Below are 72,089 nucleotides of genomic sequence, written 5' to 3' on the forward strand. Positions count from 1 at the left end.
GTGAGTACCAGTCCGGTGTCCATTGGGTTTCTATGGTAGGCTTGGGAGGCACCGGAAACTCGATCTTGTCTTACAAAAGATCCAATCCTGGCTAGTCAAAGTGAAATTGGCTTAATTAGTTAGAAGAGGGCAAGTCGATGTAGTTACTGTTGTAGTTGAACTTCCACTTTATTCAGAACAAGCTGAATCAAGTAAGGAAATTTACAACTAAATTTTCTTTCAAAATTTCAAGAATTGGCAAAGAATATAGTTTGATTCTCAGGTTTCTTTGGCTTGATCCAATGACTTTAAAAGGTTCCTCCTTCCGGTAGTAATCCAGTTTGGTTTGATCAACATCTGCCCTGTGTGTCCAAAACTCCAATTATACGTATCAATTGGGTTCTTCGGGTTGATCCGTATGCTAATTTCCAAAGAATTGTTCAAAGGGAGATCCTAGCGTGCAAACACAAGGGAGAGCTCTAAGCCCATGAACCATTCTAGTTGGAATGTGAGATGAATTCAATGCCTCATGTGACTACGTCCAACTCTCTCTCGCCCTCCAAATTTCTTACCAAATTCCCTTCTAACATTTAATTGTGAAATATTTCAAATCAATTATGTAACTTTGAACTCAATTTGTTTAAATTATCTACGCAAATATCAAAAGTTTCTAATAAAAGATCATAACTTTCAACTTCGTTCAATAATATTCTACCTAGCAAAATGAAAATTTCCAGAGTTCAACGCTGAAAATTTTAGCTCGAAGAAGTAAAATCATTCTATTTTATTTCAAAAAAAAAATTAGGAACTAGAAAAATTTACTCAATTTGAAGGAACTTTTAATCTTAATCTTCTCTTATCTTAACTAATTAAAAGATTCATATTTTTCCTTTCGTCACATCCCAGTGATCGCGCGTTTTCGTCCGTCATTAATCGCGCTAATTTTACCTCATCTGATCCGATTCATCTGATTGAAATCCGATCGAGCGATGCGATGGCCCCCGTTCCCACACGAGCGAGTTCACGTAAGAGAAACCAAATCCAATCGGACAGAGAAACCCAGTGAAAGAGAAAACCAACGGGAAGGATAATAAAAACCGCACAAATCCAAAAATCCAAAAATCCAAAAAAAAATTTTAAAAAATTTGCACAAAAAAGATTCATATTTTTCCTTTCGTCACATCTCAGTGATCGCGTGTTTTCATCTGTCATTAATCGTGCTAATTTTACCTCGTCCGATCCGATTCATCCGATTGAAATACAATCGATCCGATGGCCCCCGTTCCCACATGAGCGAGTTCATGTAAGAGAAACCCAATCCAATCTGACAGAAACCAGTGAAAGAGAAAACCAACTCGTAGGATAATAAAAACCGCAGAAATCCACAAATCCAAAAATCCAAAAAAAAATTGCACAAAAAAAGCCCTCTACCAGCTCGACATTGAGCCCAATTCTTCAATGAGTCCTTCAATACCCTAAATCTCCCAAAAAACAATAAATAATAAATTGAAGATGAACATTTGAACAATAAACAATAATTCCTAGATCCTTATTTCAACCCATGAACATATCCAGATCCTCAAACTGAAAAAAAGCATGAGTAAACATCAACAAATCACTTCATTGTCATCATCACTGCTCCTGCTTCACTTCTGTGTGGGAGGGAGAACGAGAGGGGGCGGCATCGCCATCGCACCTCCCAGATCCACCCCTCTCCGACCTCACCAATGGATCCACCGGCCAAGCCATCGGGGGAAAGTGGAGGAGAGAGGAGAGGAAGGACGGTCGCCACACCTGCACCCCGCTGTCGTCGTCAGCCCGTCACCATGGAGGTCGGAGGCGGCTAGATCTGGTGGATCCGCCGGCCAGGTCGCTGCGTTGCCTGTTGAGGCAGTAGCCGGCGGCGGGAAGAGTCTGGAAGACCGAATAGCTGCCATTGCCTCGAGTCGGTTGGAGATGAAGGAGCCGAGACGGAAGAGGAGGAGACTGCGTGCAGCGTGCGTGGAGTGCGTTGAGGGGAAAGAAAATGGATCAGCGGCAGCTGGAACGACGGCTTGGATTCAGTGGTAGATTTGGCCGGCGACAAGAAAGACACGGAGAAAGACGAGGAGAGAGAGAGAGCGAAAGAGCGAGGGGGATATCGCTCGTGACGCTCTATGTGAGACCGATATTTGCTCTCCTCAGAAGGGTTCCCCCACGGTAGGACGATTACTGCGATAATCGCGAAAAATCACACAAAAATCGTATCCAAACATTTGAATTCAAATCCTCGGTGGTTTTACGGCTTTGACGCGATTATCTCGCGGTTTATGGCGATAATCGTGATATTTGTGCGATTATCACGGACAGTGAAGAGGGAAAGTTGGAAATGAAATACAAATTGAAAAAAACATAGAAAATACAATTAAATGTGTGTCTATCTTGGAGATAATTATAAGAATATGTAGGATACATAGAAAATCTAACTTTTGAGTGTAAAATTCAAAAATTCGGCATGACCTATTCTATATTATGGACATCGAAGCAATTCAACATTTAATAGCATAATAAATCAACAACAACAATTGAACAACCTCACATTTCAAAGCCTAATGAAGTCCACACAAAGTTGAAAGAATAGAGTCCACAATTACAAATATGGAGTTCATATGACAAGCAACACAAACATATAAAGTTGTAGTTTGGAACGAAGGATATAAAGAAGGACATAGCTAGGTTTTCCACTTATTGTAAGCCATGTTGTACTCTTCTGTTGACATGAGCATCAAGCCATGAGAGTGTAGCAATCCCGCCTTGTATTCCTGCCAAGTTTGTCCTGTCCATGATGCTGTTGATTGCCATTGAACGTACAATTGAGCATACCACTGGGGCTCTTGCCATTCATACACCCATGTCTGAGCAGGATAATCAGATGCTTGGGGACATTTGTACACATAGGTTGGATAGCCACTTTCAATGATAGAGGCACTGAAAGAATTGTAGCTATCCTGGGGCGTGTCAAACTGTTGTTGTTGTTGGCGGCCTATCAGATTAATAGTAGTTCTTTGCGAGGTTGGAGCACCATGATCCTGGTCCTGAGTAGTGTGAGTAAAGTCGGCCTCACCTGCAAGTGAAATGTTAGCAAGAACATTAATGAGTCATGAATTGCAAGGTGATAGTTGTAGTAGCAAGTAAACTATATCGTACCAGTGAATTGAACTAGGCTATGGTGTTCTGACTGAGGTGTGTGACCCCCTAGAAGGCACATCAGTGGTGCCTTGGCCTCGTTGACCACCGTCATCTCCATCATCTGTAAACATTTGCCTTGGCAGCTGCTAGATTGTAATCTCTCAAAATAGGTGACTCCCTCTGAGATATAGCCCTTCGTAGTAAATTGGCAATTGGGTTACTTTTACCTCTCCCTGCCTCAGGCTGAGCGGATCCACTGCCACCGCCATGCTCATATGTGCCACCTCGCTCCTCCACATCCCTTCTAAAGTCTTGCTCACGCCGTGATGCTTTCATGGCCCGTTCCATTTGTTCCTCCTCGTCGGCATCACCTGTGAGGTCATGATAGTTGACCCTTGCTGCTTCAACCCTAGTTGACTTTTCACTCTTACGCCTAGCACCGACAACTTTTATCCTTTCCAACTCGCGCTTGAACAAGTCACGGACATCTGGAGGCACTAAATTGCAATATGTTGTCCCCTTCCCCTTTCCAGCCAAATGAATTTTAAGTCTAGTTGCCCCACCACCGCTCTTTTTCTGATGGCAATATTTACAACGAAATCCATTTCCTATGCTCTCCCCGTGCTCCCACACAGGGTCCCTATTATCGGCTATCTCCACCCTGAATCATATGGAAAAAGTATATCACTAAAAGAATTAACCAAACTACACATTAACAACAAATAACCCATTATTGTTAAAAGTAAATTTACATCAATAAACATGAAAATATCTATTCACCCAACAAATAACGTACTGTACATAACCATTGTCCACATCCCTATCATAATTCACAAATCTTCATATCTCAAATAACATCAAACATTTTACAATGTATATTTGACATAAACCAACATACAACTAAGGCTACTACTTGCACAATAGTGAAAAAAATCATGCACAATGTCCTTTACCCAAACCGAAAATATATTGCCATTACTTAACAAATCCTAAATATATTTGGGGGGGGGGGGGGGAGAGGCGGGGAAGCCACGGTTTACAGGAGGTTACCGCGGCAGTACTAACGATTACCACGCGGTTAGCCGCGGTAACCGCCCCGCTCGACGGCGCCATCAAGTACCCACAAGCCACGATTACCTCTAAAAATCAGGCGATAACCATCCAAAATCGTGTGATTACCGCACCATATCGCGCGGTCCCCACCTCTTCCCGCGTGGTTTCCGCCCTCCCCGGTGCGTCAGCGACGGATCTGGCGCCGGACCGCCTTCTCCACTCGCGAGTCACGGTAAAACTCCAGGAGGAGCCGACTGGTAGCGTGTACAGAGAGAAGGAAAGAGTTGGGAGATATTTTCTCTCACAAATGGGCCTTAATGGGCCACATGAACAGTTCTACATAAAGTCTATTCCTTTCTTCCTTTTTCTAATTTAGTATGGACTATCAGTTTAGCCGTCAAATATGAATTTATCTTGCTCTTTTTCAAAAAAAATTCTTCACCATCCTCCACTACAATTCAAGACCTATATCCATGATTTTTTTTGATTTTTTTTCGGATTTTATTTGAAAATTTTGAATTTGGTCAAAATTTCCCAAACCCTAATCGCCGGGAACCGATCCCCTCTCCCCATGGTAAGCCCGATTATCACGATTATCACGTGATAACCGTGCGATAAAGCAAACCCTGCTCCTCAGTCCTCACTTCCTCAGTAATCAGTAACGTACGAGTTTCAATTTTTTTTAAGAAAAAAAATACTACTACCTTGCGGTCAAGTTCCAGATTGTGAATTTATTTCCGCTTAAATTTCTTTTAAGATACACGCACATACTCCCTCCGTCCCAAAAAAACCCAACCTAGTACTGGGATGAGATATAATCTAGTACAATGAATCTAGACAGGAGGTTTGTCCAGATTCGTTGGACTAGATTATGTCACATCCCAGTACTAGGTTGAGTTTTTTTTGGGACTGAGGGAGTACTTCACAAACGAATGATATTTTCGTTAATTATTATTTTTTTATTGTTGACATCAAAATCATTGTTACTTCCGCTTTAATATTTGTTTGAGATAAAAATTATCGATTGTAAAAAAATTAAAATTTTCCATGAGACACAATATGTTAGATTCTACGCGCTATCTATCATCGACACGTCACACGACCGATCTCCATGTGAGTTCATGTACGATATTCGAAGCGAGATCGCACGCTTGTCACATGAGACACTAATGTAGAAATGATTTTTTTTTTGGATGAGAACCCCAATAGATTGTAGTCAGACCATAAGTATTCGTGTTTGCAAAAATCGTTTCCTCATTTTCGCATACAACTCCTTTAGAGACCTGTATGCAAAAATAAATTTTTTCAAGCGGACCTCTTAAAAAGGGGAGAATAAATATGGGTATTTTCGCATGCGAGCCTCTTAACTCAGTCGCATTCAAAACCCCCCTCCCCTCCTATTTTATTCTCCCCTCCTCTCTCTCCCACTGCCCACGCACTCTCCTCTCCCATCTCTCTCCCACCGCCCATGCACCTTGCTCTCCCCCACTCCTCTCTGTGCCTCTGCCTCTCCCCACCTCCTCTCCCCTCTCCTCCCTCCCAGTGACGTGCTTCGGCGAGGGCGACAACGACGGCATGTGTCCTGGCCTTCCACTCTCCCTTCTTCCTCCTGATGGCAGTGGAGGGCTCGGACGGTGGGGGAGGGCGGATGAGGCGCATGACGGCCCTCCCCTGCATGGATTCCACGGTGACCGCCCTCCCCACATGCCGATCTAGGGACAGGCACCCTCTCCCATGACGACGACGACCTCGGCGACCTTGACGGCAACAATGATGGCTCAGGTGGCACCGGATCTACGGTTTCGGAGGATTTTTGGAATTTTTATTTTTTTATTATTTATTTTCGCAGGTTGCCAGCTTAAGTCCCGGTACGTGAAAATCAGATTTTTGCATCCAGGTGTGCAACCTGCACGGAAAAATTGTATCTTCGCAGACCTTTAGTTGCGGACGGACCAGATATCCACACGCGAAAATAATATTTGGTCATCTGGAAAAGTTGTTTTTGTAGTAGTGAGAGTTGGTAGAGTGAGAAAGCACATTGTCTTAATTATCATGGGTTTTAGGGGAAATTGCATATACCACCCCAGAAGTCACTTAAAGTTTGACATTCCACCCCATAAGTTATTTTGTTGCAAATGCCCACCCCCTACTCGATTTTATTGCAAAAACACCCCATTGCACACGTGCTTAACCGAATTAGCCCGTTATCGCTAATACAGAGCCACCTCAAGCTAAGCTAGCTGAGTCAATCTTGTCCAAGTACTTGCATTAGACTTATTCTTTATGTTTAATTGATTTTTTTTTCTGCATATAGTGAAATTGAGTGTAACGGCATTTAAGCTCTCATCAACAATCCTATTTGTGGAATCTGCATAAAAGTGTCAAGACTAAACTCCTAGAAGTATTTAAGTTTGGTAAATACCATGTTGATGCCTCACAATTTACGAAAACGTATCGATTCGGTTAAACACGCGCGCACTGGGGGTGGCTTTGCAACAAAATTGAGTAAGAGGTGGTCATTTGCAACAAAATAACTTATAAGATGGAATGTCAAACTTTAAGTGACTTCAGGGGTGTTTTTTTGCATTTTCCCCTGGGTTTTATGATAAACTTACCTCCCATGATATAATTCTGTGATTATTACTTGAGTGCTTAAAAAATTGTTGAGTTAAATGTTATCTACCCCACCATTACCCGGTGCAACGCACGGGCATTTTGCTAGTATAAGAAAAAAATGATACATGTTGAGGTGTTAGAAAACTTTCAATGACACAAAAGAACAATGATAACTTCTCTACATGTTTGCCATTCAAATATCAAAATCTATGAACATTGTTTTGTTATTAAAACAGAAAAAGTGAGAAAAAATGATCATTAGCTGAATAAAACGTTAAAATTGTAGTGCAGCATTTGTTGGTCCCACTATCCATGCAATCGATGCGAAGCGTGCAATCATGGGCCCCACCAGCAAAGTGAAATCATGCCTGATGGACCAAGCATACGACTTGTTAGAGAATTGTTCCAATCCAGCATATTGTATCTTGATGTACCGGTACCTCTAGCTACTAATGTAAATCCGGCCGTCCATTTTTGGAGGGTAAGATTGGAAACCAAGCAAGAGCAAGCCTTGCACGCTAAGTCCAGCTTGTGATTCTCCTTCTCTCTGATTGTGTCTCTATCGCCGTGCTCTCCAAAACCAAGCGCAACTCCAAGCCAAAAAGAAGCAACAATCCCGGCATGAGGCTGGAGATCGAGGAGCCTGAGGTGGCGTCGCCCACCACCATGGAGGTTCTGCACGCTGCGTCATGTTTGTCACCCACCTCGCTGAAGCTGTTGTTCCATCGTGTTCCCTTAATCCCCTCTCCAATCCCCCTTCTGTTTCGGGAAAATACCATGGCGGCACATGTGGTAACGCGGCAGGGCACGCGGATGTGCGGCCATCACAATATCATGGTAGCTGAAGGGGAATGGGAGAAGGCCTTGGAGTGGACAGGGAGTAGCACACGTGCACTGACGCGCAGCCAAGAAATCAGGAGCGGCGGCAGTCGTCCAGCAGCTTCGAGCCTTTGACCAATAGAAGCACTCGATGCCTCATCCATCTCCATACAACACGAAAAGATGTTCTTACCCTTCCACTAATTCTTAGTACACAATACAACCCCAAGAACAATAATGGTATCTCACGGTGCCAACATCCTAGCCGTTCGATCTGGCCCAATGAATGACCACAATTTGGTACCAGTAGGGGTGTTGGACGATAAAAAACCTCAACTTGTAATCACCACATGAGCAGATTTTGATGTTATGTTTTGTTAAAATGGTTTTGAAGTTTCTCTCTCTGCAAATTAAGACTTGGGACAATAGGGATGACTATTCTGGAAGTAAGTGAAAGCAGAGATCTTGCAATTTTGCATTATAAATTCTGAAGAATGGTTTGTTTAATAATATATGAAGGAACATTAAATTGACATTTTATGTAGACAATGCCATTTAATGAACCATCAACATTTCCATGTCCAAAACTTTTAACTGAGCTGAGAGTCCGAGTATATGAGCATTAAGATATTACTATATGTCTCCAATCCCCCATCGGATGATGGGCCCATATATACAGGTAGTAGGTTCTCCATTGATCAGAAACAATAGAGCTGATTAATACTTGCATATATAGAATGAAATTTTGTACAAATAAAAGATCAGATGAGATTCTACAAGCTGAGAGTGAGATGAACAACAACACTTCATGGATAGAGGCAGACCAGACCGCTGATCCATGCATGCAATGGGTTGCTTTGCATGCAAGGTTGTTTGGCTTAGGCGACATCAGGAGTTGTCATTTCACGGGCTTTTCATCTTCAACACCATTGTGGTGGAATCTGATGTATGGTGCAGAGTACCCTCGCCGCTGTTGTGAGTCGCTTTGCTAGGATCTCCTTCACATTGGTGCACCTAACCAGCATCCTCACAGTGTCGTCTTGCTTCATAGACAGTCCACGCAATTGGACCGGCCAGAATTGGGTGAACCAGGCTGTTTTTTTATGAAAACCGGCAACCCAAGATATGCTTTGTTGAGACTCAACACATTTATTTATGTAAGAGGGGATGAAGTTTCTCTCAGATCCCCATGTCTTGGAGATCCTTTCGTGCATTCAATGAATCCTTTGATTTGCTAGGTATGTTTAGCAAACATCCGATCAGGCTACCGCACACCTTCTTTTCTGCGTGCATCACGCCGATTGCATGACGGACTTCCAAGTCTTGCCAATATGGTAGGTCCAGAAGATAGATCTCTTTTTCCAGATAGCTGTCTCACCATTCAATTTAAATGCACGTGCACTCTTACCTTTGCTACGTACAACTTTGTTCTTTTTCACTTCTTTATAAAGAACTTTGTCGGTTCTATAATGTGGCTTCCTTTCCGTCTCCACCATCCCGTCGAAATCTTTTTCTACGATATGGGTGATTCATGCAATGGAACCTTCGGTAACGCATCTAGACCATCTTTTTCCAATTGCACAGCCTCTTGCTCGCTGTTTTGTCCATAAACTTTAAACATGTTTTTGCACCATTGACTGTTTGGCTAGACATGTTGCCTGTGTCAAGGTAATCCTGGATTGTTACAAACAACACTGTCCATAAGGTGAAGTACTCTCGTTTATATGCATCCCACATCCTTGCACCATTGTTCCATAGCAATTGAAGATCCTCTACAGATAGCTTAAAGTACACATCAATATCATTTTCAGGCTGCTTGGGCCCTTGGATAAGAATTAGTATCATGATGTGCTTGTGCTTCATACACAACTAGGGAGGAAAGTTGTACATAACGAGTGTCGCTGGCCATGTGCTATGACGACTACTCATGTTACTGAAGGGATTCATCCTATCAGTATTGAGTCTCCCATCGATGACATACGATTGTCCCATATATATGTACAGGTGGTAGGTGTTGCATACGCTAAACTACAATGACAGAGTATTACTCATGTTTTCGAATGAAATGCCGTGAGCAAGAAATTCTGTAGCCTAACCGAGATGAACAACCACTTATTGCATGGAGATGAGGCCACTGATCCAGACATGCAGCTCGAGTTGCTCCGTATATGCATGGTTTTGTTTGGCATAGGAGGCATCAAGAGTTGTCGTTTCACCGATGGCGTATCACCATGTCTGTCTCCGTGGAAACAGGCTTATCCAGTGGAGTGCTCGCTGCTTGTGTGCAATGACTCTCGTCCTTGACTGGACACCTCATTTCTCCATGCATCCATCTTTTGACGGTAGCAGCCAGTCAATGCCCGGAGGTTATAATTAGTTAGAAGATGCCTGTCAGTGTTCTTATACCGCCGTAGGTGAGCTTCCACTCTATTCAGGAGGAGCTGATCTGATGGTCTTGTTAGGAGTTGAAATTTGGCACCAAACTGTGTTTCGATATTTTCAGAACTGACAGACAACACACATTTTTTATTTAGCATTCTTCGGGTCAACCTAATGTCTCTAGAAATGTTGATCTAGCCATGCTCATCGATCTCCTGTCTGAAATATTTATCTGAAGAGAGCAGTGTTAGTCCTGCTGGTTTAGTGTCTAAGTGTTTAACTGAACTTCATTTACGATTTTATGTTGTGCATCGCCAGTGGCGGCGACACCTCCTTGGCCTGAAAATTTGCCGGCATCACCGAGACCCCCTCCACAGGGACAGTCACGTTTTTACCTAAAGGAGACTTACAGTTCAGTAAAGTATATATAACTGCCGTAATCAAGTTTGATCTCAATATAATATATCCTGTCTGCTCAAAACTTTTACTGCGTGCATCGGTTGGTTTGCATTTTTACATATACCGGTGGCTGTCTGTAGTTGACCACATGCTATTTGGTTTCAAATAGACACGAAAAAATGGGGATTCATCTCCAATTTTCAAAATAACTGTTCAGATCACTACCTAGAAATAATCATGAAAGGCATGGGCAAACTTTGATGTCGTGTCTCAGAGAATGCATGGTTACTCTGAAAGTATGTGAAAGCAATCCTTGCGTTCTAAATTCACAATAAATCTGAAAGAACATTGGTAAGTCTTAAACTTTATTGTGGAGACAATGGGAGTTAATGAGCCATCAACTCTTCCATCTTTGAATCTTTTAACTGACTTGGAACATCAGGGTAATTAAGAACTTAGGTCTTTCTGTGACATTTTTGTTTTTCAGAGCTTGCCATACGAATTGATCTTAGGTTTCTATGGCTCTATGCTGCGCTTTTTTATGAATGCCAAATTGCATCACCATATGTAGGATTGAATGAAAAGAACTAAGCCAACCATGGGTGAATGGTAGGTACACCAAAAACCAAAACTTTTAGCGGAATTAAAAGATACACTTGAAATCCAATGGAGGTTGGTTTGACCGGTGTAGAGCACGGTCTAACTGTCCACCGAGGCGCCATTACCGGTCCAACCGCCTTGGTGTCGCCAGTCTGACCACCGGGTAGTCACCGGTTGGACCACCGTGCACTACTCGGTGTGATTGTCGAACCCGAGGAAGAACACAAATCGGAGAACTCTTGAAAGTAGATCAAACCATATTGCTTCTAATTGTGTTTAATAAGTGCAACAACATCACTCCTCTCTCAACTTTCGACTAAACTCAAATCTATAGTCTAAACCCTAAATTTTCTCTCAACTCAACTTTCACAAAATTGATACCAAGAGAGCTCAACCCCTCTTCTATTTACATCCGAAAGTAGCAGCCTAAAAGCCATGAATCCAACATAAATAAGCAGTCCTAATCCATTAGAAAACCTACCCATGCACACAATAGTACTACACATATATAGAAATCATTTTGAAGTCATAAACATGAAGTAATCATGAGAATCCAAAATTAACTACTCCAAACTGACTCCTAACAAAAGCTAGCTGGTCTGACTGGCTTCACAAAGAGAACAAAACACCACTATGGCTCTGTTCGGGAATGAGGCACGCAAAATGAAGTAATGTTTTAGCACATGATTAATTAAGTTTTAGCTAATTTTTGTTTTAGAAATGGATTAATATGATTTTTTTAAGCAACTTTCGTATAGAAACTTTTTCAAAAAACGTACCGTTTAGCAGTTTGAAAAGCGTGCGCGTGAAAAACAAGGAGGAGGAGTTGGGAACTTGTACTACCGAACGGAGCCTTTGTCAATTATCCACCAAATATCAAAACCAATATAAATCACATGCCAAAGATGGTAGCCTGGTACATCATGTTAAATCGAGCTACAAGCTTTGGATGAATGCAGGAAATAAGATTGTGCATTCACATATGTGTCTTGTGCTGTCCTTTTTGCTCCATGAAGGATTAGATGGGATGCGAAAGTCGAATGCCGGCCGTTACAACTTACAACTGAATAATGAGAGAGATGAAGGATTAAGAGGAACACGCTAGTGGGTTGTTATACATATATTAGTTGTAAGAGGCATTGGCGCCTATGCAGAGCCTGGGGAAAAGTGTTGAACTTTAATGACAGATCAGTTTCAAGGAGGAACTAGATTGGACAAGGAACAATATATTCCACAGGTTGAGAAAGAGATGAAGGTCCACAAAGGCGAATCAGGTGGAACATCATAACCGTGGGTGAAGCACAATGGCCAGGATTATGGCCTTGTGATTGGCCTTTGTGATTTTCCCACGATTCCTCCTATCTTAATGCAACCAGACAGGGCAATGGTAGGACTGGGAAGCACCAGGAGCTCCCCAGCTGCAAACTGCTGCTGAATTGGACAGTATTGTGTAGTCATGCTAGTAGTTTGGTCGGATCACCATGACCAAGATGAATTGCCTTGTGAGTAGAGCTGGGAAAGATGGAACCTGAAATCGTTGGTAGGGGGTCCCTAGAATCCACAGACATGTTAGAAGGATCTTGGCATCATGTGCCATCCTCTCCCGAGAGAAGTAGAAACATCGCGCCAGCAGCAAGAGAATCCAGTGAAACGTCACTTTGCTGACCCTTTGTCTAATAAAGTAATTGTGTTCATCGCTCATCAGGGTTTGTCAGATAGTCAATTCTGTCTCAGGCTGTATTTAGATCTAGGGGTGTAAAGTTTTAGCGTATCACATCAGATATACGGATACACATTTGAAGTATTAAATGTAGTCTAATAACAAAACAAATTATATAATCCGGCTGTAAACCACGAGACTAATTTATTAAAACTAATTAATCTGTCATTAGCAATTGTTTACTGTAGCACTACATTGTCAAATTATGGCGTAATTAGGCTTAAAAGATTCATCTCACAATTTACACGCAATCTGTGTAGTTAGTTATTTTTTTCCTTTATATTTAATACTTCATACATGTGTCCAAATATTCGATGTGACATGGTGTAAAATTTTAGCAGGGGATCAAACAGGCCGTTAGCTTTCTATTACCCAACAGGATATTGGAGTGGACATGGCTCTGATGAACCTTGTAACTGAGCTAAACATTATGACTGTAATTAAGTGCTGAGATATCTCAAAGTTCCTAATTGGATTATTGCCTATATATACAGGTGGTATGTGCTGCATTAAAAAGCTGTGATATATATCAGAACTGAATAGCTGCATCAAATACTGTACTGTATAGATAAAAAAGCAGTTGAAGAAGCAAGAAATTCTACAGTCCGAGAGAGAGAGATGAACACAGAACACCACTTCATGCATATATAGACCCACACTTCAGATCGACTCCGTCCATGCACCGGAGATGCTAGCTTCACGATGGATGCATGTTAGTTGGCCTAGGAGGCTTCAGGAGTTCTCATTTTACAAATCTGTCCTAACTCTGTCCTAGGTTATGGTAACGTACAGATGGATGTGGCAGAGCGGTCACCGGTACTTGAAGCGTCACCACTTGAATGGGATCATCCCCCTCAGTCTCTTGATACGACGAATGCACATTGAAGAAATGCTTGAGCTGATTGCAATGTCTACTTCTCGAAGAATACCTTTCAGATCGGCAGGAATTGCCCTACTGTGCTTCTTTATGTTCAGATTTGTCAGATACATGCAAAGCTCTTATTAGTCCTTACCCCTGTAACCTGTATGGTCAAAATTAAGGTCTGTGTGATATGATACAGGAATGTTGAAGACCTGTGATTTCTTTCATCTGTTAGTTAGTGACGTTCAAGTTAACACTCAAAACATGCTAAGAATTTTCTTGTGATATTTTCTATGCCAGATTGGCCACTTAATTAAATTGTTCTGTGAATTGTATGGCTCCATCCAATGGCTCAAAATTTGGAAATGGCATCATCACCTACTTCCTGTTCTGAAATGATAAAGCAAAACTGGTCTGAACAAAAATGGGTAGCACGGTGCAGGTGTGCATGTGAAACTGAAATGCAGGTTTTGGATAAATTGCATCTAATCAAATAGTGTGCCCATGTACAGATTATGAGAAAAGGAGGTAGCTCCAGGAGCTAGTTCAGTGCCAAAAGCAGAGATGAATAGTCTAGCTACTTGGTTCAAAGGGAGATCTAGTATTTTATTTTAGGCATCCAGTTGTAGGTGCAGGTTGAACTCAGCAGCAGAACTTGAGTATGCAGTTCTAGATGCCCTTTGAACTTAGCGGCACAATTGGAATGGCTGTAGAGAGTCCGGTTCTGCATCCATAATTTCATATGAGTAATTTACATTACTAAGATAGCATATTTTATGAGATTTGCTCCAGACCTCCAGTCCAGTAAAAAGTATCTCGAAGTACCGGTACCTCACGGTACCAAATCGTTTCTGATCGTTGAATCTAGCTAGGTAGGATGGGCATTGTTAGATCCAACGATCGAAAACGATTTGATAACATGAGGTACCGTTACCTCAAGGTACTTTTTGTTAGACCGGAGCAAATCTCACAGGTACCAGAAAATACAAAAATTTACGCTAAAATATTTGGTACTTGCTAACTTTTAGGGACCATAAAATTTCTATTTCATATGTTGGTATAGTGCTGCCCGTTTTGCTCTATAAAAAAAAATGAGATCGATGAGCGAGCGCTAAGTACTACAAGTTGACGGAGAGTGGAGGAGCTTATGAGTGGAGGCCAGTGGATTTGCTATAGTAAGCCTGGGAGGCACCGGGAGCTCCCCCATTACAAATAGCATATAGTGCCCTTGCGATGGTGATTTTTTTGGATTGTCCACTACTAGAAAAACGTTTTTTATGGCGTTGACCTATTATTTTCGCTAGCGAAAAAATGTAAAAACAGCCAGCAAAGTTGTAACGAGGGGGTGGGGGGCACCGACTGCCAGCGAAAATGAATTTTCCTTGGCGGCCCGTCTAAAGCAACCGCCAGTGAAAATAAGTCAATTTTTGCTGGTGGTCACTTAGGTGCGCCGCCAGCGAAAGTAGATAATCTTCGCTGGCGGTCGAATTCTTCCTGGCAGCCAATAAACATAACTACCAGAGAAAACCGAGCTCGTACCCAAAAATATTCGGTCACATTAAAACCACCCACCTACCTCATCGTCTTCTCCTTCTTATCCCCTCCTCTTCTTATCCTCTCCTCCTCTCTCCTCCACCCTCCCGGCCTCCCAACCGGCTCTGGCGGCGACCCACGCCGCCCTGCCCTCCCATTCCCTCCTCTCCCATCTCCCAGATCCAGTCTTCCCTCCTCTTCCCTCCCCACCGAGGCGCAGCCCTCTCCTCCTCCCTCTCCACCAACGGCGTAGGAGACGGCGGCTCCGGTGGCGGCAAAGGAGACGGGTGGCGGCAGTGACCAGGCTCTGCGGTGGGGATGGTGCTGGCGTGACGGATCTGGCAAGCTCGGCGGTGTCTAGTCTCGGCGACGACGACAGGCGCGGGCGACGGATCCGGCGGCGGGCTCTCCTTCTCCCTCTCCCTCCTCCACCACCGCCAGCTGTCGTCGCCTCTACTGCCGCGAGCTCGGGGCCGGCCGGATCCGGCCGCTACAACAACGGGGGAGGCCGGATCCACCGCCGCGACAATAGGAGTGGCTGGATCCGCCGCCGTGATGACCTAGGAGGCCGGATCCGGCGCCGACACCGATGAGGGAGGTGCCGCGACGACGGGGGTAGTGCCGCGACGACGACTTCAAATTTTTGTGATGCTTTAATGCTTGGGTGAATGGAAAAGTTTGAATGTAATTTTTTGTGGATTTTTCAATACTTGGGTAAATTTCTGTGAAATTTTTGAGTGGTGGAGCGTTGAAGTAGGCGGACAGAGCGGTGTTACTCCATCCGTCGTTTTTTTTAAGCTTGGCCAGCATTTACACTAGAGACTGGCACAATGTAGCCCGCCAGCGATAATTCATTTTTGCTAGCGGTCGTCTTAAACCAGCTACCAGCAAAAATGGATTTTTGTTGGCGGCTGGCTTAAGACGAGCGCCAGCGAAAATAAATTATTGCTGGCGGTCGATAACCACTAGCGAAGATCTTGATTTTCACTGGCCTTTGTTCTGTGGTGGCTTCAAATTCCGCCAGCGAATACCCAAAATGGCCGCTACGAATGATGGTTTTCGTAGCAGTGGTCATCGCTTTAGGACTATAAGGTGGAGCTGGAGACAGATCAGATGAATCCTCATGGCGTACTCTACACATACATTGAAGCTTAAATTGGTGGTGGTAAATGCACTTTTGCTGATGTAGTGAGGCCTCTGTCAAAACCAAGTGTGATCTAATGTTCTTCCTGCTGTCATGGCGGACCATACTAGAGTGTGCCTCGTGCATGTGGGCATGTAGTGTGCATGGGATTGCTTCTTCACAATAAGATTTCATGCAAATCCTGATAGCCCAATACAAGATGAGATAATCCAAGAAATACAATTGACAAGCGTCCAAATCCCAGAAATGCCATTGACAAATGTGAGTTGTGAGTTCCAAGAAATACCATCGTACAAACGACTTTGTCCCAAAAATACCATCGTTGTTAGGGTTCCATCCATTTCGCGCCATTAAGTTCTATAGGATGAACAGTGTATTTTACGGCGCAAAATGGATGGAACCCTAACGGCGATGGCATTTTTGGGACAAAATCATTTGTACGATGGCATTTCTTGGAACTCACATTTGTCGATGGCATTTCTAGGACTTGGACGCTTGTCAATGGCATTTCTTGGATTATCTCATAGAAGATAGGCTCAAGCATAAGAACTTGTAAAGTTGTCATCACCAAAGGCATAAATCGACTTTGAGTACGTTGTCTCTTTTTGCAAATTCAGACTTAGTATGGATGCGACTAGTTTGAAGTAGCTGAAAGCAACGATATCATGCATTATAAGTTATATATAAGAATGATTTGTTAGCGACATCTGGCAGCAACATTACTGCGTCCACAAAAAATATTGAGTAGGCAATGCCAATTAATGAGCCATATATTTGTGTCACGTGGGGTAGGTGCTAGGCATTCCAGTGCAATGGCAATTAAACTAGTTCTTTAATGGCATCAAATGAAATGCTATAAGAATCAAGGATCATACAAGTGAGTAAGGAACTCTCCATGCTAAGAGGGGATGAACAACATTTCATTCGTACCTGTAAAGCACTTCCTATTTAGTCGAGCAGAGCAGGTTGCTTTCGTATGTATGCATAATAATGCATATAGTTGGCTTAGGAGGAATCAGGAGTTGCCATTTGATTGATCCATCGTCACCTCTCACAGTAGTGTCCTCATCGCCACTGGCCAGACTCTCTCTGTGGCGCCACCCATCCCCGATCATATCTGCTCGCCTCAACGATCGAGGAACAGTTCAGAGCGACCACAGTCCAGTAATTTAGTTTTATCTCAGCATGTCTTCCCAAAACATTGACATTTTTTTTTAGATAATGGATTAATAAACCCGGCATCTAGATCAGTTCATCTTTTTACAAACACAGCACCGGATGGCTCTATTGAGTTGATTGTGTGCTATTTGATTATTGGAAATAGATAGATACTTAAAAGATGCAACTTGGCACCAGAATCCCTATCTAGCTAGTTCAGTGTTAACTGCCATCATTGTCCTGCTTGATAGGTTAGCTAGCTTTATTACTTGAACATTCAACTGAGGAGCTGAACATTGAGCTGCCTGTAACTGAATTACATGCACTCTTTAGGTCTTACATCGCAGGGAATCGTACATAGTGAACTCCAGTCTAATGACTAATTGTTTAGTGATGCCAGATAATTAATTGTCTCATTTTCTATAGCTCGATTGTATTTGGAACGGAGGGCTCTTACTAGACAATTATATGAGTAACTATGTCATCTCTCAACCTTTTTTATCTGAACTGAATAAGCACTGAGATATCTCCCATCCTCATTGGTGATGTCACATAATTAATTTATGCTCATCTTTCTATATCTCGACGGGATTTGGGTTTTGGAGTGAACGGTTCTGGATTAAGTTACTAGATAGCCATCAACTTCTCCTTATGTCTCAACTGAATTGAACATTACATATATGATCAAGCACTGAGATATTGAGATATTTCCAGCCCCCCATCAATGACGTACAATTGTCCCATATATATGTACAAGTGGTAGGTGTAGCATACCCTAAACTACAATGACATACTCATGTATTCGAATGAAATGCTGTGAGAACAAGAAATTCTGTAGGCTAACCAAGATGAACAACCACTTCTTGCATATGGGAATCTGGCCGCTGATCCAGACATATGCAGCCCAAGTTGCCCTGTATATGCATGGTTTTGTTTGGTATAGGTGGTATCAGGAGTTGTCGTTTCACTGATAACTTATCACCTTGGCCGTCTCCGTGGAAACAGGCTTATCCAACGGAGTGCTCGCCGCCTCTGTGCGACTCTCATCCTTGACAGCACTCCTCGTTTCTCCATGCATGACGAGAATACATTGAAGCAGTAGTGGGGCAGAAAGATGCAGATTTCTTGCGAAGACCATGTCTGACAAAACAGGGGTCATCCTTATATTCTTCCCCTCCTGTTCTAGGAGGGATCGAGATATTAATATTTGTGTTATTTTCTTTTTTAGATCTGACCACCTAATAAACTGATCTTCTTAGGTTAATTTCTGTGTTTCTGTTCTGATGGAGCTACGGCTTCAAATATGCACAAAATAACGAAATGGAGAAAATAGGTTGCCTAGTGCGTGTATGCATGTCAAATTAAACTACACATTTTGCATAAATTGAAGGGAATCAGGATAGCAGATTATGTGAGTAAGAGCTATAGCTCAGGTGTGGAGAAATAAATAATATCAGCTACTTTGGTTCAAAGGTATCTTCATTTTATTGATAAGCTGAAAAGTCGATTAAGTAGTGCACATTGAATTAAGTCCAAGAACTTAAATTATGGCACGGAACCACACTATGCATTCATACATGGAACTTGCTGCCATTCTTTTTGCTCCATAAAATAAAGAGATGATCAGTGAGCCCCTACATCCTGCAACCTTACACAGAGACATGAACAGTTATAGTATAGGATGAGTTCAATTTCCACCATATTGCTATTCTAGGCCTGGGAGGCACCGGAAGCTCTTCAGCTACGAACATTTTTTGTGCTAGCTAGAAGGATGGCACTCGTGGGTTCTGCTTCGTGATGTTTGGTGGCAACCATGTTATAGCGTAACTCTTAATTAATGGTCGCCATTAGTAATGGGTTGGAAGAGCCCTATCTGTGCTGCGGTTGTCGCCAATGTATTTCTGAATTTGATGTGAAGAGCATGCGGCCGGCTGAGGACCCAACCAACGGAGTTGATGTTTGGCATGGAATTTTCTTTCGGCATTTTTCAGAATTTTCAGCTAGCGTATAGTATGATGGGTTCGCATCCTCTACCATTAGGGGGTAAATGGCAGAGGGGAATAGTGAAATGTGAGCAGCGCTACATTGCCTTTTCCACTGCTTGGTTATTTTATTGGAATTACTGTAGCGATTGATCTCGTGCGTCCAAGCTTGATCCGATGGCTGTAAGTGGCCAATGACATGGATCACTGTAGCCCTGGAATGGCAGAGGATACGATCCCATAGTATGATAATTCTCAGCTTTCTATTGCTTGTTGTGATGATTCTAAAAACGTGTATGTCTGACTTCTATATATTGTGTATGTCTGATGACCACTCTATCACATAAATTCTGTGAGCCACCGTCGTAATCCAATTTGATCACAACGTCTATCGTGTCTACCCAGAACTTTGATTTCGAATACACAGTAAGTAAAAGACAGAAAATTGGGATCAATTTCCTAATAACTTTTAAGAATACGTACCAAGATACTTGTAATCACGGAAAGCCATGGTCAAACTTTTACGTTGTCTTCCTTGCGATTCCAGACTTCCCAGAATATGGATCACTACTTCAAACTAGATCATGCATTATATTGTGAACAACATAATGCATGATCTAGTTGTTACTACTTAACATCAGCACATTACTGAGTCTTAAACATTCTGTTCAGACAATGTCAATGTCAGATAATGAATCACCAACATTAAGCACTAAGATACCTCTACTACCCATCGAACAGTTTGCCCATATATACAGGTTATAGGTACAGCATTACACAACAATATAATGACAGAGCTGAATAATAGTAGCATCGAATGAAATGTGATGCATAAATCAAACATAAGATCAATGACCAAAGAGAGATGAATAACAGTACAAGCATAAAGGCAGATCGGTCATGCCACTGATTCATAGCTGCAGCAGGGGATTGCTTTACGTAGCTATTGTTGCATATGGTTGTTGGCCTAGGAGGCATCAGCAGTTACCATTTCACAAGTCCGTAGTAAGTTAGACCCGTAGTAAGTTAGACCTTTGAGCCTTGTTTGCACGAATGCTGTAGAGCGGTCGCCAACAGCATATAATTATTGTCTTTGGCCTGGGCTCATCCTTCTTGCTGCATGCACGATGAACTTGGCAGCTTGCCAACCAGATGCTGCTAACTGTGTCACATAGGGATGGAGTTGTGTGTTCTACAACAAACTTGGATGTCACAATGTGGGAGTGAGTGATGTAGTGTCGTGTGCGTTCTACAACAAACTTACATGTCAATTCATGGGCAAAACTGAGCTCGGTAGGACCATTAGCAATAAAAGTGATCTTTTTTCCTCTTGGGGTGTAATGGATTATAGAACTCAAAGGCAGGGATCGTTTACCGAAGAGAAAAAAAAAACAGCCCCTTTACATAAATCGATATAAATGAGATATATGATCACACGGTTGATATGACGTTTAACGTTTGAGAAATTTACAGCCATTAAGAAAGTACCCCGAGATACCAAAAATGGGTACTTAGTACTTAGAAGAACCAAATTTTACAGTAGAAAATGAGGTACCTCTCGGTACTTTATAAAGGATGGTAAAATTACCCTTAAAGTTTAGTTTCGAAATTTCTGAAATTGCGCGCCCTACACAAAAGTGTTTCATCCGATTTTTTTTTTTAAAAAAAATCAAGATAACTTTATTCAAAATTTGCAAAATTCAATTTATTTTCTACTGAAATATACCGAAATTTATTCGACATGAGAGTCACAGAGGCCCTATCAAGGGGCATTTCATTGCCGCGTGAAATGTTCTCCATGGTGTGGCTGCTCTTGAGTAATAGGGGGAACGGGACGGGGCCATGAGGCCGTTAGTCTTCTTGGTGCGACGAATGCATACCCAAGAAACGGTTGATCTGATTTCAATTTCCCTTCTTTTGTTTAGTTTGTTCAGGTTCTGTATACTTGTGCAAGCAAATTTTGCCCTAGATGTTGTTATTAGTCCTCACTCCTATGATGTGTATATACGATTCCCTGTAGTGTTATGTGATACATGTTTAAGACCTCTGCTTTCTTTCATCTCAGTATCTTGAGCCAGTAACGTTGAGGTACTTCAGTAACATTCAGAAGATAGATGTTACTTAGTAACAATTGAGGGATGGGGTAATATTTCTACTGGAGATTCAATTTTTGGGATACATTCTTTTTTCAAATTTTGACCACATGAACTGATGTTTCATTCAATGCATGGCTTTATTCTGATGGCCTCAAAAATGCCGAGTGGCAACAGCATCTACTTCCTGCTCTAGAGGAGATGATTATTTTTTTTTCCTTTCAAACGCCGGGAAAGATGAATTAACTGAAGCACAGTGATAACGTAGCCTGGTAAGTGCATTTTCCAGGTATATCAAACCGACCTGCGCAGGTTTTCGATAAATTTAAAGGAATCATTGCAATTTTGCATCACTGTTGATTAAGCATGGAACTCAGCTGGGTTAATCAGAGTTCATTACCACTACAACTCATCAGTTTATGTATCCAACAATTCGGCTATTTGGTTCAAAAGTATGGAATTCACTCATGAGTAGATCAGAGTTAATCAAGTATGCAGTTGTAGTGCGTGGGCATTAAACTCCACTGCAAAACTTGAGTCACTCCAAGTTATATACTCCCTCCGTCCCAAAATATAAGGGATTTTAGATGGATGGGACACTTCCTAATAGTACGTGTCCCATTCGTCCAAAATCTGATGTCTCGCCTTTTCCTCCATGAAAGATTAGATGAGAGAGGCCAAGTTCTCCATGAATTTTCCCCGTGTCGATGAAGGAACTTTAGTCAAATTTATTAAGAACGAGTGCCATAAGAGACGATGTAGAAAAATGAATAGTTACAAGGACCAATCCAGTTGGGTTGATATCGAAGGGTTGGGAGGCATCTGAAGTTCTTGCGTTACCAAAGCTTTGCTTGATTCTTCGAGATTTTTTAGATAAAGGATTATCAAACCCGACCTCTTTACATTTGTGGGGGTGTACACAGCTAAATATTCGAACACGAGTACATAAGACTTTCCCTTAAAGGGATACAAACTGCAACAACTAACCTCTCCCATTACGTGAGAGATAACAACACAAAGGTCTTAAGAACAACAAAAGAAGGAAAAGACTAGGCTTCCAATCTTCCTCCAAAATTCCAGTGATACACCGAGAAGAACTCCAACACACACTTCTCCAGCAACTTGCAAGAGCTCTTAACTGTTTCTTCATCAACTCCTTTAAGAAGCAAAGACCAAGTTCTTGCCCAATGCATTCCCATGAAAAAGACCTGCAAGAAAGATGTAGAATTGGTACCATTAAAGACCACATCTCATTCCTACATAACCAAATTGTCCAAAGAAATACAGCTATGCCCACAAAGCATTATTCTCTTGAGCCTAGGTTCAAGACACAATCTAGCCAATTCCTAAACATTTGAGACATGCTGTAAGTTTGTCTAATCCCAAATGTAAAAAGGAGAGCATTGTCTACCAAATGAGGAACTACTTCATTTAGAGTCTCAAGGTCTCACGCCCTACCGATGAGAATGGCAAGCATATCTGCACCCGATGCTTCGAGATAACAGTAGTGTTCTTTTCTTATCATGTATTCGATAATCACGTCTCATGGCAACTGACAATGGCAGCTAGTGACCGTACCATCAAACTGTAATTAGTTGAAATGAAGTCTGTTGGTGTTGTTGATGACCATTCACTACTACAAAATATCAAATAGGTATCGCCACTATAGGTGCCGGAAGTACTAAAACCGGCACCTATAGGCCTTTTCCCACCTTCGCGGGTTGAAATCGAAAAAACCGGCACCTTTAAGCAATTATAGGTGTTGGTTCTAAATAAAAACCGACACCTATTTTATATGTATCGGTTTTTTTAAAAGAACCAGAACCTTTAATATTAAAAATAGGCACATATAATAAATTATATGTGTCGGTTTTCTTAAAAAACCGGCACCTACAAATTGAGCCGAGCCGGTGGGCCCTACCACGACGCGTGGAGGAAGGTCCGCTCGGCGCTCGCACGAGGAGATAAGGTCTTCGAACTCTCTCGTCTCATCTCGATCTCTCTTGTTCTCTCCGCTCTCTCTTGCCTCTCTATCTCGCTCGCCGGCCCGGCAACACCCTCCCCACCTCTCTCTCTCTCTCTCTTAGCGGCCTGGCGGAGGTAGTGGCGGCCGCGGCGCCTCCCTTTTAATAGATCTGGTCGGGAGCGGCGACCCGGTAGGAGGGGAGGCGGGGGCAGCGGCGGCGGGGGGTGGCGGGAGGGAAGGCAACGGTCGGCGGGAGGGGACTCGGTGATGGCTCATGTGTTCTTGTGTGTTTTGTGGTTTTGTGTGCTCATGTGTTCTTGTGTATGACTTCTGTGTTCATCTCGTGTTCTTGATGTGTTCTTAATGTTCATGTTACGTGTGAAATTGCTTCATGCATCGGCTCGAATACATCAGCTCAATTCATGCCGATGCATCGAGCCAGCCGTTTTCTTTTTTTTTTGTGTTCCTGAGGCCTCAAAGGTGCCGGCACCGATGATTGAAAGTCATCGGTGCCACCTCCGAGGTGCCAGTTAGGAAAACCGGCACCTAAGGTTGGTTCCCAATTACCGGCACTGATTAGCTTCTCTATAGTAGTGATTCAGTAGATTCTTAGAACATATGCTGGTAATCAACAGTATTAGGTGTTGACATTTGCAAAAGAAAAAATTCTTATAATATTTTCATCTTTTTTTTTGACGGAAAACAGCAGGACAGGATAATAATTTCATCATCGACAGCATAGTTCGATCTGACGAAGACAAAATTAAATGCCAACCTCGGCATGCTCATGCTTCTCCTTGCCAGTTTGACTGAACTGCAGACACTCCTTGCACACTGGCGCTGAATTTGTTGCAGGGAATTAGCTGACCGTACTGTGTACATCCACCCGTAGCCTTCATGGTAGAAGCTGAAGTCAATGACATAAATGAGAATTTGGCACCAAATTTTCCTGATAATTTTAACATACTGGTGGTTAATTTCTCGCACATTTACTACTATATAAATCATTTTACCATGTGGCCAAAAGTGATATTTGCATGTGGGCCCACCTGCGTTAAAAGATCTGTGAAATTTGGATTGTGCATGTGGCTAGCGCATCCGCATGCGCATGCAGTAATTTATACCGTCCTCGTGCAAAATAATTTCGGTGAAAAACAAAAACCAAATCGGCCGAACCCTACCCCGCCACCGGCCGAACCCTAGCCCAACCTCCGCCGCCGGTCATCGTAGTAGTGGCGCCGCTGCCACCCGCCATCGTCATCGGGCCTCTGAGCCCCCCCTCCCCCCCCCCCCCCGCTCTCTCCCGATGCTTCTGCCTCAGCCGCCGGAGTGGGAAGGGGAGAGGAAGAAAGGAGAGGGAGTAGAAGAGGAAGAGAAGAGAAGAGAAGGAGTTGGAGTGGATAAGAAGAGAGAGGAAAGGTGTGGTAGAGAGGTGTAGGAGCGAAAAGGTGCAGTAACTATTGTGTGGGGCCCACTTGCTCTCCGCTTTGCCCACATAATGTGGTCTCTTAAGAGGCCCGTCTAGGAAAATAAGTCTATTTTTACATGCTGGTCTCTTAAGAGGCCACGTGCAAAAATACATTATCACATATAACCCATAAAACTTTTCCTGGAAAATGATTTTTTAGGCACGATCAATTAGAGTCCGCCTGCAACCTATAGGGATACTCGTAAAAAAATGTTTCTATAGTAGTGATTCGTGTCTAGTAGATCATATTCGAATCTACCATGCACATGCTACCTGGTTCAATGGTTGGTTGGTGCATTCTAGTGATGAGCTAGCTGAAGATTTAGTTAGACGTAGTTGCAATTTTGCATAGTACAGTGATTTGAATAACTCTGCACAGAAAGAGATCCTACTGTCCTTTTTTATGGATAAAATACGACACAAGCAAGCCCAACTGTGCTACAGCCTACAAGCGGAAGGGAAGAGATGATCGAACTCCTAGAATAGATTATCTCTTGAGAGGTAGTTTCTTGAGAGGTAGTTTTTTTTTAGAAACACAGTTTGAGAGGTAGTTTTTGAGGTAGTTTTTTATTTAGAAACACAGTACAAATGAAAGTCACCACAGGTGCCTCGCTGTCGACGGGTACGTCGCCTACCACTGAAAGAATAATTAGCCGTAAATGCGAGCACCCGTGTCAAATCTAGGATTTGAACCCGGGTGGGCTGGTTCCACCACAAGGAACCTAACCAGTTGAGCTATTCTCACTTCGCCTCTTGAAAGATAGTTGGTGGTGAGCATAGGAGGCATCAGGAGTTGTCCTTCTTTCGATCCTTCATCGCCAAGGCCTTAGCGATGGAATTGTCGAAACTGCGGTATGCAGAGGAGCACTCGACGCCGGTCAGACGGTCCTTGACGGTTTCCTTCTCGTTGCTAAACTGACAGTAAGCTTGGCTGCTTGCTGAGAATATGCTGATGACTCCATGGGACGAGAATGTGCCATCCGTGTTCATCGCCGTCACGTTTAACCAACTGCTGTCGCTTCTCCGGGCACTGCCTCAGCAAGGAATAGTTCAGGGAGGCCTGCACACTCAGCAATCCAGTTTGACCTCAGTATCTTCTTCTTAAGAATGATCCTGTGCATGGATTAGTTTATCGTTTATATATACATACACAGTTCCTGGATGGTTCTGATCGTATTCTATTTCATTGGAAATCAAGAAAACTCTCAATTTTGTGTTGCTTCGTAGATTAGCTAGCTCCTAATTAAGGCTTGAACATTCAACTGATGAGATGAACAGTTTCCTATTGAACTGGTGAATTCGACTATTGTGGTAAATTTCTGGTAGATGAGGTGCATGTGTTAACTGAACCGCACCCTTTATGTCTTACAACTATTGCAGGAGTCATACATGATACACAGTGCACTACTGTTCAGTGCTGAAATTTTCAGTTATATCAGATAATTAATTAATATTGTCCCATCTTCCTAAAGGTCGACATGATTTGGTGTGAATTAACGGCTCTGGATCAAGTTACCAGATATTCATCAACTTTTCCTTGTTTCTCAACCAAACTTTTCAATCGAATTGAACATTATATGATCAAGCGCTGAGATATATCCAGTCCCCCATCGATGATAATTGGCCCATATATACAGGTGGTAGGTGCTGCATTGAACTGCAATGACAGAGTTGAGTAATATTTCAATCGACTGAAATGCTGTGATCGAGCAAAAAACTCTTACAGGCTGACAGAAATGCACCGCATTTCAAGAACAGAGGGCATGCAGACCAGGCCATTGCCACTCACTGTGCAGCTCGGGTTGCTTTGCGATGCATATGCTTTTGTTTGGCCTAGGAGGCATCAGGAGTAGTCTTTTCACTGGTGTGCCATCAGAGTGGAAATGGGCGTATATGTGCAGCGGATCGCTCACCGCAGATGGGATGTTGTTGTTGCATTACCATGAGTAAGCTGAAATCGATGCCATGCAGTGGCCGGCGACAACGGTGGCAGGCATATCAATGGAGTAACTATGTGACAGGCACAAATTAACTGTCCTCCTTCTGTATAATGTCTTGTGTGTATGCAAATCGTGTAGTTTGTTAGTCTTTAACTCCTCTGAGCAGTTGTTCAGATTCAAGGTCATATATGTTTGTTTAGGAGCTGCGCTTACTGATCGAGCCAGCACAATTGAGGAACAATAGTAACATTCGGAAGATGCTAGAAATTGAGGAACTTCGTTATATTCAAATGATGCTAAAAAGTGGGGGTAGATTAATATTTTCTTGTGATATACTGATATTTAATCTTTCAGATTTGACCACCTAAACTGATCTCAATTCTGATGGCGTGATGGTTTCAAATATTTCCCAAATGATGAACTGGACAAAAAGTGGTAGCCCTGTGGTCCTGATGTGTGCAGTCAAACTGAACTGCAGGTTTTGCATAAATTGCAGGCAATCAAATACTGCAGCCATGTTGAGATTATGACAATAGCTCCAGTGCTACAAAGGCTAAAGGGGAAAACTCTTTTTCCCTTGCCAAAAGGAGAGATGAACAGGCCAGTTACTTCATTCAATGGAACCGATCAGTATTGTAGTGATGAGTTGAAGATTTGATTAAGCATGAAACAGGTGCAGAGGTGCATATTGGATTCAGCGGCACAACTTGAATTACTGCATCGATACAGATTTTGCATCCATATGGATTAATTTTATAGTCCACGAGAAGATACCGGGTGATACCACATATTATATTATAGTGTAAAATTTGATCACCTCAGGCACCAATAGGCGTTAAAATTTACATTAAAAATTTGGTACTTCTCGGTACCTTATGAGGACAATGAAAAGTCTCATTCATATATATTTTCATCTATGCTGCCCGTTTTGTTCTCTATATAGAGTGACAGAGATGATCAGTCAGCTCCCAACTTCTATACTACAAGCCTACAGAAAGAATGAAGTGTTTTGGTGAAGATCGGTCCTGTGACCCTGCCTCAAGAGGGTTGCTATAATAGGCCTGGGAAGAATCAGAATGTCCGGAATTTCCCGTGTTACGTAGTTCCTCCACTTGGCTAGTAAGATGGAACCAAGGACTAATTTATTTTTTCTGTGTACTCGAGAATTTCACTTTGCATGGCGGCATCCATCTACTGACAGTAACAGCCTGTCAACTTGTATAGGCCATAAGTTCTTTCGGTGCTGTTGAGCTGGTTGTATGTGATGCTTCCCAGGCGCCTAGTTTGGCATGCTGAAAATAAAGACGGTAGTTTGGCATGATTTTACGTTTTGATATTTTCAGAATATATAGATATAGTATAGTTTGATCTTATCTGTTTATGACAATCTAGGCATGCTCAGACAACTCTTGTGTGATATATACCCTTCAAAAATCCAGGATTTTCTTAGCGGGCACAAACCGGTAATGGATGGCTATTGATGAATCTTAAACATACTGCACAGACAACGCCAGTTAATTAGCCATCAACACTCCTTCGTCTTAATTTTAACTGAGCTTAAAATTATATGAGTAATTAACTACTGAGATATCTCACCCCATCTGATCACCGGCCCTTATATACAGGTGGTAGGTGTTGCATTCCACTCATCTTCTGCAATGACACGGTTGAATAATTTACATCGAATGAAAAGTTGTACAAATCAAAGACCAGATGAAGGTGCAAGACAGCACATGTCATACAAAAATATTTTCTTCCAGACTGATCGGGCTACGCTAGGGTGTAGGCGTGCAGCGGGGTGCTTTGACGCATGGATGCTTGGTTTAGGAGGCATCAGGAGTTGACATTACACATATATAGATCCACACGCTGTCACCATGACAGTCGACATAGTGGATATGCGGTGAAGATATCGCCGCCGCCGCTTGGTGGGGGCTAATAATTCAGCTTGCCTTAAGCACTCAAGGATGGTGTGCATGTCCTCATTGTTGTCACGGGATTGGTGAAACTGAGTCAAGGCTACCAGGTCGGATGAATCTTGGTGTCCTCAACCCCCCTGCTGTGGGCCTGTGGCAACCGAAACCAATTGGTGGTGGTGTGTCAGGCTAGTGGCGAATTGTGCTTTCCTTACATCTTCTAATTACTGAGCTAGAAGAGTTGAAAAACTTTTTGGAATTAGTGATTTGATTTATTCTGACTCGATCTATTAAAACATTCATAACCTTTAGTGAAAAAAGAAAGATAGTTAAAGGAAGAACGGGAACTCTCAGTTAAGAATCATGAAATTGCATAAAAGATGGTTGTTTCATCAGAATCAGAAATTGTCTCATCTCACATCAGAATCATTTCTTTTATTATGGTATAACATAATATATCTTATTTCTCACTATAATAGGTTTTCGCCATTCAAGTTGTTTGGATGCACATACTTTTTTCAATCGGATACCACTAATCCTTTATATAACAACGTTTTCTTTCAGGCCTACCAACCAATACGGACCGTGTAAGCCCACTTGGATATTGAGCATTTACCCATAAGAGTAGGATTCTTTTCAATGAATAGTTGTAGGTGCAACTTCGGAAAATAGAATCTGATAAAGCTTTTCTTACTTAGAGCCATTGAGCCATTATATACCTTATTCTATTATGGATCTTCTACGGTTTTATTTCTTTCATTCTTGCTCGAGCCGGATGATGAAAAATTCTCATGTCCGGTTCCTTTGGGGGCTGGATCTTAAAGAATTCACCTATCCCAATAACAAAGAAACCTGACTTAAACGATCCTGTATTAAGAGCAAAATTAGCTAAAGGGATGGGACATAATTATTACGGGGAACCCGCGTGGCCCAACGATCTTTTATATATTTTTCCAGTAGTAATTCTAGGTACTATTGCATGTAATGTAGGTTTAGCGGTTCTCGAGCCGTCAATGATTGGTGAACCGGCGGATCCGTTTGCAACTCCTTTGGAAATATTACCCGAGTGGTACTTCTTTCCCGTGTTTCAAATACTCCGTACAGTACCTAATAAGTTCTGCTGCAAGAGTGGAATATGAGACTTCATACACCTTAAAGTTCATAGAACGAAAAGAATTTTTTTGGAGGTCCTCATTACGCCTAGCATTTAGTGGGCTGGATATTTACCTTTGAAACTAGCAAATCAATAAGGGTTCTATTTGATTAGGCACCTGAATCGGACTGAACCAACTATTTGTCAGGCTACTGTTCTCCTATTCTCTCAAATCCATGAAGTAAGACATTGATTTTGCAATAAGATCCATTATGTTCATTGCATAATAAGCTCCCTTGAAAAGCATTGGCGCACGTGTAAACGAGTTGCTCTACCGAACTGAGCTATAGCCCTTGTCAGAGATATCTTAATATATATAATTTCTTGTCAAGATGAATATTCTCTAATGGTAGAGGATATCCTTTGATCTGTTTACTATATAACATACCAATAACGAAGCGGTATTGCTTATAAAAAGGATTCGATCTATAATCGATCGAAGTAAAGGGTCTTCCTTTGTGGTGATAAATTGCCTACTTAACTCAGTGGTTAGAGTATTGCTTTCATACGGCGGGAGTCATTGGTTCAAATCCAATAGTAGGTAGGTAGGTAGAAAAATTACTAGATAGCATTGGACTTACTTCGCTTCGCTATCTAATAACTTTTTAGACCCTTTTTCTTTGTATCAACTAAACCGTTGGATTGTCTTCAATTAGATGGGGGAATCCAATTAACAGCCTCGACTCGTATCCCAGCTCGTCTGAGAGCTAGCTTCGCTTCAACCAATTCTTTCGTACCCTCAGCTCTACTCACGTTAGCTTCGGCTATTTCAAGTGCCTGTTGAGCTTCTTCCGGATCAATGTCACTACCCAGTTCCGCATCATTTCCTAAAATGATGATCTCATTATTAACTATTCTGGCAAAACCGCTCCACAGAACCGCCGTTAACCATTGATCGTTGAGGAGGCGTATTCTCAAGGGACCCATATCTACAGCTGTGTTAATGGGGGCGTGGTTTGGTAATACGCCAATTTGGCCACTATTAGTAGAAAAAATGATTTCTTTCACTTCACAATCCCAAATAATTCGCTTAGGAGTCAGTACATAAAGATTTAATTTCATTTCTTCAATTTGTTTTCCTCTTCTAAGTTTATAGCTTTCGTGCTAGCTTCATCGATGTTACCCACCAAATAAAAAGCCTGTTCGGGTAGGCCGTCTAATTCTCCGGAAAGGATTAGTTGAAATCCCCGAATTGTTTCTGCAAGACCAACATACTTTCCTGGAGAACCGGTAAAAACTTCTGCCACAAAGAACGGTTGTGATAGGAAGCGCTCAATTTTTCGTGCTCTTGCTACAGTTAAACGATCCTCCTCCGATAATTCATCCAACCCAAGAATTGCGATAATGTCCTGAAGTTCTTTGTAACGTTGTAAAGTTTGCTTAACTCTTTGCGCAGTTTCATAATGTTCGTTGCCAACGATCCGAGGTTGTAACATAGTTGAGGTTGAATCTAAAGGATCTAGGATAAATACCCTTGGAAGCTAATCCTCTGGAAAGTACGGTAGTAGCATCCAAATGTGCAAATGTTGTGGCAGGAGCAGGGTCGGTCAAATCGTCCGCAGGTACATAAACCGCTTGGATCGAAGTTATAGATCCCTTTTTAGTAGAAGTAATTCTTTCTTGCAAAGAACCCATTTCTGTACTAAGAGTAGGTTGATAACCCACTGCAGAGGGCATTCTCCCTAATAAGGCAAATACCCCCGATCCTGCTTGAACAAAACGAAAGATATTATCGATGAATAGAAGCACGTCTTGCTTATTAACATCTCGGAAATATTCTGCCATAGTTAGGGCAGTCAAACCAACTCTCATACGAGCTCCTGGCGGTTCATTCATTTGGCCATAGACTAGAGCTACCTTTGATTCCTCAAGGATTTTTTTCATTAATTACTCCTTTATTTCCATATAAAGATCATTTCCTTCACGAGTCCGTTCCCCTACTCCGCCAAATACGGATACGCCTCTATGAGCTTTAGCAATATTGTTGATTAATTCCATGATGAGTACTGTTTTACCTACTCCAGTTCCCCCAAATAGTCCGATTTTTCCTCCACGCCGATAAGGAGCTAAAAGATCGACCACCTTAATACCAGTTTCAAAGATGGATAATTTCGTATCTAACTCGATTATTTCCTAATAATTGTTGTACCTCACAAGTCACATTAATTTGCTTACCGTCAGTGTCTCGACTACCAAAGCGTTATAAATATAAGGTAACTTGCCCGGGGGAAAAGTGGCATCCAGCACGGGTCCAATAATTTGATCGATACGCCCTGTACTTTTTTCTTCAATTGTAGAAACCCCGGGATGAGAAGTAGTAGGATTGGTTCTCATAATTAAAAAAAAAGGAATTTATCGAAATTTTTCTTTTATTCTTGTTGAATAATGCCAAATCAACACCAAAAAAATATCCAAAAATCCAACAAAAGTCAAAAGGAAATGAATTAGTTAATTCAATAAGAGAGAAAAGGGGACCAGCACTTGATTTCGTTGCCCAAACGAATCCCATTCAATCGTTTACTCATTCCATGAGTCCGTCGGAAAGTTCAATCAATCTTTTTTTCATATACATTTCGCCTTTTGTGAAGGATCTGTGCCTACTCCACTTTCTTATCTAGGACTTCGATATACAAAATATATACTACTGTGAAGCATAGATTGCTGTCAACAGATAATTTTTATAGTATTTAGGTATTTCCACTCAAAATAAGAAAGGGGTCTATTAAGAACTTGTAAAATAAGGATTAGGGATTGATTTGGGTTGCGCTATATCTATCAAAGAGTATACAATAAAGATGGGTTTGGTGAATCAAATCCATGGTTTAATAACGAAGCATGTTAACTTACCATAACAACAACTCAATTCCTATAGTAGGATTCCTATAGGATAGAACATACACAGGGTGTACGCATTATATATGAATGAAACATATTCATTAACTTAAGCATGCCCCCCATTTTCTATTGATTCAACCTTGACCCCAGGGGTCTCCTCTCCCCAACTACACTAGGCTCAAGGTGGAATAACGAAAGGAGGGTGCGTGCGATAGCTATGACAGAAGGGGCTTCTTGTTCTCACTTCTATTTGTCTCTGATTTATCTCCTAAAGAAAGCCCCTGTTCCCTCAATGAAGTTCAATTGCTTTGACGAGTGAGTCTGATATAAAGAATTGACAAGCGGATTATACGTATGTAAACAGCCTTCCCGCCTGGCTTGAATGAGGAGAGGAAGGACCCGACCTCTAGCTCTTTACTTTTACTGCCTGTGCGGCTAAGGAAAGACAACTACACTTCCAAGTCCTAAGAGAATACTAGTATACGATCTGTTATATAAATAGGTAAATGTTCCTTTCCATTATGAATCGCGATTGTATGGCCAACCATTGCGGGTAGAATGCTAGATGCCCGGGACCACGTTACTATTGTTTCTTTCTCCTCCTTCATATTGACCTTTTCTATTTTTGCCAATAAATGATGAGCTACAAAAGGATTCGTTTTTTTTTCGTGTCACAGCTGATTACTCCTTTTTTTCCATTTTAAAGAGTGGCATTCGATGTCCAATATCTCGATCGAAGTATGGAGGTCAGAATAAATAGAATAATGATGAATGGAAAAAAGAGAAAATCCTTTAGCTGGATAAGGGGCGGATGTAGCCAAGTGGATCAAGGCAGTGGATTGTGAATCCACCATGCGCGGGTTCAATTCCCGTCGTTCGCCCATCGCATTATTGCAAATTCCAAAAATGCAATTTTCCATATTCCTAGTTACGTATTTACTTACGGCGACGAAGAATAAAACTATCACTATATTTTTTCCTTTTCCTAGTTCTTCTTCCAAGCGCAGGATAACCCCAAGGGGTTGTGGGTTTTTTTCTACCAATGGGGGCTTTCCCTTCACCGCCCCCATGGGGGTGGTCCACAGGGTTCATAACTACCCCTCTTACTACGGGGCGTTTACCTAGCCAACACTTAGATCCGGCTCTACCCAAACTTTTTTGGTTCACCCCAACATTACCCACTTGTCCGACTGTTGCTAAGCAGTTTTGGGATACCAAACGGACCTCCCCAGATGGTAATCTTAAAGTGGCCGATTTACCTTCTTTTGCAATCAGTTTCGCTACAGCACCTGCTGCTCTAGCTAATTGCCCACCCCTTCCACGTGTGATTTCTATGTTATGTATGGCCGTGCCTAAGGGCATATCGGTTGAAGTAGATTCTTCTTTTCTCTCAAAAAACCCCTTCCCAAACTGTACAAGCTTCTTCCAAAGCATACGGCTTTCTAGATGTATATGACGATCTCTAGACAGATGGATCTTATATGAATCGTATGATGAAGTACCACATGAGTGGATATATAGGAAAGGAATCCAAATCTGCCGAATCGCTCATGTTATGATCTTCTACATCCTAGGTCTCCGCGTTCCGTCATCTGGCTTATGTTCTTCATGTAGCATTCAGATCGAATGACTCTATGAAATTACGTCGATACTTCTACATATTATGGGTAACGTAGGAGACATCCCTATTTTCCCCCGGGGGTCTTAATTACCACTGCTTAGCTTTCAATTCGCCTCTGACCATCAAATTAAATGTGAATAACCCGTCCTCCTCTCTTTGAAACAAGGGGCGCTTCCGGTTCTGTGCGTGCTTCAAACAATTTTGTCTTCTCCATATTACCATATCTCTAGAGTCAATAATTTTCTATGAGGAACTACTGAACTCAATCACTTGCTGCCGTTACTCAACAGTTTTCTGTTGAGGTCTATCCCGTAGAGGTAGTCAAATTGGATCAGTGATCGATTTCTAGGTTTCGTCGTAAACCTAATTGGTTACTTCCAATTACGTAAATCAATAGTTCAAACCGCACTCAAAGGTAGGGCATTTCCCATTGATATAGGAACTTTTGTACCAGAAACAATAGTATCTCCAATTATAGCCCCTCTGGGATGTAAAATATATCCCTTCTCACCATCCCCATAGTGTATGAGACAAATGTACGCATTTCGATTAGGGTCGTATTCTATGGTTACGATTCTACCAGATATGTCTTTTTGATTCCGTCGAAAATCGATTTTACGGTATAGGCGCTTATGACCTCCCCCTCTATGCCTTGCGGTAATGATTCCTCTGGAATTACGACCTTTACCACCGTCCATGGATCAAATTATTTCGTGGATTGGATTTCACTTGCCTATCTATGGTTCCCTTGCGTGTGCTCGGGATAGGTGCTTTGTATAAATGTTTCGCCGTATTATTAAGTATTCTCCTTTAGTTTTTTTCTCTATCTAGAAGTGGAATAGAATAACCCGGTTGAAGGGTAATGGTCATACGTTTGTAATGCATTGTATGTCATTGATTCTTTCCCAATAAATGAAGACTTTTTCTGTAAATAGTGCGTATTTGATTCCATTATCATATGATAATACTATATTTATATTTATTTATTGTATTATACCTTTATATCTTCTAAATATATAGAATAGAGGAATCCCGATTTGTCAAGTCTCATGATCGTATCAAGATCTATTTAAACTCGGCTCAATCTGAAAAAAAAGATTGAGCCGAGTTTAATTGCAATCAATTAGAAGAAAAAAGAAGAATTACTGCATTTCGTAACTGATTTTTGATCTTTCTATTTCGCTTCTTTTTTATTTAGACCTTTTTTTTATCTACTTATCTAGCTATCTAGTTTATCTACCGGCTCGAACTCGAATTTGATCGCCTTCCATACTTCACAAGCTGCGGCTAGTTCAGGACTCCATTTGCAAGCTGCTCGGATAATTTCATTACCTTCACGAGCAAGATCGCGCCCTTCGTTACGAGCTTGTACACAGGCTTCTAAAGCCACCCGATTAGCTGCTGCACCAGGTGCATTACCCCAAGGATGTCCTAAAGTTCCTCCACCAAATTGCAATACAGAATCATCCCCAAAGATTTCGGTCAGAGCTGGCATATGCCAAACATGAATACCCCCTGAAGCCACCGGTATAACACCTGGCATGGATACCCAGTCCTGAGTGAAAAAGATACCGCGAGCACGATCTTTTCAATAAAATCATCTCGCAATAAATCAACAAAACCTAAAGTCATTTCGCGTTCCCCTTCTAACTTACCTACTACTGTACCAGCGTGGATATGATCTCCCCTAGACATACGCAATGCTTTAGCTAATACACGGAAATGCATACCATGATTTTTCTGTCTATCAATAACTGCATGCATTGCTCGGTGAATGTGAAGAAGTAGGCCGTTGTCGCGGCAATAATGAGCCAAACTAGTATTTGCGGTGAATCCCCCGGTTAAGTAGTCATGCATTACAATAGGAACCCCTAATTCCCTCGCAATGAAAATGACTTGAATATTGAAAGTAGCAAGGTACTCCACTACGGGTACGGAGGCCAGATAGAAGGATTGAAGAATCCTGATGTGCAGTTCCGGGGAAGTGAAGAAGGAGACGATGGGGAGGGAGATGGTGAGGAGACGATGTTCCAATGCAGTAGGGTTGCCGTTTCCTCCGCCCCGGGGAGGGTCCTTTTTTTATGTACTAATCGAGCTTTACCCAGGGCTTCTTTGGGCCAACGCACAAGCTATTCTTGAGGGTGCCGAAAGAGCCATTTTTCTTGGTGCAGCTGTTTAGCGGGTCTACAGTTCATTCTTTCTGCTGATCAGAAACCCTATTTCTTGAACTTTGACCGTGAAAAAGCGATGAGGCTTCTAGAGGCGCAAAAACGCAAAGGCAAATAGGAACATTTGGACCTCCAAGACACGAGTCGAGTCACTAGAGGTACACAGGAAGAAGAGGATCTTTGATTCCTCAGCAGAGGGGGTGAGACCGGCACCACAATGGTGGCAAGGAAAGAACGGGCAGGTAAAGGCGGAGAGCCCCACCAAACAAGGAAGAAAGCTAGCCTCGGAATAGAGGTTTTCTTTTGCCTGTCAAGGATCGGCGGCATATGAAGCTGAAAGATTTGTTGCTCAAGCCTCCCCCGTCCCATTTCCAGTTGTCCTAAGGTAATCCCTTACAGTTGGGAATGCTATAAATTGAGTCAGGAGTTAATATTTTGGATGGACATTTTTTATGGTATTTCCTTTTTCAGATTAAACCACCTAAACTGATGGAGTGATGGTCTCAAGTAAGTCTGACATGATGAATTGGACAAAACTGGTAGCCTGCTGTGTATATGTCAAACTGAAATGTTCCTGAGGTGTTCTTCTTCAAGCAGTTGAGACCTATTTACCAATTTATCAGTTGGAACGCCTGGCAAAAAAAAATAAAAAATAAAACTAAACATTTGAGACTTGCTTAATGCCCACCAACTTGAATCTATCTTTGTGCCAAAATTTTGAAAGAGTACTTGTATGTCAAGATTGTTTTTAGCACGAGTCTTTTTCTTTCTGACACTTCATTGTATAGTTTCCAAACATGTAAGGTACAGCACACAACTTACCAGCCAGCCTCTGAATACATTTGTACATTATAATTGGAATTTTAGGACGTGGCAAGTGAGATTATTTCCCTTATTACTTACCTTATAGAATGCCATGCTATAAATATTAAATGCAGAGAAATATTTGTTTCTTTTTTAAGATCTATTACCTCATAGTTTCATAGCTGATATTCTGATTTTAAATTTTGGAATTTTGGTCCCCTGGCAGGACACTCTTTCACCCCAATATTTAGTTTTTTTAATATATAGAAAAATGTATTATACTTCAGGTAAAAATGTTAAAATTTCAATTTTTTCCAGCCAAAATATTCTGAAATTTCTCCAATTGGGATCAATCTTCCAGACCCACCCCCCCCCCCCCCCCCTAAGCTTTGCATAATATAGAACACAACCTACCGTACAAAGTCAAACTGAAAACCTTGGTGTTGTATAAAAGTTACAGGAATTCAAGGTACTGCATCCATATGTCAGATTTTTTGAAGGCTCAGAGGGAAAACACTAATACTTTATAAATTGTGCCAAAAGGAAATAATTGACAACAACCCAGCTACTTGGTCAAAGATATGTGCATTGCACTGTTGAGTGTTGAATATATAGTTGATTAATCATGGAGTTTTAGGTGCACATTGAACTCAGCTACAGAACTTAAATAGCTGCACTGGTATCAGATTTTGCATTTATATATGATATCATTTTGCCCATCTTCGTCCATAAAAGATAGAGATGATCAGTGATTCCAAACATGCGTGCAGATAAAGAGAAATGAACAGTTTTAGTGAGGACTGGCGCGGTCTCCAAATGGTTGCTATGCTAGGCCTGGGAAGCATCGGAATCTCGTGTGTTACAACAGCTCACTTGTTAACTTGAAGGACTGTGTACTGATGAGTTTCTTTCTGTTCTGTACTCAAGAATTTCATTTTGTTTAGTGGCAACCATCATTCGACCCTAGTAGCCAGTCAACTCACATAGGCCGTAACGTTCACCATTATTGCTATATGGCTGTAGAGATGAACTTCCATTAGATCAAGAACGTGCTGAAGAATGAACCTACGGTTTTGCACGAATCGACTTTTATTTCGACATTTCCAGATTAGACAACACATTCTTATCTTAGTTTGTTTTATTAAAATCTAGGCATGCTCAACTTTTGTTGAGTGAAATGATAAAATGAAGAGCAGTGGCAGCCAGCAGCCTGCTAGCTGCACGTCCAAAACTGAGCTGCTGGTCCCTCCATCCACCGGCGAGGCGGCGGTCTTCACCAAAAGCTTCGTTCACACCATCCCAAGAACATATTGCCTGCTACATAACACTGGAAAATGAATAGGTTTAGCAAGGCCATGCTAATAATCTAGTTTCATCCCAACTTCTATCCTATCATGCCCAAAACATAATTGTGTACATTGATTAATTAGTTTACATTTGTTATATACAACAGATGGCTCTTTTGAGTTTATCATCTGCTTTTTGATTTTGACATACACTCAAAGATGGCAAATTAGTTTTCTAAATAACTGTTCAGAGTCGCTACCTAAAAGTATTAATCACCTAAAAGGCATGACCTTGAAGTTCTCTCTCTCTCTTGCAAATTCAGATTTCAGAAATTACCGATGACTAGTGAGGTGAAAGTATTTCTTGCATTATACATTCTGAATAATGTTTTGCTTCAGTATTTGTTACTACTTACAATTAATAATAGAAAGAACATTAATGGGTGTTCAACAAACTGTGCGGAGACAGATATATTAGTGAGCCATCGACATTTGTTTATCTAAACCTTTTAACTGAACTGAAAGTTTCCGAGTAATTAAGCACTGACATATCTTCAGGACATAACTATTGGCTCATATATATAGGTGGTAGGTGCTACTTCTGCATTCCACTGTAGTGACATATAAAATGATGTATAAATAAAATAGAATCAGATGAAGGACCAAAAGAGAGATGAACTACACCGCATGCATAGAGACAGATCAGGGACACTGAGATTCAGGTTGGCCTCGGAGGTATCAGGATTTGCCATTTCACCATCACCACCCTTACTAGTAGCCCTTCTTGATGATCGGTCCGTACATACAAGGCTTCTTCATCTTCTTCATTTGTTTCCTCATTTTCCAATTCGACATCAGTTGTGGGTGGCGGTTGCTCGTCGGGTTGATCATAGTCTTCTTCATCAACGATATTCTCCATTTCAACAATATTTAGCTTGCCTACGAATACAACATGATGTGGTCTGGCAGATTTCGCAAGTGATGGGTCCTTGACATATAATATCTGCTTAAAGGATTTCGCGAGCATGAATGGCTCATCTTTGTAGCCAACATCATTCAGGTCAACGATGATCATCCCGTGCTTATCAACCTTCAACCCTCTTGGAATTCTTACCCACTTGCATCGGAATAGAGGGACTTTGAGGCTCTGTAATCTAGCTCCCAAATTGACTCTATGAAACCGTAATAAGTTTGCTTCTTGCCGTCATCATCGTAGGTGTCGATGCTACGCCACTGTTTTGATTTGTACTTTTGTTGTCCTAGGCCTTGGTGTCGTAAAAAGTATACCTGTTCATGTCATAGCCTTGGTACGTGTGGATTATGTTGGATGGCCCCCGAGATAAAGAAAACAGTTGGTCACTATCGATGTCTGCAGTTGTCAGGTACTCCATCAACCATTTCCCAAATTGAAGTTTATGCTTCTTCGCGAGCCATGCCTCGGATTCCTAGGATTGTCTCTGCAGATTTCATCCAAGTGCATGTCCACGTACGGAGCCACCAAAGCCGATTGTCGTAACACTGCAAAATGGGCTTGTCTTATGTTTTGTCGATTGGGGTTGACAATTCTCTTGTGGCCTAATGTTCTTTTTCCAAACATCCTACCCTAGTGACGGTGCACAATTACACCGATAGGTTGCAGATCCATGTAATCTATACATAATTTGACCATAACCATTGACGATGCTGTTTTTTTAAAATATCTATTACCTCATACTTTCATGGCTGATATTTTGATTTTAAAATTTGGGATTTTTGGTCCACTGGCAGGACATCTTTCACCCCGATATTTATTTTTAATATAGAAAAAGTATTCTACTTTAGGTAAAAACGTTAAATTTTCAATTTTTTCCAGCCAAAATATTCTGAAATTTCTCCAATTGGGATCAATCTTCCTCACCCACCGTCCTCCCCTCTTAAGCTTTTCGTAATATAGAACCCAACCTACCGTGCAAGTCAAACTGAAGTGCTTGGTTTTGCATACAAGTTACAGGAATTCAAGGTAATGCATCCATATGTCAGATTTTTTTTGAAGGCTTGGAGGGAAAACACTAATATTTTTTAAATTGTGCCAAAAGGAAATAATTGTCAACAACCCAGCAACTTGGTCAAAGGTATGTGCATTGAACAATTGGGTGTTGAATATATAGTTGATATCATGGAGTTTTGGGTGCACATTGAACTCAGCTACAGAACTTACATACCTTCACTGGTATCAGATTTCGCATTTATATATGATATCTCCATAAAAGATAGAGATGATCAGTGATCCCAAACATGCGTGCGGATAAAGAGAAATGAAGAGTTTTAGTGAGCATTGGCCCGGTCTCCAAATGGTTTGCTACGCTCGGCCTGGGATGCATCGGAAGCTCAAGTGTTACAACAGCTCACTTGTTAACTTGAAGGATTGTGTACCGATGAGTTTCTTTTTCTGTTCTGTACTCAAGAATTTTATTTTGTTTAGTGGCAACCATCATTCGACCCTAGCAGCCAGTCAACTCACATAGGCTGTAACGTTCACCATTATTGCTATATGGCTGTCGATGAACTTCCAATAGATCAAGAACATGCTGAAGAATGATCCAACAGTTTGCCACAGATTGACCTTTATTTTGATATTTTCAGATTAGACAACAGATTCTGATCTTAGATTTTTTTTTATCAAAATCTAGGCATCCTCAACATCTGTTGTGTGAAATGATAAAATGAAGAGCAGTGGCAGCGAGCAGCCTGCTAGCTGCACGTCCAACTGAGCTGCTAGTCCCTCCATCCACCGGCGAGGCAGTGACCTTCACCACAAGCTTCGTCCACACCATCCAAAAACATGTTGCCAGAGCCGGCAAAATCCCTCTCTGTGGCCACTGCTACAAAACACAGGCAGATGAATAGCTTTTGAGAGGCCATCGTAATAATCCAGTTTGATCCCAACAAAATCTATCCTATCATGCCCAAAACATAACTGCATACGTCGATTAGTTTATATTTATTATCTACAACAGATGGCTCTTTGGAGTTTATAATCTGCTGTTTGACTTTGAACATACACTCAGATAGAAATTCGGTACCAAATTAAGTTTTGAAATAACTGTTTAGAGTCGCTACCTAGTAGTAATCACCAAAAAGGCTTGGGCATACCATGAAGCTCTCTCTCTTGCAAATTCAGGCTTCAGAAATTACCCTTGACTAGTAAGGTGAAAGCATTTCTTGCACTACAAATTCTGGATAATATTTTGCTTCCGTAATTATTACTACTTACAATTAATATTAGAAATAACATTAATGGGTCTTTAACATACTGTGAAGACAACCAGGAGCGGACCCAAGTCTCGAGCCACCTGGGCCGTGGCCCGAGGCCTAGTACTGGAGGCCCAAGGGGATAGTTTATTTTCCACCATGTATTAATCATGTTGGGCCATATTCTCCATGGGCTGGCCTGAGCCTTGGGCCAGTCTTGGGTCCGCCCCTAAAGACGATGATATAGTTAATGAGCCATCGATATTTGTTTGTCTTAACTTTTTAAGTGAACTAAAACTATCCGAGTAATTAAGCGCTGAAATATCTTCAGGACAAAACCATTGGCCCATATATACAGGTGGTAGGTGGCTGCTACTTCTGCATTCCACTGTAGTGACCGATAAAATGATGTATAAATAAAACAAATCAGATGAAAGATCAAAGAGAGATGAACCACACTACATGCATAGAGGCATACAGGGACACTGATTCAGCTTGGCCTAGGAGGTATCAGGATTTGCCATTTCACAACCACCACCCTGACCTTCCCGGTCCAACGTACGCATGCAGTTGATCAGTCACCACAGGTGCTACTGTCCTTGGCTCAAGCTTAACCCTCCTGCATGGCGTCCTCAAACCTCCTGTTGTAGCAATGAAAACCAAATACCGATGGTGTGTTCGACTACCACCGTATTGCCATGCTGACGCCACCTCTCATGAAACCAAGCTCTGCCTAGTATTTATAATTGTGTGGCGGGTTCACCATAGCTGGCCGGGGAATCGTGTTACGCCGGTGGTCAGGCACAGGTTACCGGGGATAGGAGCAATGACTAAGTAACCCCGTGTGGCAAATGACAGATCCGTCAGTCGGCGCCGTTGTTGAGGTGAAGTTCAGAAGATGTAGAAAATTGAGTAAGGTGGTAATATTTTGTACAGTGGCAACCATCATTCGACCCTAGTAGCCAGTCAACTCACACGAGCCGTAACATTTACCATTATTGCTCTATGGCTGTAGATGAACTTCCATTAGATCAAGAACATGCTGAAGAATGATCCAACAGTTTGCCACGAATCGACTTTCATTTCAATATTTCCAGATTAGACAGCACATTCTGATCTTAGATAATTTTTTTTTATCAAAATCTAGGCATGCGCAACATCTGTTGTGTGAATGATAAAATGAAGAGCAGTGGCAGTCAACAGCCTTTGCTAGCTACACGTCCAACTGAGCTGCTGATCCCTCACCAAAAGCTTTGTCCACACAATCCAAAAACATATTGCCGGCGCCAGCAAGTCCCCTCTCTGATGGTCACTGGTACATAACACAGGCAAATGAATATGTTTGGCGACGCCACCGTAATACTCAAGTTTGATCCCAACGACATCTATCCGAACCTATCATGACCAAAACATAATTGTATACATCGATTAGTTTATATTTATCCTATCTATCTATAAAGTAAGGCCCATTCATTGTAAAGCTCAACATACAAAGATGCCACATCCACTAACATTTACTATATCTCAAATCTCATGCAAGCATGCTAATTTATTAAGTTTTAGAGTTTTAAAATGCAAGCATTAATTAAATTATGAGTTAAGTGTACGACCGGTCCCTAAATTTGTGTGGGTGTGTCATCTAGGTCCCTAAACTCTCAAAATGCATTTTCGGATCCTTGAACTTGTTTTGGGGTGTCATACAAGTCCAAACGAGCTCCAACCCCTTCCATGCGCTGATGTGGCATGCCACGATAGTTCATACGTGTTAGTTGGACCCACGTGTCAGTCACATAGAAAAAAAATATAATTATAAAAATATATTTTCTCCTCTCTACCTAAAAATTTTTATCTTTTTTTTTGTCTACCTAAGAGGAGAAAATATGGTTTTTAATTTTATTTTTTACATATGCTTGACATGTGGATTCCACTGACACGTAGGCGTCACGTGGCATTGCCACGTCAGCACATCGAGTGGGTTAAAACCTGTTTGGACCTATATAACACACATAGCAAGTTCAGGGACCTAAAAATGCATTTTAGGAGTTCAGGGATCTAGATGACACACCGGCACAAGTTTAGGGACCGCCCATGTACTTCACTCTTAAATTATCATCCCACGTAATCTATCTATCTATTATATGCTAAAAGTCCATTAAACTTCCTACAAACGCTCTCAAGTTGCCACATGGCGCTCTAATAAATTAGAGAAAATCCTATAAATTCTAAGAAAAAAGTAAAACATCTACCCCTTAATTTTCACTTAAATTGGTGGGTCCAATATTATACACCGTTAAATAAAATTGATACTAAAACAAACCAAATACTATGGGTCCCACCTAACTCACGTACGTACATGGGTATGCAGTACGTACGCCTCCTTCCAATTATTTTGGTATGTAGTATGTACGCCTCCCTCCAATTATTTCTTCCTTTTTCTCTCTTCTTTTTTCCATTTATATAATTGATATATATTTTTTAAATAAACATAATTTACAAACAAAGAATATACCATCATATAATTCTTTATAAACACAGTTAACTAAATTAGCTCTACAATCTTTGAAAATAAAATTTACGCCATTATATGTTTACCCATTAAATCAATATAATTTCCAATTAAACCGGTATACTCATTACTTTGTACTATTATTTTTAAATAATACACTATTTTAAAATAAAGTTTACACAATTATAATGTGTACTTATCAAATAAACAATTTAAGATCTATATTAACTAATTATACGTGCACTTAAAAGATGGACCCATTATTTAAATCATGGGATCTATTTTTTATTAATTTGGACTATTATTCTCAAATAATGTACTATTTTAAAATAAATTCTACACCATCATATTGTGTACCCATTAAATTAACAATTTAAAATATATATTAACTAATTTACATTTACACTAGAATCGGTGGACCCATTATTTAAATCAACAGATCTATTGTTAATAACTAAAGTGTCTAAAGTTCTCTTTTTGGTCCGCTGCACAATGCACGTCTATACCTTTGCCTTTCGCACGTGTGACAAAGCATCGTGTCTGAGGCATCTTAGGTGATCACGATCGCTGCAACGCTACCGCTTTTGTTAATAACATGAAAAAATATTATCTATATAAAAATCTTAAGCCACCACATATATATCAACTGTTAAAGATTTTTAGAATGAGAAAACAACGTGTTCTCACCTACATTATTTAGAAACATTAGAAAAACAATGTCCCCTCCACCTCCCTCTCCAATCACATGTGCATAACACTGTTACACTGCCAACCCATCTCTGGCTCGAGTTCTATGCTATTCATTACTCTCCAATCTCCTCCCTATTTTCAGCATAATATTAACGCATATTAATAGAATTCGTACTAGGATAAGAGTAATAAGGGAGTTTTAAGGCCCTATTTTTTTATTGATTTCATCTTTTGCATTTTCGTTTGCACGCTCCACGCTTTTCCAAGTTTATAAATGGTGCTTTTCTTAAACGACTTTTTAACTATTTAGAAGTTAATTCATTTGTTTATAATCTCAAATAGCTATCACATAAATCAGATAATTCATCAATTTCAGTTGTCCTAAACCCTAAGTAGTACATATTTTTTTCGTGCGAATCATGGTTGGTTGTTGTTGTATATCATGCTACTAGGATGAGTACTGAGGCCACCACTGTTTGTCATTCTCATCTTCCATGAGTCTGGCTGTTTTGAGGGTAATATCAACGAATAATCAAAGTGGTAACATGAATCTTAAGAGATACTATGAACAATTGTAAATATGTGTCAAAATTATTTGCTATTAATTAGACATCTAATGGTTTGCTAGCAACATATTTAATTTCTCTCTACATGTATATAAACATGGACAAAGCTAGAATGAATATTAACATATATCCCATACATATATATTACATGTTAATATTCTCATTACATGTGGTAAGTCCATTAAAATTTCAAATACCCTTAAGCTACCACTTGGTGCTCTAATAAATTAGAGAAAATATTAGAAATTCTAAGAAAAAAAGCAAATTATCTATTACTTGATTTTCACTTAAATCGGTGGGTTCAATATTATAAACCATTAGATTAAATTGATCTTAGAAGAAACTAAATACTATAAGGTCCCACCTCTCCACCTTCGATACGCACCAACGTACGCGTGAGTACCTATGCTTCCCCTCCCTTTTATCATTTTTCCCTTTCTTCTTTTCTTCATGTATACGTTTCCCTCTCTTTCTTACTATATCATGCGCCTTCACGAGACGATTTAATCACAAGAATTTTGAGTATCTTGCTCTCACATTTTTAATTTGTAGCCATACTACAAGCAATATATAGCTTATTATTTACTCGAGAAAAAAACATGATTCAAAAGTCGTAAGTACTTAATCCATCTCCTACTTAAAAGTTTGTGAATGGATTTTTAAGATACCTTAAGAAAAATAGAAACCTTAAATTATTATAAAATAACATTATCCGAACTTTAGTTTTCCCTTAATCTATGAGACAAAATCTTTAAACAAACAATAAAAATCTTACCTTTCAATAATATAAGTGCCCACGCATACGCACGGGCCACCTTCCTAGTTCACATAATATTTCAATATATCTCTACATCACTTTTTATAATATCCTATACATCTATATAGTTCATCCTCATTTAAATTTTAGAGCTTAAAAAATCCAAGCATTTTAAATCATCATTACACATAATTCTCAAAATATTTCAATATATCTCACCATCATTTTATATAATATCTATATACCTATACAATTCATTCCCATTTAGTTAATTTTATTTCTCTTCTCTCTCATTAAGCCATATCACCTCAATTGTTTCTAACCCTCAAATGATTAATCTATGGGTAGAATTATCTCCCTCATTTTCTTCTCTCATAAAGCCACATCATATTACTTTTAAATTTGGCTCATCATTCTATATACTATTTAAATTATGATAAATCACATGAACTTATGTAAGTTTCTATCGTCTAGCTATCTTACACATTGTTTCTATTTATTATTATCATACTAAACTCCCGCAGCAACGTGCGGGGTTTCACCTAGTTATATACAACAGAGATGGCTCTTTGGAGTTTATCATCTACTATTTGATTTTGAACATACACTCAAAGATGGAAATTTGGCACCAAATTAATTTTTCAAATAACTGTTCAGAGTCGCTACCTAGTAGTAATCACCAAAAATGCATTTTAAGACCTTGAAGTTCTCTCATTTTCAAATGCAGACTTCAGAAATTATCGATGACTAGTAAGGTGAAAGCAACTCTTGCATTATAAATTCTGAATTATGTTTTGCTTCCGTACTTATTACGACTAAAAATTAAGAGATTTGCTCCGGTCTAGCAAAAAGTATCTCGAGCTACCGGTATCTCATGGTACCAAATTATTTCCGATCGTCGGATCTAGCTAGGCAGGATTGGTATTGTTAGATGCAACGATCGAAAATGATTTGGTACCATAATACCGGTACCTTGAGCTACTTTTTGTTAGATCGGAGCAAATCTTAAAAATTAATATCAGAAAGAACATTAATGGGTCTTTAACATACTGTGCAGACGATGATATATATAGTTATACATATATATACATATATATACATATATATATATATATATGAGAAAATGATTCTATACACCCAGGTGTATGTACTCCCAGTAGAATCCACCGTCCATCCCAACCAGCAGCGATCGGATACTCCATCCGCGCCTATTGGGTATGGCTATATACGATCCGCTAAATATTCTAAATAAAAATTATTGTTCAATTAACGATGGATAATTAACTAACCACCACCGCTTATTTCGCACCAGATCGAGTATTCACGTAATTAGTACTCCCTCCATCTACTTTTAATAGTCATATTTTATCTTGCTACATAGACCAAGGATAAGTGATTCTACTTATCATCCATTTAAACATGCTACTAGTCATTCCTCGATAACAAACGATTTATTAATATTTACATTTCTCGATGCCCATGTAGCCAATCTTGTGTGGAAGAATGGAAAGTCACGCATTAAATTTAAGAAAGCCATTAAGATAATAAGTTGTTGGATTGAAATATGCCTATCAAAAATAAAATTTTCAGATTTGGAAATATGACTATCATGAAGGTCATGCTGCAGCGGCGATGGCTCCACGGCGGGTCGACGGCACGCTCTGACGACGCTAGTTGTATATCTGTGAGGTGACGGATTCATCGCTGGCAGACCGGCGACGACGTGCTCTGTCCGATTCCCCTGACGGAATCACAGAAGGGATGAACCTGCGGCAAGCATGTGCGGCAACAGCGTCAAACCCGTACGTCGATCTATCGTCCTATCGGCTGCCTGCGCACACCTGTCGGCTGCGGCGGTATCGACCCCATCGGCAAGCCGGTGCAACAGTTAAGCCCTTGATTCCCAGGTAATGTCTTCTGCATCCTGCTTCTCTCCCACGCAGAGCAATGAGGAAAGGAAACTACCTTGTTCAGAAATTGTGACGGTAGGCCGGCCGGGCTGCGGCGATCGACTCCCAGACGGCCAGCGACGACGGCGATCCTTCGGCACGGCTGTTGCGATGGGTGATGGCATCGATCCAAGCCCGTTCGCACGAGGCGATACAGACGACGTCGTATGCCGACCCGCCACCACGGCGCCCTCTTCGTCCACCCACAGCCAGCATGCAGCTCGCCGCCAGCGCGGCGTGGCCGGCTTGATCCATCAGCGGCAACGGTGCAAAATCATTCATCCAGGCATGGGCGGGCATTTTCTGCACCTCACATATACCGCAGTCCGCAGGTGATTGATGCTTGCACATATATGTACATCTTATTTTCCTTACCTTTTATTGCCGATCAAGATCCGAGGATATCCTTTTTTTGATGGTTTGGATGCATCTTCTTCCACGGTAATCCAAATTATTCTTATTTACTTGATCTAATTAACCTCCTAATTTATTTGGGCATGCACATGGTGACCGGCCGGCCACCGGCAGATTATGTCGACTCCAACGTTTCAATAGCTTAATTTGCTCTCAATCCAGCGGCCAGCCACACTGCTATGCGCTGAATGCATTGCTTGTTTTAATCTGGGGCAAACATGTACAAATATACCCTAGTCAAAATTCAGTGTGCTGCTAGAGCATCAAATGTATTTTTCTAGTAATTTTGTTTGTGAATTTGGCATTGCAGATATATATACTTCTCTTCCATGGTGCCACTAGTAAGTCCTAATGTATTCTGATTTTTCTTGAGATGTAGTGTGCTCTGAGATTCATAATGTAAGCAACCCCATACTTACTAGTAACAAAACAAAAACAGTATATACCATTACTATATTAAAAAACAGTATATACCATTACTATATTAAAAAACAATATATACCATTACTAACAAAAACAGTATATACCACCGCTAGCGTTGGTAGTATATACTGACCGAACAAAAAATACCACATACTGCTTAATTAATTGATTAAGGAATGTAGCATACATATACTGACCGAACAAATAAAATTTGTATATACTGCTTTATCGAGGAATGTAGCATATATTGATACTAGTACAACGTAAAAACAAGTATATACTACTGCTATTTAATAAGTAGTATATACTACCAGTAGTACTAACTGTATGCTAAGTAAAAAAAATGCATATACTACTTCTTTATAAAAAAAACAAAAAGAAAAGCAGTATATACTGTTCCATCAAAAAATGCAGTATATACTGTCAAGGAAAAAAAGAGTATGAATGCGGATTTGCAGTATATACTGACGACGACTGATAGTACAAACTCATCTAATAGCATCTAATAGGGAGTGTACAGTATATACTTACTCCCAAATAATAGTATACTGCAAGAGTACACAACTAGCATTTTAAATGCTTTCACACCGACATGCATGGATCAATTATTGAATAAAACAATTTTTTTCACCGGCTGATTTTCCTCCATCCGTTGGACATGCATACGTGATTTTTGTATTTTTCAAACCAGCTCATGGGTTTGCTATTGGACTATCCAATAAGGAGAGGAGTATATACACCTGGGAGTACGAAAGAGTCGTCATATATCTATAACTAATATAAATATTCGTATTTTTCCGGTCGTCACATCTAATTTCGTCCGAGTTTTCGTCCATAAGCAATCCGATTAGGTTAGCAATAGCGATGGAAAAAAATTGCAAAAAAAAAAAATCGGCGCCACCACCGCCCGCCTCTAGGCTATTCGGGCCACCTCCCCTCCCGCCCCGCCGGCCGCAGCCGCCTCCATGCCGCCGGATCTGGCGGAGGCGAGGTCCAGCCGGCCGCCTCCACGCCGTCCGACTCATCGCCTCCATGTCGTCCACCACCGCCGCCGCCGCACCTCCCCTTCCCCCGATCTAGCTGAGGGGAGGGCGTCGCCGGCCCTCTAGCCGCCGCCACACAGAGAGAAAGGGGGAGAAGTGGAGAGAGGGCGCGCCGCCGCTTGCGGGGGGAGGGCGCCGCGCTGCCGCCGCCGCCGCTCGCGGGAGGAGCCGCCGCCGCCGCCGCCGCTTGGTTGGGTTTCGGGGGGGAGGGGGTGGGGGAGGGGAGGGGTGGGAAATGTATTCTAGGGTTAGGTTTTGGGTATTTATTTAGGTTAGGATCAATCTAGACCGTCCATTCAATCGAACGGCTCCAGCTGCTCCCGCATTGGGCCATCGGCCTATTGGGCCACCGCATTACTGGGCCGCCGAATGGACTGCGTCATTGCATGAGGACGTAAAATGAACTTCAACGGAGAAAAGAAACAGTCCTGATACATAAGATAGGCGAAAGGGAGGAAATATAAACTTTTCCATATTCGGCCCAAACCTAAAATGGAGGATTTTGTTCTTTTCTAATTAAATAATTGTTAAATAATGTTTGTATTATTAAAATTAACAATTAAGCTCTCAAAATTTAAATAAAATTCTAAAGAACGTAACTAATCATGGAGAATTTAATAAAATTAAATTTAACCATGTTATTTTATTTTTCACACTTACTTTACTTGTAAAATTAATTTAGTTTTACACCTACCTACTTAAAATATTAAATATTTCAGTAAATTTGTATTTTAATTAATTACATAGTATAGAATTTTCTTAACTTTTCCTCAATTTTTTGGTCTATATACTTCCCGTTGCAAATGCACGGGCACTTTGCTATAATTTCAAAGAGTGTAATTAAAATTGCAGAAAATTTATATTTCATTAAATTAGAATTTAATATGTTTTAATTCAATTTTCTCGTTTTTTTTCTTTCGCAATGCGAGCTAAGCAGGTATATTTTTATCCATCTTAATTATCATTAGCGCAATGAATAATTTACTTATCTTGGAACATTACTATATACATGTTAACGGTGTACTTTATAGAATTTAACCGTTCTTTTACTCGTAGCGAAGCACGGGTATTTTGCTATTTTGTATACATATGTGTGTATATATATATATATATAATATATATATATATATATATATATATGTATAGGATCTCTCTTCGTACTCTCAGATGTATGTACTCCCTCTTCTTAATGGATATCCATTAGTCATAATGAATAATTAGATAAAAATGAAAACATCATTCTTTTTTTCAAATTATCTGCATGCACGGGCCGGTGCGTACGACTAGGTTCAAAAAATTTAATGGTAGCTCGTTAGAAGTATATACCTTTTTTTCTCATTATAAGTATATACTTAGGCTGCTTGTTGTTGGAAGTATATATACTTGTTTTGCAGTATAAGTATGTACTTTTTTAAAGTAGTATGTTAGTACATACTTCTTTTCTTTCCAACTAGTATATATTCATGATTAATATTAATAGTTAATCACGAGGATTATATATATATATACTAGAAAAGATGCCCGTGCGTTGCAATGGGTGAATACTGTTTTAATCTTATTATTGTTATACGGTTTTGCTAGAGTGAAATTCACTGTGGGAATTTGCTTAGATATTTTTTTCTAGAGAATATTGAGCTACAATTAGGAGTTCAAAATTCATAAATTAGCATGCAAGTGTTTTTAAAGAGATTTTTTGTATGACTCCTTTTATATTTTCAAAATTAAACGAACTTAAAATCCGACTCAAACATGAATATGTATTTCCAAAAACGAAAGAACTTAAAAACCGACTTAAACGCGGATGACGTACTAAAATACCGGCAAAAATATTTTTAATTTTTTATAATAGTAGAGAAGACATAGAGATATATAGTAGAGATTAAAAATTTAAAAAGTTCAAAAAGATTAAAAAAATCTTCGCAACATGGGCTTCGGCTACGACAATACTGGACCTTGTCTTTGTCTCCCGCGTTCATGGGCCTGCATGCTTAATCAATCTCGTTGGCAAAAAGAAAGCGTGGGTGAATCGCACACGAGATTGTTTGCGCGGGCTTGCTCTCTGTTTCGCTGTTAAAAAAAAAAACAAATCCGATCATTGCGGCATGGATCAACGATCTGATGCGTTAGGGGGTAAATTGGTACAGACTCGCGATGCAAACCAAAAGGGATGACGTACTAAATTTGTTGGCAAAAACATCTTTAATTAATTATATATATATATATATATATATAAAAGAGGTTCGTGCTGCTTCTTTTAGCTAGATACGTACATATGCCACATACTTGTTTTTTTACATAGAGAAGTATATGCTGCCATAACCATATACTTGTTTTTTTACGTAGAGAAGTATATGCTTCTACAGACACATACTTATTTTTTTACGTAGAAAAGTATATGCGGCCACAGCCACATACTTGTTTTTTTACGTAGAGAAGAAGTATATGCTGCTACAAGTCACGTACTTGTTTTTTTTGTATATGCGGCCACATACTTCTTTTCTATATACTTTTTTACGTAGAGAAGTATGTGCTGCAACATACTTCCTTATTTTAAAGAGAAGTATATACTACTTTGTATTAGTATATACTACCATTTTTATAGAGAAGTATGCTACCTTTTGGAATGTATGCAATCTCACCTTTTGGAATGTATATAAAAAGGTGATTCTAGTTTAATTTCAGAAGACCAGCACGTACATATGCATGAGATTGCCAGTGTTCTTGGCAGCGTCCTATGCACCTGGTTCTAACATAGATTTATTTCAGCTTAGACATAAAGAACTGGATAGCAGTTGCTGCAATACTATGAGGAAGAATGAAAAGAAACATACTGAATTTTGAAACGATTTTCTTATTGCCTGACATAATACGATCTCTTACTATAGTATAATTAAGAAGAGATTCAATGGAGTGTGTAAGAAGAGATGGCGTTGTATATGTATACGGCAACCAGATCGATAATCTCAAAACATATCAGATAATCAGAAAGAACAGAACTGCCCGTGTTTCTACCAGGCAACTCTCCTGGCATTCGTTGGGTAGGCAGGCTGCCGTGATCTTCGGTTGGAGGGGATTCGCTTTCTTCGTGCGGATGGAGATGGCGCCGTCGCCTCCGGCTTGCCGATGGGCTGTCGCGACGGATCACAGCTTCGCCTTGGACGTTGAACTCTTCGCGCGCCTCCGTTGACGCCGAGTTGTCGTCGATCTCGTCGTCGACTCCGCCTTGCTGATGGACTGCACCGTGGATGCCAAGCAGTCGACGGATCCGCGTTGTGGACGTACGGCAGCGAATCGCCGCCGAGGACGTCGAGTCGCCGATTGATTGTGCCGTCGCCACAGAATCTCCCGTAGATTGCGGCCTCGCCCTCAGATCCGATTTATCGATTTGTGGTTTAGTTTGGTAAACAACAGAGTTTTAAAAGAGATAGTTCCGATCCCTGTGGGATAATTGCAGATTTACTAGGATTAATTATTCTTTTCTCCACAAAAATGAAAACAGGTCCGATAGGTGGATCCGATAACTCGATCGGGGGTGTCCACTGATGGACGGCAGATACAAGCAGAGTACATACACCCAGATGTATAGAATTATTTTTCTATATATATATATACATATGTATATATACATATATATACATATGTATATATACATATATATACATCTGTATATATACATATATATATATACACCTATATATATTTATAGACACACACAGGTGGAAGGTGCTGCTTCTGCATTCCACTTTAGTGACAGATAAAATGATGTATAAATAAAAACAATATGAGATGAAGGACCAAAGAGAGATGAACTACAACACATGCATAGAGGCAGATCAGGGACACTGATTCAGGTTGGCCTAGGAGGTATCAGGATTTGCCATTTCACCACTACAACCCTGACCTTCCGGGTCCGAACATACACATGCAGTTGGTCAATCATCTAACGTGCAATTGTCCTTTACCAGGGCTCAAGCTCAACCCTCCTGGCATCCTCAAACCTCCTATTGTGGCAACGAAAACCAAATGCTGATGGCATGTCCAACTACCAAGTAGCGTATTGCCATGTTGACGCCGCCTCTCATGAAACCAAGATCTGCATAGTGTTCCTGCGTGTGTGGCGGGTTCACCATAGCTGGACGGCTAATTGTGTTAAGCCGGCGGGCAGGTACAACTTGCCGTGGGGGTAGGAGCAATGGCTAAGCAGCATCGCGGGGCAAATGACAGATCCGTCAGTCGGTGCCATTGTTGAGGTGAAGTTCAGAAGATGTTAAAAATTGAGTCAGGGGGGTAATATCTGGATGTGTAATTCATTTCTTGTGGCATGTTCTTTTTTCAGTTTTGTGAACCATTTTTCTATGGCTCCATTCTCAAAAATGCTGAATGTCTGAAATGATGAACTACAACTTAACACATTGGTAACGTAGCCTGGTAAGTGCATATCAACCGAACTGCAGGTTTTTGAAAAATTATAGGGAATCAATCCTTCAAGCCAGAGAGCAGTAGACTATGAGAGGACAACGACTAATATTATTTCTGTGAGAAAAGGAGAGCTAAATTCTCCACTGGTCCAACAATCGACCACTTGGTTATTATTGAGAGAAATTTTACGGTCCTGGAGAAAATACCTCGAGGTATCTAAATTTTACACTTCAATTTTTTGTTGTCTAGAATGCAGGTCATGAGGAAGATGGCGATAGAAAAGGCGACTAGCGTGGTGGCGGCGGCGATGGCGGCGTCACGAGGCGGCGCCGCCTCGCCGGAGAGCGGACTTTCCTCAACGGCGACCCCGTGGATGGGAGGTGTTCTGAACGTCTCAACTAGCGGGAGGTGGGGCTGGGATACCCAGGGTGTTCGAGCCCAAGGTAAGCCCAACACTGCTCATGCGGGTTGGCGGGTTCAGGGTGGAGGGATCCGACATGGGTGGTCCATGCGGGATTTGCTTCCGAATCCGATTGAGGAGGTTGCTATACCCGCGAGGTGGGTCTGGGTCCCGAAGGGGAGGTCTCTAAGTCCGCAGCTAGGGTTTCCAGCTACCAAGCGTGAAATAGGGCGATTTGGGGAGAAGGCGACGCCGATTTGGAGGATCCCGGCGAAGTTGGTTGACGGGAGATCCTTCCTTGAAGTTGCTAAGGGGAGTGGAGAGATGGATCGAAAGCCTCAGCCTCAGCGTCCGGAGCAATGGGTGCCCAACAAGAGGAGGACTTTTGAGGAGGAGGGGGGGGGGGGGGGAATTGAGGGAATCGAAACTTTCAAGATAGGGAGGAGCGAGAGTTGCGGTCTCGTTTGATGGGGGTCTCGTTTGATGGGGCAGCAACAGCAGCGCGAGGGAGGAGGATGGCAGCAAGTGGACAGGAGGGGGGGGGGGGGACAGATCTTGGCAAGGGGAGAGGAACAGAGATGGAGATGCCTGGGAAGGTGGCGATAGAAGATTTTTCAAAGGAAAGGAGAAGGTTGGAGAAGGGGGGAGATCAGGAGCGATGCAGAAGGAAGAAGGAAGAGATCAAATGTTTCAATTGTGGGGAAAGTGGTCATCATCAGGTGAATTGTCAGAAACCCCCTCTATGCTATGTGTGTAAGAATCCGGGACATATCTCATCTCATTGTCCTTCTCATGGTGGGGGGAGTAGTTCTAGTGATGGGAATAGAGTGGCTGTTAAGTTGAAGGGTTTTGGTATTCCTGAGCAGGGTTTTTTCAGCTTGAAAGTCGATATTCCTGATATGGAAAAAGGGGCTCAGTTTAGAGGGATTCTTACTGTTGAAAAAGGCAATGGGTCTGTTCAGAAGGTGGCTACTGAAATGTCCCATTTGTTCAAGGAAAAGAAATGGGATTGGAATATAAAACAAATCAGTAGCAATGATTTCCTGATTGATTTCCCTAGTGAGGATGAAAGGAGGCAAGTGACCAAATTCAGGGGTTTTGTGTTTAAGACTTCATCCATTAAGGCTAGTGTGATAGATTCAAAAATGACAAACAGTGCAGTGGATGAGCTGTTTGTAGTCTGGGTTAAAGTGATTGGTCTACCAAGCTTTGCTAAGAAACATGATATTGTTAGGGCCATCTCTGACATTGTGGGGGAGTTTAAAGAGATTGATGAAGAATCTCTAAAAGGAGAAGGAGCTGTAAGGGTAAAGGTGGGGTGTTTGGATCCTAATGCCATCAATTACTCAGTGATTATCTACATAAATGATATTGGATACAAGATTAAATGGGAGGCAGAGGTTGACCATGATGGTACTGGCTCAGTAGAAGGGGGTGATGAGGATGATGATAATGCTGATGATCTAGATGATGACTACCCTCCTGGGATGGGGGTAAAAAGGATGGTAAAGAGAAAAAGTATAGTCCCAAGAAGAAGGAGTCACCTAAAGGTACAGATAGTAAAGGGAAAGGGGGTGGCAAGGTTCAATCTGCTCCCCCTGCTCTAAGGAGAGCAACAGAGACCATGCAGAAAGCCTTTACCTTGCCGGTATCAATTGAGCCTACTGAAAAGGATGTTGGTAACACTGCCATTGAGGTAGGAAAAGAGGGGGAAGACAAAGCAGTAGTGCTATGGAAATCAGAAGATTTCTCTCAACCTGACATTTTTGATCAGATGTCTCAGGAGGATGACAAAAGTAATGATTTGTTGAAAAGAATGGATGTGGACTTAAAACTTGGGGGTGTGAAACTATTTGCTGATGAAGAGGAGGAGAAATGTGCAATACCAACTGATTCAGACATTGAGATGATGAGGGCTGAAGAGGATGAAGACAATGAAAAGTTTGTACTAGATAGTGGGATGGGGGAACAGAACAAGGGAGAGATTTTCCAGGAAGTCAAGAAGAAGAAGAAGAAGCAAGTCTTGCAAGCACAGAGACAAAGCTCTAGAGTTAAAGATAAGGAAGTCCCCGTCCATCTGAAAGCTGAACTCAGGAAGTCGTATATCAACTCATCTTCAGGTTTGGTTTCTAAAAATCCTTATGCAATCTTTCATTCTGTTAGTCAAGATTTCCTTCTAAAAATTGCCAATGTTGGGAGGGTAAATCTTGGTAATAGTAGTGATGAAGTTAATTCTAATCTTATGCTATAAGGGCCAGAGAATTAGCACAAGCTACTTTATTTGAAGCTGAAAAGAGAATGTAACAACTGGCCGAAAAGGATAAGGGTGAGGGTGAGAAGGGACAGGAGTTTTCAGATGAGGCTTGCATGGTGCATCAAGAGGTTTTGGTAGACAATGTGGAAGAGAATCTGAGTATTCCAGGTTTGGAAAGGGGGATTGGCTCTATGATAGATGAGAGTGAAAAGGGGTGTTCTGATATTTGTGAGGAATCTGATCTTTCCGAGCCAGCAGGGGGGAGAAAGAAGGAAAAGAGAGGTAAGCAATCTGGTCAGAAGGGTGTTGACAGAAAACACGTGGCCTGGGAGATCTGCTTAACTCCAGTGCAGGTCCAAAGCTCGCCTTCGGATTTTGTTAGCGTGCCAGTTGATTTGATTCTGTAATCAACAAGAAATAGAAGCAAAGAAACCGTGGTTAAATCTATAAATGATAGCCGATCGGCTAGGTGCCGATGACATACCATTTATCTTTGAGCCGATGTCATCTATGTATCGATCGACAGTCATGAATAAGTAAAGAAGAACTAAATCTACTCGATCGGCTGTAGCTATTAACAATATATACTCCTTATATCGATGTATACTTAAATCAAGTGATTGGGATAGATCGGTCACCATGCTGAGACATTATAAATCACCTAGATCGAAATATATATCAATAACAGGACTATATATGTTTGTAGCATAGCCGATCAGATAGATCTAGCATGTATCAGCTAATACTCCGATACTACTCTATATCAAGATATTAAAGCAAGTATAATATATCGAGCAAAAGCCTAATATTCTTAGACACAGCAATATCTTAATATAAAGGGTAGATTTAACATATCATTGAAGCATATAGAACAAATATAGTTAAATCAGATACGATCGGCTGAAACTCCGATGCTATTCTAATCGGCAACTAGAAGGCAGGCTAGAGATCGATATTCTAAGCACGACTCAATAAGTCAAACTCAATTGATACAGCATTAAGTATGAAAAGAAGAACGATATTTATACAATCAAGCCGCTAGAAGTTTCATAGAATGGTAGATATCTCATATAATCTAGATCAACATCAAGATCTAACCTAATCGGCTGCCCTCTGTGTACAGATATTAGCCGATAGAAGATTAGGTGGCGATATTGCTAGAGATTATGTAAGATATATGATAACTCGACGAATTATATAAACAAGATTAGAGTATCATAAAGATGGAAGCACTAATCCTAAAAACACAATCCGTCATAACGAGTTTTACCTCTTGTTGAAGATCGAAACCGATGCAGCTCAACCCAAAAGCAAGAACTCGTCGAAGTAAAACTAAGGCAAAAGGGTGGCGATGCGCGGAAATTGTATTGAACGTGTGTGTTGTTAAATTACATAGGGCTCGGGATCTATTTATACTCGAGAATTACAAGATATGCCCATACCGGACACGACTATTATCTCTAACAAACTTTAAGATACCATAAGTCTTTGCGGTAGACTTTTGCCCACATTTATCTATAAGGAATTTACATAAGATATCCTAATTAATAGATACAATTGCCTTCCCAGGACTCCATCCGTGTGTGGCAATCATCCTGAAGTACATTAACTTGAACCCGATGTCGCGTACAAGTCGTATTGTCGGAATCGGCCGTATCGGCTTGCTTAGCCCGACTCAGACCTAGCCGATTCTAATCGTAGCCGATCTGGACTCCAGCCGATTCCTGCTCTGTTTCCGAACTCGATCTCTGCCTCCGACTTCGCTTTGATCAAATCTTCTTTCTTGACACAAATGTTACCAAATTTGGTCGTTAACACATGCCCCCAAGTCCGGGATATTTGATAATGTTCCTGATTTTCCATGTACTGACTCCGAGCAAGTTTCGCACTCCGCCGCTTTTGACCGTTACTCCAGCATTTTAAATACTAATCGTTACCCCCGAGAAATCTCACGACGTGACTTCCGTTTTCACCGCTCAAGCGAAACCTCTTCTCTCTCTTCTCCGGCGATTCCCCGGTGCAAAGGCGATTTCTAGGCGACTTCCTCCTCGACGAGATCTCCGCCCGCAGCAATGTCGTCTTCTACCAGCCCATCTGGTGCGCCATCAGTCGAATACGCTGAGGTAAGTTCTCATCGGCTAAATCCCCTTCCTTAGCAGTAGATCGATTTTATCCTACCTCATATTGCTTTCCTTCTCTTGGTTGCCTTGGATTTGTAGCATCTTTCCCACCAAGTCACAATTCCCAGTCTGACGCATGAAAACCACTACTTTCTCGGCCCAATCGGCAATCCTAATCCCACCGAGTTCATTATTGGTGAAACCAATAGGATCCCCTTCAGATTAACCAACCCAGATCTAGCTCACTGGAAGAATACTTTCAAGTCCTGGCCGTCTCTAGAGAAAGTTCCACCAGAAAAGAGCTAGACTACATGGTTCAAACGTGTATCAGCCAGCAAGAGGGTCCACTGGGATGAAATCGGAATCAGCCAAGCACTTGACCTTACTATAGCAAACTCGGCCAAAGATGAACCCCTGATAGCAGCTGCTTCTTACTTCTGGTCAAACACTATTAATGCCTTTTTATTCAATCAAGGGCCGATGACCCCAACTCTTATAGATATCAGCATGATCACGGGTCTGGATGTCACCTCATCGGCCAACCCTATGAGCTTGAACACAAAGAACTAATATGACTTCAAGACCAAAAGCATAGGAGGTTGGCAGGCTATGTAGCGGCATATATGGATCAGGGTTCGGTCACCTCTCGGGAACATGTGGCCTTTTTGTTAATGTGGCTAGAAAAATTTCTTTTCTGTGGATCAAGTTGCAGCCCCACAACCAACTGGCAATTTCTAGCTGAAGCTCTAGAAACAAAGAGACAATTTCCCTTGGGCAAAATTCTCCTCGGCTATCTATACCAGATGTTGAACAATGCATCAGCTAAGATAGCCGTCGGCTCAGTGGTTGGAGCAGGTGTACCCTGGTGGCTGCTACAAACCTGGTTAAACCTGATAATTATGAAGGTTGTCAATCGGCCATCCGTATCAGAAGCTGAGTTCCCAAGACTAGAGCCGATTGTAGGAGATGATGGAGAAGAGCGTACTCATCGGAGATGCACATCATAAGGAGAATATGCTTCTACACCAACTGATGCCGGGGCAAAACTATCGACTGAACTGCTCAAAGATTGGTTCTGCAGCTTCTATGAAGGCTTTCAAAAAGATGCTCGAGTTTGGTTCCTTTATGAAGATTCTGCAGAACTTGAGCACCCACTGGACTTCAGATTCGAAGACATCAACCACGAAATATACCAATCGTCCAGGGAGATTTTCTCAGCTGCAATCAGCCCATGCATCCTTCCTGTTGGGATTCATCAAGAAAGAAACATCCAAGCTTCTTACGAATTCTATCATCCAATGAGCTCAGCTAGACAACTTGGAATGGGCCAACTCCCAATTGGCTTATTCTTTGCCGACAAGATCCAATGCCGAGGAGAAATTTCATCGACCTTGATGATGGATCGGCTACTCAACCTTCAAGGACCCCCTCTGGGCAGTATTGACAACATAGAACTGGCAATGTTGAGAAACAAAAACTTTGGTAGATGGTGAGGTGAATGGAAGCTGCATCTATTCCACCAACCAGCTTCAATGTATATGACAGACCTCTTCCCAGATGTTGTCCCTCAAGTAAGTCTTTAACTCCACTTGATTTAAATAGCTGTTTGGCCGATTAATCTCAACTAATCCTTCTTTTGATTTGCAGACAACAGAATCCTCTCCTCCCCGTCAAAGCAACAGTGGTAAGGATATCCAATATGCCCCAGGTTTAATTCCTAACGGAGGTGGGCTATCTCGTTTAATTCCTAACGGAGGTGGGCTATCTCCTCCGGTTATTGGATATGATGCCCCCAAGACCTCAGCTCTTCTTCAAGGGCTTATCAGAGAACCAGCCGATGCTGGCAAAAAGAGGAAAACCAGATCATCGGCTGTAGACATCGCAGCCCCAACTAAGAAGAAGAAGACAAAGAAAACCAAGCCAACCAATGATCTGCCTACCCTAGATTCATCCATTGAACAAGCTCTGGATGAAGAGATAATTGAAGACGAAGTTGATCAGGCCGCAGCCGAAGTAAGCGATACTGAAAGAACACCATCGGCTTCGCCCAAGCAAACCCCTCCAACTCCTTCTGCTCGATTCACTTTTCAAGGGTAAATATCTCTCTTTAATCCCTTTCATAATTATTTTGTCTTATAGCCGATCATTCCCAAGTCTTATAATTGCAGAAAAGGAAGACTGCGGTGAAGAAGAAATCGGCTGCAACAACGTTTAAACCAGCTCCACCAGTAAGATAGTTTTAACTTTCATTAGTTAATTTTTAGCCGATTCTGGCTGACACTTGTTTCCTTTCAGCCTTTCCCTCCTCCTTCTCCTACTGTACAACAAACATCAAATGACCAGACCCCTTCAGCTGTGGGGAGTCATCACGTCGAGGAAGAAGAACAACTAGCTGCTCCTGCTATTCCAGTATGTTTCTTTTTGTCTCAACAAGCATTCAGATCGGCTATGACTATTTCTAACTGCTTCTAAATCGTTGCAGCAGATATTAGCCGATCTTTTCTCTTTTGACATCAGAGACTATCTTGATGAAGGAGAAGAAGATACCACAAGCAAAACCTTAGCCCCTTTATCTGATGATGTGAAGAAAACTCTAGGAAGAATCTTGGATCGGCTAGAAGCATCATCGCTAGATAGCCTGGTGGTTGATTGTGGCTCAATCAGGGCTCAGCTACATGAGATTCAGGCTCTAATCCCAGATGAGTTAGCCGATATCCTCACCCCAGCCATTTACCTTGAGCAACACCAATTCAAACTGGAAAAAGCCAAATTAAGACTGGCCGAACGGCGAGAGCGTAGGGATATTGAGGCCACTATCCAAGCTAATCGACAACTTGTGCATGAAGAGAAATCCATGCTTGATCAACTATCTGAAGGCCCAATGAAGTCTAATATTGATCGGCTCGAGGCTCACAAGATTGAACTCTTAGCACAACTTGAAGAATGCAATGCTGAGCTGGACATGGAACACAAAAAACTAGCCGATCTCCCAAAATCTATTGAAGAACAGAAAGCAAGACTCAAATCGGCTATCAAGCATGTTGCTGATCTGACCAAGTCTCTGAAAGTTATCCCTGGAACCAACGCTCAGGATGCCTAAGCCATAGAAGAAGTAGAGCAGATTAGGCAGAAGGCTATATCGGCCATCCAGCGATACTTATCTCAATAATTTTTGTGTAATAAAACTTAGAACTTTTGTAATCGGCTACACTTTACTGTCTTAACAATCCTTTGTGCCGATTAATATGACTTTGAAATGTGCTAAAAAATTTTGCACTGCATTTTGATATATATGTGCCCCCCTAGTTTTGCAATGTCAAGAGCATTGATAAAATTATATAACAACTAAGGGCGATATAACAATATCGGCCATTGTACATCGGCAAACCACAACTGAGTACACCATGAAAAACAACTAAGGGCGATATAACCATATCGACACAACCTTATAAATCTGGAACGGTCCTTCCCAATTCGGCGACCATTTGCCGAATTTACTATCACGAGTACCAATCAGCAAAATCAACTTCCATACAAGTTCACCTTCCGAAAAATCTTTAGGTACCACTTTCTTATTATAATGCCGAGCAACACGTTCCTTATCCTTGGTAACCTTTGCAAGGGCTCGCAATCGCGACTGAACCAGATCCTCCCTCTCATCAGCCATAAGGTTGTAATACTCATCGGCTGTTAAATCGTTTTGCAACTCCGTTCGTCGAGAGCCGATTCTAACTTCCCATGGCAAAACAGCCTCATGTCCATAAACAAGTTTGTAAGGAGGAACATGAATCGATCCATGACAAGCCATCCTATAAGACCACAATGCTTCAGCCAACCGAGTATGCCATTGCCGAGGATAATCAGAAATTTTCCGCTTAATGAATTTGATCAAACTTTTATTAGATGCCTCAACTTGCCCATTAGCTTGTGCATAATAAGGTGAAGAATTCAACAACTTGATACCCACACTATCGGCAAACTGAACAAACTCATCGGACACAAAGATTGAACCTTGATCCTTAGTAATAGTTTGAGAAAGACCAAATCGGTAGATTATATGCTCCTAAACAAATTGAATAGCAACCCCAGAATCAACTTTCTTCAAAGGAATCGCCTCTACCCACTTGGTAAAATAATCAGTTGCCACCAATATAAATTTATGTCCTTTACTCGATGGTGGGTTTATCAGACCGATTATATCAATTCCCCAACCTCTGAACAGCCATGGCTTAATAATAGGATTCATAGCCGACGCCGGTGCTCGCTGAATTGCTCCAAACTTCTGACAATCCTGACACCCCTTATAATATCTGAAACAATCCTCCAGCATTGTCGGCCAAAAGTATCCTGTACACCGAAGCAACCACTTCATCTTGTGAGCCGATTGATGAGTACCACAGATCCCCTCATCAACTTCGCCGATTGCAACCTTAGCCTGATCGGCACTCAAGCACTTAAGTAATACTCCATCAATCGTCCGATAATAAAGCTCGTCATCCAACAGTGTATACTTTAATGCCTTATATCTTAATTTCCTAGAAGCCGACTGAGATGGATTACTCAAATACTGATGCACATCGTACCTCCAATCATCAGCTGACATTGCTGCAATTTCAACTTTAACATCTTTGATCATTGGCTTATACCCTGACACCCCTTGAGCTAAATCATTAGCTTCAAGATTTTGTTCTCGAGATACATGCTTTAAAGTAACCAGCCGAAACTCTTTCATTAGTTCCAAGCACTTCTCATTATAAACCATCAACGTATCGTTCTTGCATTCATATTCTCCTGTCAATTGACTGATTACTTGCAAAGAATCCCCCATGACTTCAATGGTATCGGCTTCAACTTTCCTTGAGTAATTGCAACCCCTTGAGCACTGCCTCATACTCTGCTTGATTATTAGTCGCATATGGTTTAATAGTATAAGCAAACTCGAAACATGCCCCCCTAGGGGAAATTATAACTAAGCCGATGCCACAACCATGAGTACATACCGATCCGTCAAAGAATAAAGTCCATGGCACTATCTCAACCGAGCCGATTGAATCTTCACGTTGCTCTACAATAAAATCAGCTATAGCTTGTCCCTTAATTGCTTCTGGTGATTCATACCGAAGATCAAACTCAGTCAAGGAAAATATCCACTTTCCAACTCTTCCCTTAAATATTGGAGCTGATAGCATGTACCTGACTACGTCGGCTTTGCATATAACAGTGCACTCGTTAGATAATAGATAATGCCTCAACCTTGTACACGAAAAATACAGACACAAGCATAACTTTTCCACAGGAGAATACCGAGTCTCAGCATCCAAGAGCCGTCAACTGAGATAAAATACAACTCGTTCCTTCCCTTCCAACTCTTGAATCAAAACCGAGCCGATTGACTCCTCACCAGCCGATAAATATAACATAAACGGTATTCCTTTCTGTGGAGGAATCAAAACAGGAGGAGAGCTGAGATATTCCTTAATATTATCCAAAGCCTTTTGCTTCTCTGCCCCCCAAGTAAACTGCTGATCGGCTTTTAACCTCAATAAGGTTGTAAAAGGTTCCAACCTTCCGGACAAATTAGAAATAAACCTTCTAACAAAATTTATCTTGCCGATCATCTCTTGTAGCTCTGTCTTATTTTCCGGGGGCTAAATCTTCTTGATCGCATTAACGCTCCTTTGGGTTACCTCGATCCCCCTTTCATGAACAAGAAATCCCAAAAACTGGCCGGCCGACACACCAAAAACACATTTTGTCGGATTCATCTTCAAGCCATATTTCCTAGTACTCTCGAAAACTTTCCTTAAATCGGCTATGTGGTCCTCCACTTCTTTAGATTTGACAACCACATCGTCAATATAAACTTCAACCAACCAGCCGATTAAATCATGATATATATAATTCATGGCTCTTTGATATGTTGCTCCAGCATTCTTCAAGCCGAAAGTTATGACGACCCATTCAAATAAGCCGATTGCACCAGGGCACCTAAAAGCCATCTTATGGATATCTTCCTCAGCCATAAAGATCTGATTATATCCTGCGTTCCCATCCATAAAACTCAAAATTTTGTTCCCTGATGCGGCATCAACCAGCTGATCGACCACTGGCATTGGATATTCGTCCTTTGGTGTAGCTTTATTCAGATCTCGAAAATTAATGCACACCCTGACCTTGCCATTCTTTTTAATAACTGGAACTATGCTAGAAGCCCATTCAGCATATCGGCAGGGACGAATAAAACCAGCATCATACAATCGTTTGATCACAGCTTTAACAGGTTCGAGCATATCGGCTTTACATCTCCTCGGAGGTTGCTGGCATGGTCTAACCCCTGGCTTGATAGGTAGCCGATGTTCAACAATCGATTGGCTGAGTCCAGGCATCTCATAATACTCCCAAGCGAAGCAATCTCTAAACTCTTTTAGGAGCTCTATCAGCTTGGTTCTAAACTCTGGAGACAAATTTTTGCTAATAAATGTCGGCCTTGGCCGATCGTCTGGACCTATGTCTATTTCTTCCAACTCATCGGCCGACATAAAACCTTGACCTTGCTTGTCATCGAGATCATCTACTGTATCCTTAGCGTAGAAATTTGAACCCAACACGACGCCCTCAAAGTAATAGCTTGGGTTCTCCATCTTCGATTGGCTGTATATCAGAATCGGACACTTTTAGAAAATCTCCATCCCAGACTTTTCCAGATAAACAATCAAGGCCATCCATCTCCCAAAGGGCTAAATCGGCACTGGCAACATTAACTGACCTGTCGGCTGGCACGATCTCTATCTTGTCGCCTTGCCATTGAATCAAGCATTGATGCATAGTCGAAGGAATGCAACAATTGGCGTGAATCCAATCCCTTCCAAGCAACAAGCTGTACGAACCCTTCCCATCGATGACAAAAAACGTAGTAGGAATAGTCTTGCTGCCGACTGTCAGCTCCACATTTAGAACACCTCTGGTTTTCGATGGATTACCATCAAAGTCTTTGGGCACCATATTTGTCTTGATGAGATCCTCGGCGTTCTACCCAACTTGCTGAACGTAGCATAAGGCATCAAATTTACCGCGGCCCCACCATCGACCATCATCTTAGACATCGGCTTCCCATTGACGTAGCCGTTTATATACAATGGTTTAAGATGCCGATTCTCTGTCCCCTCGGGTTTCTCGAATACTGCCTGTTCTGGTGACATGACCAACTTAGCCGATCCCTCTTCCACTTCATCGACATCGGCCTGATCGATCCCGAATTCGGCTGGCAATGTAAAGACCATGTTAATTGGTGCCGCTACAACGCTCTTCCCTTTTGCCAACCTCTTCGCCTCATCGGCTGCAGCATCATCGGCTACAGGAACCTGATTCTTGACACGCCACTCCTATCTTGGCTTTGGTTTCCTCTGCTGATGGTTGATTTCCTCTTCAACCTCCTGAAAACGCTCCCTGTTCCTCAATCTTTGGACCCTTCTTTTCTGATTCTTCGTGAAAATACCAGAAGGACACCATTGATTTTTCTTGATTATCTCATCCTCTTGGCCATAATCTTGATTCATCGGACCCAATCTCTGATGAACAGGAAGTCTTGTCTGCCTTAGCCGATTACCTCTACTATATGACCGGCTCGAGCTCTCGACGATATCATTGCACCCAGGGCAGTTTTCAATGAATGGCAACCTCATTCCTTCGTTCCAGCAGAATCTAAAGAACTCACAACCCCAATGAGGATCAAAACCATCGTCGTATTCTTCATAATGCTTCCCCTGCTGCTTGTCATACTTCCTCTGATACTTGTTGATAATCCTAGCCGAATTCACTCGAAAACCCTTTGCACGGACCCTATCGGCTGCTTGACCGGCTGTATGCACCATATTAACAGGAAAAGGATTACCATCGACCTTCATCGGCTTTTTGGAATCATCAAACCTAATCTTTCCCCCTTCAATGGCAACTTGGATTTGCTGTCTAAAAACCTTGCAATCGTTAGTAGAATAAGACCCAGAATTATGCCATTTGCAATATCTCTTCTTGCCTAATTCCTCAGCCGATGGTATTGTATAACCAACAGGAAGCTAAATCTGCTTTTCTCGGAGTAGTAAATCAAAGATCTTGTCAGCCTTGGTGATATCAAAATCATACTTTTCCACTTTTCCAGAACTTTTTACCCATTGGCATGGTATGACCTTTTTGCTCCTCACCCATTCGGCTGCAGCTATTTCAGAATCATCTTCCTCGTCATCCGATCCATACATGTATGGACAAACATGATTAACTTTCTTAGAGCTTCTCCTAACTTCCGCCGACCTATGCTCATGCAAGGTTACCTTCTGTATCAGATGCGATAAGCTATCAAAGTTTTCGGACGAGAATTTCTCCCTGATTGGAGGAATCATACCATGGAAGGCCAAATCGGCCAACTGAGCATCAGTTAAACTCAAGCTAAAGCAATTGTTCCTCATCTCCCTGAACCTCTGAATATACTCGTGCACGGGTTCATCATGCCGCTGCTTGATCGCTGTCAAGTCGGACAACTTCATCTCATGAACCCCACTGTAGAAATAGCTGTGAAATTGCTTCACCAAATCGGCCCAACTATTGATCGACCCACATGGCAAAGAGGAAAACCAAGTAAAAGCTGATCCAGACAGAGATAACCGGAATAACCTAACTCTTAGAGCGTCTACAGCCGATGCTTCACCACACTGAGCAAGGAATCGGCTGATGTGCTCATAAGTTGACATGCCCTCTTGTCCCGAAAACTTGGAGAAATCTGGAACTTTAAACCGATTGGGGAGAGGGACTCTTTCAAACCACTCAGGATAAGGCTGCCGATACAAGCTTCCAGTCTCTTTTGGTTTAAGCCCAAATTGTTCTCTCATTACATCGGCAATCACATCGGCCCACGGTAGTTGCTGAGCTGCTCCTTATGGCTGTTGTTGCATAGACTCAAACTGACCATACTGAGATGCGAACTAGGCTGAGCCAATCCCCCTGGCTGATATTGGGCTTGCGGGGAAGGAGGCTGATATTGATAGCTCAAGTTACCCTCTTGGTAATTATGAAGATTCGGCTGGATGTTGCGCAGAAGTGTTCAGGAACCATCTGAGGTATCACTGTGCCGTCCGGCTGTGCACGGTGAACCAAATGCTCTGGGATAACTTGATTTACAAACTGCTGTACAGGTTGACCACCAGGTCCTGCGAACCCGGCCGATGCATTTACTGACCCCGGGTGCTGAATCGGCTGAGCGATTTGCTGTCTCAATGGAGTCTGTTGGATCGGCTGCTGAGGCTGCTGCCTTGGTGGTGTCTGCTGAATTGGTTGCAGAGGCTGTTGCCTTGGTGATGTTTGCTGAGCCTGTTGTACTACCTGTTGTTGGATTGGTTGTACAACTGGCTGGATTGGTGGTGTCTGCTGAATCGGCTGCTGCTGCACTGGATCAACAATAGGTGGAGGTGGCAGAAACATGGCAGCAACTTGATCTTGGGTTAGCCGATTCGTAGCCTTCCCGCCATGCTGTGGCAGATCCCTTGTTAACAACCGAGGGTTCACCGGCTGTCCTGGCGTCATAGCTAGTGTAGCAGGCAAAGGAGTCGATGCTGGCGCCGTCGGCTGAGTTGTGGGTGCAATGGAGGGAACTGCTTGAACAGATGGCTGAACATCGGTGATCAAAGATCGATAATTCGGGAAGACACCTCCATGCAAGTAAACTGGGCCTGCAGCCTGATGCTCAACTATTGAACCATCGGCTATTGTCTTCATCATGTTTGACAATGTATTGACTAATACCCCGGACTGATTGATCAAAGCATGATGCACAGCGTAATCAACCCGATCTTGGAAGTTATTGAAAAAATCTTGTGCTAGTTCACTATTCTAGTTAAGATTATCTCCTTGTGGCTCCTGAGCACCATCACCTTGTACGCCATGGACTCCTTGAGAATTGTCGCCTTGATCGCTCGGGGAGCCGTCGGTAGCACCTTTAGTACTCGGCTGAGCCGAGCCGCCTGGAGCTTGTTTCACTTCTCCATCTTTAAAAGAACCGGCCCCAGGACTATCAGCAACCACTTTTATTTTATACTTCTGAACAAGTGTCCCCTTGCGGGTCTGCATAAATGAGTTCAGGAACTGATCCCGTGCCTGCTGCAGGGTTGCTTCAAACTCCGCCTTCTGCTCAGGCGTGAATTTCTCTGGATCGATCGGCATGACGTTGTCATCAATGATGTCAGTCAATCCCTACTTCAACGCCTTGCCTTTAACGGAAGCTGGGCTAGATGGTGGTGGTGGCTGTTTCTCGGCCATGAGGAAGAACTGACGTCTGACTTCTTACAGGTCTTACTGGGCGTGCCAAAAGCGTGTTGACAGAAAACACGTGGCCTGGGAGATCTGCTTAACTCCAGTGCAGGTCCAAAGCTCGCCTTCGGATGTTGTTAGCGTGCCAGTTGATTTGATCCTGTAATCAACAAGAAATAGAAGCAAAGAAACAGTGGTTAAATCTATAAATGATAGCCGATCGGCTAGGTGCCCATGACATATCATTTATCTTTGAGCCGATGTCATCTGTGTATCGATCGGCAGTCATGAATAAGTAAAGAAGAACTAAATCTACTCGATTGGCTGTAGATATTAACGATATATACTCCTTATATCGATGTATACTTAAATCAAGTGATTGGAATAGATCGGTCACCATGCCGAGACAGTATAAATCACTTAGATCGAAATATATATCAATAACAGGACTATATATGTTTGTAGCATAGCCGATCAGATAGATCTAGCATGTATCGGCTAATACTCCGATACTACTCTATATCAAGATATTAAAGCAAGTATAATATATCGAGCAAAAGCCTAACATTCTTAGACACAGCAATATCTTAATATAAAGGGCAGATTTAACATATCATTGAAGCATATAGAACAAATATAGTTAAATCAGATACGATTGGCTGAAACTCCGATGCTATTCTTATCGGCAACTAGAAGGCAGGCTAGAGATCGATATTCTAAGCACGACTCAATAGGTCAAACTCAACTGATATAGCATTAAGTATGAAAAGAAGAATGGTATTTAGACAATCAAGCCGCTAGAAGTTTCATAGAATGGTAGATATCTCATATAATCTAGATCAACATCAAGATCTAACCAAATCGGCTGCCCTCTGTGTACAGATATTAGCCGATAGTAGATTAGGTTGCGATATTGCTAGAGATTATGTAAGATATATGATAACTCGACGAATTATATAAACAAGATTAGAGTATCATAAAGATGGAAGCACTAATCCTAAAAACACAATCCGTCATAACGAGTTTTACCTCTTGTTGAAGATCGAAACCGATGCAGCTCAACCCAAAAGCAAGAACTCGTCGAAGCAAAACTAAGGCAAAAGGGTGGCGATGCACCGAAATTGTATTGAACGTGTGTGTTGTTAAATTACATAGGGCTCGGGGTCTATTTATACTCGAGAATTACAAGATATGCCCATACCAGACACGACTATTATCTCTAACAAACTTTAAGATACCATAAGTCTTTGCGGCAGACTTTTGCCCACATTTATCTATAAGGAATTTACATAAGATATCCTAATTAATAGATACAATTGCCTTCCCAGGACTCCATCCGTGCGTGGCAATCATCCTGAAGTACATTAACTTGAACCCGATGTCGCGTACAAGTCGTATTGTCGGAATCGGCCGTATCGGCTTGCTTAGCCCGACTCAGACCCAGCCGATCCTAATCGTAGCCGATCTGGACTCCAGCCGATTCCTGCTCTGTTTCCGAACTCGATCTCCGCCTCCGACTTCGCTTTGATCAAATCTTCTTTCCTGACACAGATGTTACCAAATTTGGTCGTTAACAAAGGGGTATGGACCGAAAAGGAGGGGGAGACCTAGGAAAACAGATAAAAGATGAGAGTTGTATTTTGGAATATCAGAGGATTGGGGGCTCCTGGGAGGCAGAGACAGTTAAGGGAGATGATCTTTGAACAACAGGTAGATGTGATTTGTCTTCAAGAAACTATTAAGCAAACCTTTTTAGAAAGAGAATTGAGGAATCTGGTGGGGGATCATTTTGTGTGGAGATATGTGGCTGTTATTGGACACTCTGTGGGGATCATGACTGGGGTGAGAGATCTAATGTTTGATATCCTAGACTGGGATCAGGGGAAGTTTTCTCTGAAAATGGTTGTTAAGAACAAGAGGGATGGTTTCATTTGGGAGTTGATCAATGTTTATGGTCCAGCACATCAATCAAATAGGGGGGGGGGGGGGGTTTTCTGGATGAACTTTCCCAAAGAATGCAGCAAGGGGAGTATCCTATGATCTTGGGGGGTGATTTCAATTTATATAGATTTTCAGATGAGAAATCTGGAGGGGGTGGGGTGGATGTTAGGAGAATGGATGCTTTCAATTTTTTCATTAACCAGTATGGTTTACAGGAGTTGTCTAAGCTTGGGGGCAAATTTACTTGGACTAATAAGCAGTCTACCCCTATAAGGAGTGTGTTAGATAGGATTTTAGTAACATCTATGTGGGAACAGAAATTTCCTTTAGCCATTGTTAGCTCCATTTTAAGGATTGGTTCAGATCACTGTCCTTTGCTTTTGGACACAAGAGAAGGGGGGAGAATACATAGCAACTTGTT

General features: G+C 41.6%; 3 pseudogenes; all 3 read right to left on the minus strand.

Annotated features, from left to right (window-relative positions):
* Positions 1-31,006: 31,006 nt before the first annotated feature.
* LOC127756359 (ATP synthase subunit beta, chloroplastic-like) lies at positions 31,007-32,192 on the minus strand (annotated as a pseudogene).
* An 841-nt stretch (positions 32,193-33,033) lies between these two features.
* LOC127756360 (50S ribosomal protein L2-A, chloroplastic-like) lies at positions 33,034-35,555 on the minus strand (annotated as a pseudogene).
* Positions 35,181-39,737, minus strand: LOC127756362 (ribulose bisphosphate carboxylase large chain-like; annotated as a pseudogene).
* Positions 39,738-72,089: the final 32,352 nt, after the last annotated feature.

Source organism: Oryza glaberrima, chromosome 12 (genome assembly GCF_000147395.1).
Source record: "Oryza glaberrima chromosome 12, OglaRS2, whole genome shotgun sequence".
In the NCBI taxonomy this organism is placed as follows: domain Eukaryota; kingdom Viridiplantae; phylum Streptophyta; class Magnoliopsida; order Poales; family Poaceae; genus Oryza; species Oryza glaberrima.